The 70,993-nt window shown below is 43.8% G+C and overlaps 2 protein-coding genes across 6 annotated transcripts in view; both read left to right on the top strand.

Moving 5' to 3' along the window:
- Window positions 1-1,049: 1,049 nt before the first annotated feature.
- Window positions 1,050-42,545, top strand: SCUBE2 (signal peptide, CUB domain and EGF like domain containing 2). Of its 2 annotated transcripts, XM_026850617.1 has the most exons (22): window positions 1,050-1,247; window positions 1,717-1,839; window positions 2,284-2,409; window positions 6,662-6,796; window positions 12,452-12,577; window positions 12,960-13,076; window positions 13,938-14,027; window positions 15,641-15,757; window positions 16,749-16,871; window positions 18,761-18,877; window positions 21,425-21,547; window positions 22,045-22,161; window positions 22,785-22,871; window positions 23,582-23,686; window positions 24,950-25,105; window positions 25,474-25,677; window positions 34,488-34,655; window positions 37,158-37,319; window positions 38,514-38,711; window positions 39,288-39,440; window positions 40,543-40,622; window positions 41,331-42,545. In XM_026850617.1, exons 1-22 carry the CDS (start codon window positions 1,232-1,234, stop codon window positions 41,481-41,483), a joined length of 2,796 nt encoding a protein of 931 aa, XP_026706418.1. In that variant the 5' UTR covers window positions 1,050-1,231; the 3' UTR covers window positions 41,484-42,545. The 2 variants fall into 2 exon arrangements, with proteins under 2 accessions (XP_026706418.1, XP_026706419.1); XM_026850618.1 differs by lacking the exons at window positions 22,045-22,161; window positions 22,785-22,871; window positions 23,582-23,686; window positions 24,950-25,105.
- A 16,678-nt stretch (window positions 42,546-59,223) lies between these two features.
- The window catches only part of NRIP3 (nuclear receptor interacting protein 3), a 16,712-nt gene continuing 4,942 nt past the window's right edge, over window positions 59,224-70,993 (top strand). For 3 of the 4 annotated variants that reach the window (XM_026850330.1, XM_026850331.1, XM_026850328.1), the window contains exons 1-3: window positions 59,224-59,775; window positions 67,376-67,555; window positions 68,231-68,313. In XM_026850330.1, the coding sequence (XP_026706131.1) occupies window positions 59,602-59,775; window positions 67,376-67,555; window positions 68,231-68,313 (437 nt within the window). In that variant the 5' untranslated portion in view covers window positions 59,224-59,601. The remainder of the gene's footprint in view (window positions 59,776-67,375; window positions 67,556-68,230; window positions 68,314-70,993) is intronic. The other variant, XM_026850327.1, reaches the window with a different exon arrangement.

Below are 70,993 nucleotides of genomic sequence, written 5' to 3' on the forward strand. Positions count from 1 at the left end.
GCAGGCTGCGGGGTTGGCTCCCCGTCTCTCCTCCCGGGTCTCTCTCCAGCCCGGGCCGCTGGCACTGCACGAGGGGATCTCTCTCCCTCGGCCTGCTGGGTTTTTCCTTGCCCGCTTCTCCGTGCGCTAATGCTGGGCTTTCCAGCTGCCCTTCTTCCCTGCACGCTGCAGACCGCCGAGGTTTAGTGTCAAAATAAAACCGCAGAAGGGCCGTTTTGCCGCTGGCGTGAGATGTGTAGGACGTTCCGTGGGAAGCAGCCCCGCTCCCTGCTGTGCTCCTGGGGGCTCGCCTCGCCGGGGCAGCGCGGCCACCACATGCGGCTCATGCTCCCTTCTGCTCCTTCTGCCTTTCCCTGCCCACCCATCCTTCCCTGCTGCCCCGTCTACCCAGAGCCCCACTAGCTGGAGGCCCCTCAGCAGTTCCCTGCACCCCTCCTTGCATGACCCGCTCCCTCAATTCACTGCGTCCCCTATTTCTTAGCGGTTTGACTTCCCCGTTTGGAGGGAGCGGATCCCGCGGCGCTCCGGCTGTTTTCCACCTTCCCGTCTGGAGGCGATAGGCGAGGAGCCCAGCGCCGCGCACCTGAGAGCCACTGCTGCTCTAAGCACTGGCTCTTTGCCTTGTTTCCCACTGCCAGGCGCCACGAGGAATTAAAACTACACTAATACTTTCTGGAGTTGGCAACTGCTGCTGTACCTACAGGCGTATTTTGTGTTTGGGGGGGGGAAAAAAAAAAAAAAAAGATATGAATGCTATGATTGTAAATGGGAGAGGCGCTGGCTGAAATTCCCCGTCAGAAAGTGATCCCCACTGTAAAAAGTGGCTATTTAAGTATTCACCTTCCACTGATACTCCTGCAATTCACCCCGTTATTTTAGGAGTCACCTTTTGTACCTACGTGGGGTGCTGCCTCTGCAATTCTTCCTTTTAGCCAGTTGCTGGAAATCTTCCTGTTTCCGTGTTCGAATTCTCTTCTGCTGTATGGAAAGCCTCTCTGATGTCTTTTGCTGCCCGTAACTTTTCTTCCTCTTCTTCTGTCTACACTTCTTCATCTCCAGGACTTCCTCCTGTTGGTGTTTCCCTTTCTCTTCATTTCCTCTGCTCTGAAGTTTCCACCTGGATATTTTGCTTCAGTATGCCGTGCTTTGTGATGGCTGGCCAGGTGATTTGGCAGTGCTGCTCACCAGATACTGTTCTTGTATTTAAAAAAATTGGCATTACTTCTAAATTATGCATCTGTTTAATGGTAAGTCAGTCTTTTAACGTGTTGGTGGTGACTTCGAAAGTGCATTTCTGTAAACTGCCCTTGTTAGTTTAAAAATCATTGGGCTTCCTGAGGGTGATGTCACAGATGTAACCGGTTTTTATTAGCTAGAAAGATTAACGTGAATCTCTGATGGTTCTCTAATGAATTTCTGTAAGACTGGCAGCTAAATCTCATGGAGGATCTAGCCCCTAGGAGATAGATTTGGATGTGTTTATAAGTGGGTACAAAAGCTTATCTGAATTCCATAAAAATATATTTATATGCAGGTAGAGCATTATACAAATTTAAGCTCAGATGCATGTTTCTGTCCTGACTCACAAGTGTGTATAATACATGCACACAACCCCAACAGGCGCCCAGCCTCGCGTCATCTTGTCAGTGGTGTGTACCGGCCACCTGCCCCCTTCTCCACCTTCTGACATCCCTGATGAATCTCCTCTTTTCACAGATGTGGACGAATGTGCCCTGGGGCTTGATGACTGCCACCCAGATGCTATTTGTCAAAACACCCCGAAGCTGTACAAGTGCATGTGCAAAGTGGGTTACACTGGTGAAGGGAAGAAATGTGAAGGTAAAGTGATGGAAGTGTTATGCTCTGCCTGTGTCAGCATGAGGTATTTCTAAGAAGATGAGGTCATTAAAAGTAATTATTTAGAATATGGAGGATGATTTTAAATCAAAATAGTCATTGTTTCTTCACTTGATTTACTTAGTGTCTACAAAATCAGAGGCAAAGATATTGTATGGCTTTTCACCTAGTAATATCATTTGGCCTGATAATTACTTTGTTGTTTAACCAGCAATCTTAAAAACTGAAGTAAAGCTACGTGGAAATCTCAGGGCATTTTGTCACTCTTTAGAAACGTTCAGCAAGTAGTGCATTAAGTATAGTCTTTTTGTAAGACAGTGATGATTTTGGACAGCAGTTGCTGCTCACATTTTCACAGTACCATCTCTAACTGTCTATAACACTTAAGCAAGCATCCATCATGTTGACTTTTGCTTTATTCCTTAGACATTGACGAATGTGATAATGACTTCAACGGAGGCTGTGTCCATGAGTGTTTCAACATTCCAGGAAATTACCGCTGCACTTGCTACGATGGTTTTATGTTGGCTCATGATGGCCACAACTGCCTGGGTAAGAAGTGTGTTGGTGAGCGCTGGGAGTGGTGATGCTGACATAACCCTTTAGCTGCATCCATAGGAAATACACGGCCATCTGCTGGGCCCAATCAGCTCAGCTGGAGAAGAATGTTACATACGGAACTAAGGAATTCCCGGTATATCAGTACCCCATACCATCCCAGTGTGGTTCTTTCCTCCTCTGTAAATGAGGAGGATAATTGTGCTAGTTTCTTTTAAGTGCTTTGTATTAAAATGTGTGAAGTGCCATCTGTTATTATGCTAAATGATTTTATGTAAAAGAACACGTGCTATCATTGTCTTTTCTGTTCCAAAGTTAGTTTAGGATCAGTTCTCAGGTGTGTTTCCAGGCTTAGAAATCTTCTCTCATATATCTATGTATGTATGAGCTTTTCACTCTTGCTGGCTGAGTGCTTCCTGACATGCAAGCTGTAAGGAAAGGACAATTAGGAGTGTGCAGTAGCTGTGTATGATAGAGACCGCTGAAGTACAGGGGATTAAGCCAAATGCTTGGGAGTTTCCCTGGGTAGTTAGTGTGAAGCAAAGTACAAAGCTCTGGAAATGTGTTCCATCCTGTCAACGCTCCCTTGACCCCGCATGCACACACTCTCATCCTTTTCTTAATATTTAAGACTTGTATAGTTTCCTTCTTTTTGTGTACCAGCAGGTGAAAATCTTTAAAAATGGGTAACAAGACCTTCTGGTTTTATTGTGATGGTATTCTTCAGCACACAGTGCAGCGGTGTACAGAAATGCATGAGTTGCCAGCCTGTTGGCAGTGTGGTATGCTGCTAGAGTTATTTCCCTGGGACAGAGCCTCATGTCGATGAAGCTGTCCTGTTTCCAGGACCTGCACTGGGTACCCTGTGTGGCTCTGTCCTGTGCTGTGCTACCTGTCCTATTCACTTTTTAAGAGATGACTTAGTTTTTCTCTTGTGCTGCACTGAGTGTGGGTGTGCCCAGGCAGGCTTCCATGCCCATGTCAGTCAGAAGGAAACTTGTTCTCACAGGATAATTTTAAGATTGGAGTTAGCACTGCTGGGGTATTTCCCACTCGTGTATAGCATATCAGGTCAGGAACCAGACCATCCCTAGACTGTATCTTCTGCTGGAACAAATCAGAAAAGCTCTGGAGTCTGCAGTGGGATTGTGTTGGATTTTGCCTGCTGGGAACTTGGCGTGTGCTCACAAGTTAACTCTGTTGCACTGTAAGTGGAGGAGTCTCTAAATTCCAAGTATTTCACTAAAGAAAGGAGGGAAGCAAAATGTCTGCTGATACTTTAAATTAACAGGGAGACCTTCCTATTTTTCTCCAGTCCATTTGTGTAAACACACAGTGGAGTTCAGCTGAGGTTACCATGAAGGGCTGACTGCATGAACACACTGCCTCTTGCAGTGCCACCAAAGGGTGGATTCTCTTTGTATGCAGTAGCCCCTCTAGAACATGCTTCAGCTGACTGTTGATCAGTAAGACCTAGACATAACTTAGACCAAAGTCTACCACCTGTCATGTTACTGGGAAGCTGCTCGATACTGCATGGCAGACTTTTTAAAATAAAATAAAACATCACTGATGTACAATGAAGTTTTTACCACCGACCTGCCAATTCTGAGATGTGATGTAAATGTTAAAATAAATATTTTGGCATGCAGCAAATTGGATCACATCTTTTCTTAATCTGTTTATTTACTTTGTTCAGCCAGGGTTGCCCTTCTCTCACCCTTAGTTTTGAAGATCTCGGCTGTGTGCCTGGGTTTAAGCCAAATAGACAATTACTTGTTGGAAAGAGATGATTTTTTTGAAAGCTTTCCAAGCTCTGTAAGGCACAAACATCTGCTGGAGTTCAAATCTGTAGTACTGAAAAGTCATGGTGGCTGTTTATTCATGATTGTTTTCATGTTCACATCACTCTAGAACTCTGAAATACTTTGCTTCTCTGTGATGGAGATGTCAGCCTCTCTTTTTGCTACAGCAGGTCATTCTTTTGCATCCGATTGGCTTACTCATTGCCTTCAGTGGAAAGTAAATCTGTCGTAATACTATGTTATGCTTCCTACTAAAAGCCTTTCTCTTTCTCCTGTTTCAGAAGACAGCTGTTTTATGCCAGAAATGCTACAATGTTAAATGAAAAGCATTGTACTATTAGCACGGGGACAATGAACAGAACAGGGAGCACACATGATCTTCCATATGAATTTGCAAATGAGACCAGTGCTTTGCCTCAGCAACGTTTTGTTCTGTTTTTTAAAGGACTGAGCGTTTTCACTTAGTGTTCAAATTGGCATTTCTGAAAATTAGGGTAGGAAAAATCTTTGCTGGCGGTGGTTACAAAAATCTGCATTTATTAAGGGATAAAATTCCAAAGATTTGGAGGTTGGGATGAAAATCCTGTTGCTCAGAGGTTTATCTGAAGTTTTTCTGTTCTGTTTTTCTTGGTTTTCTTGTGAGCAGAGCCTTTCTATATTCTCTGGTATTGTTGAAGCTCTGAATATTGGAAAAATCAACATAAAAACTGTTTCCAGAACTTTTGCTCTTGTCCTTGACTGCAGTCAGGCAACAGAAGAGGCAGCCTTGATGGTAAGTGGTGATGACCTAGAGTTGAGGGAGGAGAACAATAAATCAAACTGAGCCACGGAACAGATGTGCTGTGTGAATTCTAGCTAGAGTAAAAGTAAGGAGCAGGGGATAGGCTTGAAGCTAAATTTATTTTGAGGTTTGTACTTTTCTTGTTCCACCTTTGCTTCAGAGTGGGGAGCTGTGCTGGGTTTGTGTGTGTAGCAGGTGAGAAGGTTACAGCAGTGGTTCCTGTGAGAAGTTTCTCGAAGCTCCCCCAGCTCCAAATCGGACCCATCTCTGCACCAAGGCCAAGCCAATTAGCGATGGTGGCTGTGCCTCTGTGATAACGTATTTAAGAGGGAGGAGGAGTGGGAGTTGTGAGGAGGAGTTGTGAGGACAACTGTGTGAACACCGAGGTCAGTGGAAGGAAGGAAGGAAGGGGGGGAGGTGTGCTGGAGCAGAGCTCCCCTGTAGCTCAGGGTGGGATGGCAGGGCCACCCCCTGCCACCTGTGGGGGTCACTGGAAGAGCAGAGCCCCACGTGCAGCCTGTGGAGGACCCTGTGCTGTGGAGCTGTGCCTGAAGAAGGCTGGGACTCTGAGGGAAGAAGCCCCCGCTGTTGTAGTTTGGTGCTGGGAGGATGTCAACACATGGGAGGGACCCACGCCGGAGCAGCATGGGAAGTGCTACGGCCAGTGGGAAGGGCTCATGTCAGAGAAAGTTCATGGAGGGCTGTGTCCTGTGAGAAGAACCCCATGCTGGAGTAAGGGAAGAGTGAGTGTGAGGAGTCCTCCCTCTGAGGAGGAAGGAGCAGCAGAGGCAATGGTTGATAAACTGACCACAAGCCCCATTCCTTTCCCCCTGCGCTGCTGGGGGGAAGTAGGTAGAGAAATCAGAAGCAAAACTGAGCCCTGAAACAAGGGAGGGATGGGGGGAAGGTGTTTTTAAGATGAGATAATGCTTCTCACTGTTCTACTCTGTTAAGTGGTGTTCTTAGTGTTTGAATTAAATTGATATTTTTTTTCTCCTAATGAGTCTGTCTTTTGCCTGTGACCTTAATAGGGGAGTCATCCCTTCCTGTCCTTACCTCGATTCCAAAGCCTTTTGCTTTATTTTCTTCTTCCCATTCCTGAGGGGGGAGGAGTAAGCAAGCAGCTGCGTGATGCTTAGTTGCTCTCCAAGCTCAAACCACGACAGAAGCTTTCTGGAAAACCACCTTTTATAGCTTGGATGGGTTTGGAGCCAAAGTTGCATCCCATTGAGCAAGACAGAACCATGTGTGGATGCTCAACCTAGATGTACATGGTCTAAGCTGCTGAGCTGTTTTGAGGCTGCACTGAGAGTACGATCATGTAGGTAGAATGTGGAGCCCTGCTTCTGGCTCCACCAAGGTTACTCTGCCTTAGTTGTAGCCAGTAACTGTGGTTAGTTGGCCAGCATTTCTTGGGAGCCCTGTGACTGATTGGGCAAACTGTGAACAGGGGAGGAGCAACAGCAAAAATACACTTTCCCAAGGGTGATAGCACAACACCACCAGCTGGCTAGCCTGGGGTGTCTAAGCTGCCTGCGTGGTTACATGCCGAGTAGATGTCTGTCCATACCGCTTACTGAGCGGCTGCTGCCAATTTGAGCGTGTTGGTGTTAGTACAAAGCTGATTCTCTCTCTCTCTCTCTCTCTCTCTCTCTCTCAGATACAGATGAATGCATGTTCAACAACGGCGGTTGCCAGCATGTTTGTGTCAACACTGTGGGGAGCTACGAATGTCGCTGTAAGGAGGGGTTCTTTCTAAGTGATAACCAGCATACGTGCATCCACCGCTCAGAAGGTACTGGCTGCTTCTCTCTAGGCACCTAGCAGGAATTTTTGACAGAAGCTAACTGCAAAATCTCTAAAGCAGCTTCAAAAGTATTTTGAGGCTGAGTTTTTCAAAGCTGTGAAGGGTCTTGAAGTCCTTGCTCCTTTTAAAAGGAACTGTGTCAGAATCTTCTAAGTGACTTTGATGACTCTTTACATCCCTTTTACACCTTTGATCCCACCTGTATGTCTGCAGCGTTGTGCTTGTTAAAAAGGCTGTACTTGCAGTGTACTTCATGCTCTCTGGTGCAACTAAGCTGTGCCTTCATCCAGGGAATGGCAACAAATTGAAGGACAGTGAGTTCTGACCATTTCCACTGGCTCTAGTTACAGGGCAATACCTGCATTACTTTCAGGTACCTTTTAGATTCCCTGTACGGTGTTTAGGTTTCAGCTAAGAGATTTATTGTTTGTCAGCCCCAAAGGTATTCAAATCATATTCTTTGTTTTGAGTGAAACCTTTATAAAGCGACCCTGGGAGATCAGAGAGCCTTGGATATCTAATTAGACATCGGATTCAACAAAATTATTTTTGATGCCCCTAGGGAATACTTTAAAGTGGTTGTTCAGATCAGGGAGTTGTCCATTGAACTGTACGGTGAGTATCTTACTAAGAAGTATTTCAAGCTGCAAAGTTTCTTTAATCTATGGTTTATCGTTGGCATGACTATAAGAGGAATCTGAGCATGAATAAACAAATCTCACTTAAAAAATCCCCATAGTGAAGAGATCAACATTTGTAGACATATATGGCCATCCACGGAGTGCACTGAGGTGCCTGTCAGCTGACGTAGCTGAATTGATCTTTTGTTTGAATTAAGAAACTACTCTTAGCTTCTCTGGTACTGGGCTTGGTCTCATGGGAGTCTGCTGTTGTGTGGTGATTTCTCAGGCTGTTGCTCAGCTTGCCACGGCAGGAGCTGAGCCAGGAGTGGGGACAAGCAGGAAATCTACAGTGGTGGGGCACGGGATTTCCCTTCATGTTGCCTTGCTAGCGGTGATGTGTGTGTTTGTGTGTGCATGTGGATGATGAATATAAGGATGAAAATCAGTTGCTTGAACTCCTTCTCTTGTCTGATGCCAAGGGAGGAAAAACTTCCAACTCTTCTTATTCTTACTTGCTGCTGCTTGAGTACCGCTACTCTCCTGAACTAACAGCAGCAGCATTTCCTGTCATAAATATTTGTTCCCTAAATTGTACCTTTGGAATTCTACCTCTGTTTTCTTATTTTTAAAGATGCAGATAGTTTCTTTTAATTTGGGGGGGAAAAAAAGCACGTTTTTTGCATAATACCAAATTTCCATTTAATTTTGCCTTTTATTTTTTGAGAAAGAAAAGCAACTGGAAAAAAAGATGCATTTTTCCCTAAAAACTACTAAATAAAATATATCTTTATGGAAACCAATCTTAAGAAAAAAAACCTTTCTAGCTTTTGCCTGAAATGTTTTTTTTCTTCATACTAAAATACACAGGTGTTTGTTTTGTTTTCTTTAAAAGACATTTTTTTAGGTTACCATGCTGTGACTGTTTCCCTCCCACCTCCCACCCATTACTGTGAAGAAGTGTTCCATGGGATTCCCCACTTTTTTTTACCTTGGGTGGGCAGGTCTGTTGTAAGCCAAATCTCACTGCTTTATCTTTCCGCTCACTTTGTTCTCTGCTTTTCTGCTCATTGCTAGGTCTTCTGTTCTCTGCCTTGTGTATGCATCTCTCAGTGTATATAGTTTATTAGTTCTCTTTTGGGACCCCCTGCTTAGATCATCTATTCAGTTTTGCTTCTTACCTGTAATACAAGGGGGTATTTCCTTCCCTGTCTCCCAGCCCAGTTAAGAGAGTGCATACATTAATGCTTGAGACCTTCCTAGTGATCTGCAGTACTGGCCTTTACATACACAAAAAAACAGTGAACTGGAGTTGAGATAGCCCCAAGCCTCTCTATTTCTCCTGTTGTATTCCTCCTGATGACCAGTGTAACAGGGGAACCTGAGAGTCACCTGCCCTTCCAAGTCTATCTGCAGTTATCCTCTGGTTTCCTACTGTGACATGGCACTCAAGGCCAGGTAGCTGTTAGAGGAGAGTTTTATAATTAAAGTTGATTTTTCATCTGATGTGAGTGTTGGTCTGAAGCACAGGGGTGCTCTGAGAGGCTTGCTGGTTCTGCCTAGCTGCTGCTTAAACCACAGGAACTCAGAGTGCCTTGGGAAGTTGTTCACAATCCTATTTTTCTTCTTGTTTGTCTGCTCTGAATGAGCTCTTCTTCATCTATATGTGGGAGAATGGATTTATTTGGGAGGCTGTTAGAGTGGCTGGCAATGCACTGTTTTTGTGTTTAACTTGCTCTATATTGGAATACAAAAAATTGAAGGAAAACAGTTTTTCATGAGTAAATATGCACATCCTGTGGTTGCTACTGATGGCAAATCCCTTGCAGTATTTCAGAGTCATAGCTATCTACTGGTTGGGCTGAATCAATGGGAACGAATTGGACCTGGAAAATGAAAGCCACATTTGAAATCACTGAAAACCTTGGACACAGGGGATCATTTCTGCTATTGCTATTAGAGCCCTTCTGACTGGAGTGGCTCCAGTCTGAGTGGAGAACAGTGATAACTAGAAAGCTTTTTGGAAAATGTTGCCTTAACACAAGGGTGTAGAAAGCATGAAAAAAGGCCAAAGCATTCCTGGGATGTCCAGTGCTGCTGCTCCTTGCCATTTGGCTGTTAGAGGGTGCTCCTGAGAATCTCTGGTAGTTGTTTGTACAAGTGCATCCTCTCCCTCTGCCCTGTTGAGTGCCTTTTTGAATGTACCCTAAATGGAGCCTTAATATTCTTAACAGATTGGTGGTGGTGTCCCTACATCTTCTGTGTAAAAAAGACAAAGACTTAAACACAGATCATACATATAAGAGATTAATTTAACACGATCTGATAGGGAAATACTTTGCTGGCTTTTTGCCTGTGTCTTGCCAGTGACAGGAGTGTTCAGATCTCACTGGAGTTCCCTGGGTAACTTTGCGAAGGTCCAGTCATCAGAAAGGAATCATACGGCGTGGGGTCCGCTAGGCCAGGTGGGCACTGGATTCAGCTCCCTGGGCTGTAAGTGTGGCCATCAAGAGAGTCATCCATCCCGAGGCATCCGGGTGTCAGTAGGGCAGGGTCTTCTGCGGGAGAAGTTGTATGTCTGGGAAGCATGTGGTGGGATTTGATCAAAACTTGTTTGAGGTTTGGTTCTGGACCACAGTCTGCCATTGCAGCAGCTCTGGAACAGCGTGACCTGGGAGACTTTGTATCCTGGAAGGAGTTTGCAGTCACACAGCGTTTGTGGTTTTACAGACATTTCTTTAATACAGCCTTAGAAAATGGAGCTGAGAAGAAATTTCCTACCACCTTTGGAAACAAGCAGCTTCATGGTAAATGCTTGAACTTGTGGATGTATATAACTTCTGAGAAATGCTGTATTTTGGGTCAGCTAGATTTTGGTGGGTTTGGTCATGTACCTTGTTACACAGTGGATACTGTGTTATTAAAATATGCACTGGTATGGAAGTGCAGTTTTAGCTTTCTGTGGACACCTGACTGAAATCTGCTCACTCAAGATGGAGCAATCCCAAATTGAGCATTTAAACCATTTGTCTGATGTCAATGAACTTTACCAAAGTACCTGCTTGAACAGTTTCCCCTTTGGCAGCTCAATAGAAACAAAATAACTTTGTTAACAGAAACTAAACTGCTAATTCTCTTAATGCTTTTTAACGCCTCTGGGCTAACAGACAGAATCATATTGCACGCTTAAGAACAGAAATGTCACGAAAACACAAGAGTTAATGAGGCTAATTTGTGGGCTCATAGGTTGTCTCCTTCCTTGACTGACAGCACAATAACGGCTGATAGCTTTCATGTGGGCTCCTTGGGCTGTGGCTGTGTACTGCAGGATTTGAAGTGTCATTGTCTTGTTAGACTTCTACTGAGTCCTCACTGTGGGAAAGGCATCAAAAAGCCAGTAGAGCAGAATAATCTAGGCTCTGCAATATCCATTCTTTTGTTGCTTAAAGCTGCCTTAATAGAGAAAGAGTACTGTAGCTTGTGCTTCAGATGGCAAGAATAGTTGTGTGCAGAGCAAGGACCTAATTGAAGTGTAGCGGAATAATTGTGACGAGCTGATCTCTGCTTGCCAATACAGGGGTTTTGTTTCATTTAGTAATAAGTCTGCAAAAAGGTCTGCGTAAGTTTAAAAAATATGTAGGGTGTGGAATTGTTCACACAATCCCTTTCTAGCAGCATGGCCACCTTTTTCATTCTCTCGCTGATTGTGCATCTGCTCAGCTCAGTAGAAGTTTACTGAGGTAATGTGGGATAAGCCCTTGCAGCCAAAGTATGCTCCACTGACTCTTCTGAAATGAAGCGTTCTCACCAAGCAAAAAAGAGAATTTTGGTGTAAAATGTCTTATACAAGCCAGATGCACCAAGGCAGAGAATTTGATGGCAAAGGTGTGTTCTCTATATACCTGAGAGCACTCAGTTGTCTTCTCTCCCAGTTTGGTAGCACTACAGAACCCTTCAGCAAAAAAAACTGTGGTGTACTGTTAGAAGAAAAACTATTCCTTTAATTTGGTCAAATGATACTGTGTGATAACTTAGCCAGCTGCTATGTAGTTTTAAGTTGTGCATGTATGGGGCAAAGTGAAAGAAGTTTTTACAATAATTCTAGGAAAAACTCATCCCTGTTTAATTGACTTAAACTTTTTTCAAAGGCCAGACAAGACACCCTGGCACTTATTGAGTGCTAGAGCATGAACAAGTTGTAACTGTCAGAGACAAAAATGACAGGATGTTTTTAGGAGGTGCACCAGAAGGAAGAAAGTCACTAGTGTCCCATTGCTTTTTCATTAGGTTAAAGCAGTCACTGGCACTACTTTCTGTCTAGTTGGCAAGGTGTGTAGATATACAGAACACTGTGATAATCCCCAGTGGGCTTATATTGGGAGGTATTTACTGAAATCAGAAAAAAAAAAACAAACAACCAAATCCCAACAAAATAGTTAACAAAAAAAGAGTTGACATACAGCGTATGTACAATCTGCATGTCTGCTTGGTCACTACCTGTCACTGCTGAGGTAGGTTATGTCTTTAGGAATCTGCTTTGGAGACCGGTAATTGAAATAGGGATGACTCGTCTGACAGCCTAGGCATTCTTGTGTCTGGTGGCTGCTCTTTTAAGCAGAGAAATAACCACTTTAGGCTTTGATTTTTGGCAGGTATCAGCCACCTTGCAATTTTTATAAAAGGAATGAAGGATTTTTATAAACACTGGTATAAAGTGAGAGCACTGGGTGAGAAGGCAGATGCTATACAAATCTAGGGATGTTGCTTGTTGACCTTGCAGTCAAAGAACATGGGCACAGAAAAGATCACAGATGGAGAAACTGTGGGGCCAGTGACTTTGCGGGATTGGAGTTTCTGCCTTTTCTGTCTGTAATCTTATCCTTTTTGTCCTAACTCTGTAGAGTCTTGCCAGAAGTAGCAGGCTGTTGTCTGTGTGTGTGTGTTGAACTGACATTATTTGACTGTTGCCTGCACGCAGCGATGCTGAGGATGCTGATGTTCTTGCACTTGCCCTGTTTTGCAGAAGGCATGAGCTGCATGAATAAAGATCATGGCTGTGCCCACATCTGCAGAGAAATGCCCAAAGGAGGAGTTGCCTGTGAATGCCGACCAGGATTTGAACTGTCCAAGAACCAGAGGAGCTGCATTTGTATGCAACATTCTGCGTATGCTTATGGTTTGGCAAAGTGAACAAATAGTGTTCTGTTTGCAGTGATATGGGCTTTGGTATGTTATAGCTAAACTGGGATGACACAGCTAAATTGTGAGCATTTGAATTAAACTAGAATCCATGGCTTTGCTGGACACTATCACACCACTCTATTGGTTGCTACAGCATCTGTAGTTTGGGAGTTGTGCCATCATTCGTAATGATGGTAAGTTCAGCTCTGCAGTGTTCCAGTCTCAAGAGCTCTTCAGGAAAGAGGCATGTTTGGAAAGTGTACTGGATGGTCAAATGGAAGCAGAATTGCACACTGTCTTTCAGAGAAGCTGGAAGTACCTGTGAGATGTAACATTTTTTTTCTTCCTAGTAACATGTAATCATGGAAATGGTGGCTGTCAACATATATGTGATGATGCTGATAACGGGCCTATTTGTGGATGTCACCCCAAGTACATCATGCACGTGGATGGGAAAACCTGCCTGGGTCAGTATACAGTGGAGGGAAGTAGTTTTCTGGTGATGACTAACTCAAAGTGGTGTGGCATTGCTGTGTGTGTGCATGATTAATGCTCCTCATGATAGTGTGGCTAGAAAGTGTCAAGGAATCCAAAACTAAGAAACCTGCTAGCCCATGAGTGAGTTGGTTGGGTCCAGGCAGCCTGTGCCTCTCTTTATAACTAGGTATCTTACACTATTGTAGCCTGTAATTATCACTGGTCCCTCTGAAGCACAAGGCCTGTCACTAACCAAAGAAGATTCCCTTCCCTCTAGGATATTTTAGGTTCAGTTTCTTGTATAGCATGAGCCAGAGAGTGTAACCAAGCAGTATGTCTGTTAAAAGAAACTGAATTGAACTCTGTATTCAATTAATGTACGGTTTTTGCAAGGCAGTTATTCACTAAAGAAAGCACTTAAGATTTATAAACTATTCCAGTCTCTGGAAGAGTTTGTTGTTTGTTGATTGAAATCAAATGCTCAGGCATAATGGCCAGTCCTTGTATTAGTCCATGATAGATGATGACAGTGTGCTCTTAACAAAACAGTTCAGTTAGTTCTTTCATCTGGTTGCTGTTCACTACATCTGTAGCACATCTTCTGTTTTGTTAAGCATACTGAAGCAAACATGAGTTGTAAGGAAGCAAAGTATTCTCATGGTTTTGACTGAAGGGTCTTCATGATTTTCATTATTACTTTTTTAAAAAAAAATACTTCTACCTAGTCAGTTCTGACTGTCTGGTAATTCAGCATGCGATGAAGCTGTTTGCATGTGTGTACGTATTTGATATCAAACGAGGCTTCTAGTCAGGGCGCGTTTACTCATTTTCTTTTTTCGTCTTCCTTACAGAGAGGGAAGAGGCTGCTGTTGAAATTTCAGAGGGAAATACTACAGCAGGAGCTGATGTGGACAAGAGGGTGAAGCGACGGTTGCTTATGGGTAAAAGTGCTTATCCAGAATAATTATGCTGTTTGCGGAAACCTTTTAGATTAAGGAATTGTTTGGGGTTTTTATTTATTGTAACCATCATAGCTCTGGACTGAATTCTGCTTGAGATGCTCTGCTTCCTTATAAGGACATAATATTATTCCATAATGTATAAAAAACTGTGTACATTGTTTGTGGCAGTAGGAGGTGTCAGGAACTTGCCCCTGAAGTAGTGTATGTTTCCATGGTTCTAATTCATCATGGGAATGCAGTAGAATCCCTTCTGTGCTACAGTTTTAACCAAAGTGATCGTAGAGGAAGCAGTGTTTTACCTGCTGCTTTTCAACTGAAAGTATACTTCTGTGTGGAAGAGAATTGGGCCCAGTGGTGGATTGCATTGAGAAGGATATGTTAGGGTACAAGGCCATCTTATTCTTCCTGGAGGTGTTCACATCTGGCCCAAAGTGCCAGCTGCTGAGGCTGTCACTACTGGGAAGGCACTGTCAAGAGAAACAGTCACTGTGGTCTCAGGGCAGCTGGGTCAGTGGATGTCCACCTCTCAAGAGCCCTTAGTCCAGGCAGTCAGGGTGATTTACTGTGCTTATTGGCATTTGCCACAGAAGTGGCATGAAGCGTGAAGGCTGCAGAATAAACCGCCAAAACCTAGCTCTGAGCTCCTGAATCCATATTTAGACATCTAAATAAATAGCCTCATTTACAAAAAAAATGGCACTTATGAGGAAGGAAGAGGCACTCTCTCTTCACATGGAGATTGGACACAGCCTCCAAATATTGAATGTGCGATGAGAGCCTGGGAGGTGATAAACCAGTCAAGGTCTCAAAGCTTGGGAGTAAGTAGCATATGCTTGATGCTGCAGAAAGCTAAGAGACAGAGGCAGAAAGAGAGGATTTCAAAAAGCAGACATAGAAAATGATCTTTGCTGCTCTCTGAATCAATATGTGCTGCATAAAATCGCATTTTCCCAGTCAGTGAAAAGGTTGTTTGACAGGTGGTTACACTGACTACAAGGGGATGATGTCAAATAGTAAATTATTTCCATTTAGTTGGATGTGAAGAACCGTGTTTTAGGGGTGTTTGCTATAAAGGTTTGTTGAGATTTAGACATAGTTTTCATAGGGAGAAGTTAGAGGAACATTAGGTCGAGATGGCATCTGGGCTACAGGCCTGAAGGGCAGTTCAGTGTGAGTGTAATCCACCATGACTGGGAGCACAGGCAGCATGTGAAGGCGTGTAGGGAGGGGTTTAAGAAAACTGGTTTAGTAGTGCTGAGTGTAACCGGGTGTCTGAGCATTGATGGGAAGTGTCAGAGGATCAGCCAGGATTGAGTGTGGGCATAAGGAGACAGACTGACAGGAACAGATTCATCATCAAGGAGGAGGGATTTGTGTATCCAGAGCCAACATCTTTGTAGAGTCTCTGCAGAAAAACTGGACATAGCTGAGGCAGGGATTTTGCCAACACATGTATTTGCTAGTTGCTCATGTATACTAGACTAAATGTGGTTGAAGAGCAGTGTGCTTGGAACCGTGCCTTGTATCACATGATGTTTCTTGTTATCATTATAATATCCCTGAGCAAACTTCAGCTGTATCTTTTTGGCTAGAAACATGTGCAGTAAATAATGGTGGCTGTGATCGTACCTGTAAAGATACATCGACTGGAGTTCACTGCAGCTGTCCTGTTGGATTTACGCTCCAGTTTGATGGGAAGACATGTAAAGGTGAGTTTATACTAGTGGACACGTGCGTACCAACACCTTGCTGTAAGGTATTCCTCTGCGGATGAAGGTAATCCAGTGTCCAGAGGAAAGCCAGTAATATGATCTAAGAAAGGACTTCAGCCAGGGGTAGATGCACATTTTCTATTGCATCAGGTGCATCATGTGCAGAGAATCTCTGCTGCTCTGCCCTCCCCCTCACACTCCTGCCAGGATGGCCTCATTTTTCAGAGGTGAGGTTTGGTAGGAGGTGATACAGGTCTGTGGTAAAGTAGAGGTCAGTACTGGCAGGGGTAGGCATGTAGGCTCTTACAGGCATACGGTCCAGTAGTCTGCCCTTTTACTCACAGTCAGCTGGGCATTAAAGCAGTTTGTAAGTAAGTATCAGTGTGTAAACAGGATTATGTGAAGACAATTACTTATACTGGTCCAAGCAGCTCTAATGAGAGTACTGGAAAGGAGCAAAGGGACATTTGTGTTGTATATTAGAATGCATTTTCCAGTAATAGATGTTAAAGCTGTTCTGCTAGGCAAAAATGATGGAATCCTCATGCCTGAGTCAATTAATATTAGATAAAGAACTTGTTCTAATATTGGCATGAAAAAGACAGGGTAGCTCAGGAAGTCTCCTCTGTCTGAGATTTCTGCAGGACTTAGGAAGAGGAAATGGAGAGAATGTTTAAAAAGCTGTTAGAGAGCATTTAAGTCAAAGTGTTTCCAAACAGAACTCAGGGAAATGGTCTTTTGTGAATACATGTAACCAAATGTAACCGTTCGATACATTAAATGAAAGCAAATAACACTGTCACGGGACTGAATGGGACAGATCATTTTTAAGAGCTGGAACTGATCTTCCTTAAAATTTGTGATAGTCTTCACTAGATTTTGTTTCTGGGCTTCTCTAACCAATTGGACGTGACTGTTTTCTGGATCCGGCAGTGGAAGTATGTCAAACGTACTGTGTTCATTTGCTGAAGCACTTCTTTCGTTACAGATATCGATGAATGCCAGTCCAATAACGGAGGCTGTGATCATTTCTGTAAAAACACTGTTGGCAGTTTTGATTGCAGCTGCAGAAAAGGGTTTAAATTATTAACAGATGAGAAGTCTTGTCAAGGTATGTGCACTAGAGAGGCAATAGAAGTAGAACAAATCAGCGTGGCTTGGACATCTACTACAATGATGAAGTGATAATGGACTCCAGAATAATTTCCATGCCTCAGTTTTGTGTTTGGTTTTTTGTTTTTTGTTTTTTTTTTTTTTTTTTCTTTCTTTCTGTAACAGCTGTTGAGTTAACATGGTCAGCTTGATACTATTGTAGAAAGTATGTTTAACAGCACAGGGAACTGTTACTGGAAGTGACAGAGATAGCATCATATTAAAAAGCTCCTTATGAGGATAATGCCTCCCCCTGCCTTCTATTAATGATCTTAAAAATTATTTACAGGGAAAAATACACAATATCTCTCTGTCTGTCTTACTGACTACTTCACCATCGCAGTGAAATTATTTTTTCTTGATGGGATATTTAGATGCTATGAGTTCATTATTTAAAGGAAAAAAGATATAACGTGATTTATGAAATTACTGGCCTGTAGACAGGCTGAAATCACTGTTCCCTAAAACATCATAAAGCATTTGATTTTTAGGATGACATGGATTTCTGCTGTGAGACTTACAAAACATATTTGTTTTTCTGTATAATGATTTGTACGTACAGAGTTAGCAGTCCTGATTAAGCTGCTTAAATCCATTAAAATGTAAATAGCAAAATGGTCTGTGGTTTTTGAAAAGCTACAATTTGAAACAATATAAAGCCGATCAACCAATTGGGAAGGTGAATAATTCAATTTCTTAGACAACCATCTGACAGTAATCATGAATTAAAGCTGAAATGACCAAGAGAAAATAGTTTTCACCTGGGTTTTTGGTGTATTCTTATCCTTTTTAAACCAAAGAACAACAACTGTTTATATGGAACAAACTTACTGTAAAAACACAAGATTTCCAAGATAATACATGGTTTTTCTTAGTGGAATCTGTTTATGAATGTGTTTTTCTTAATGGAATCTGTTTATGAATGTGTTTTAAAAACTTGTATCTCCCCTTTGTTTCTGTCACTTCTGTTACTTTCCTTAGATTGTTTCAAAAGTGATATCTTGAAGCATGCCCAAGCCCAAGAAAAAAGAATGATGTAATGTGTCCGTGATGTTCATGTGAATTTCTTTGTATCTTGTAACATTCTTACATGGCATGCATAATGTACTAGCACAGAAGTTTTAGGTGCTTTTTGTGGTATAATAAATATTCAGGCCTCAGAAAGTGATGGGAATCTTACCATGTTACCATTCAGTTCACTGAGATCATGATTAGGCTGTTATGCTAACTGTGCTTTTACAAAGAAGATGTGTGCAAAGTGATTGTAATGCCAAGGAAAAGTTTCACTGGAGAAAATGAGGATCTCAGAAGCTTTCAGAGATAGACATTGAAGGCCAAATGTACGGTATAATAGATAAGTGGAAAAATTCAGCGAATTATTCCAGTCATCTGTCTTCAGGCATATCTCATAGAACATGGTGATTTTCAGCACATTTAAGTCAGGCACTGCATATTCATATAGAGTTAAAAATGTGGCCTTTGCTTTCATTTATGGGGAAAAATCAAAGGCAATCCTTTCTTTTATAAATCTATTTCTGCAGACCTTATGTGGACTTTTAACTAAAAGAGTTCTGACAGCATTTTTTTTCTTGTATAGAAGAGAAATAATTTATTTTCAACACAGTTGTTCTAAGTGTAGCATCAGTTTTTATGTTTGCCAAGAAAGAGCTTGCTTGGCAAACTGATTGTTCTTTTTAAAAGTTGTCATTTCATTATGTTATGTTATTTTCTTTAAAAGAATTTGCTTAGTTTACATAAATCTGCACATCTCTGCGTCCAACTTTGTTAGCTCATCCGTGCTCCCTTGTCAGGCTGAAAGATATTGATGTATCCCTTTAAAACTTGCAGACATTGATGAATGCTCATTTGAACGGACATGCGACCACACGTGCATCAATCATCCAGGCACCTTTGAGTGTACTTGTAACAAAGGATACGCTCTCTATGGCTTCACACATTGTGGAGGTGAGTTATAAAAAGATACTACAGGCCATGCTGGTAGTGTTGCCACAGGTCTGATTAGTGTCTGTGCAAGACACAAGCCTATGTATATGCAGTAGGCTTACAGAGTAAATGTTACTCTTTGCCATGGACAGGAGACATAGCAAATGTAGAAGTTAATCCTGCTTTTTTCTTTCTGTCTTTGTTCAAATGATTTTTCCCTTCCCACCCTGCATCCAGAAAGCACTTGTGACTGTTAGAACAAACCAATGCATTTTGCACGGGGATATGAAAGCCATAATATGATACAATTTTCATATGTAGAAGTCTGATTGACTTCAATGAAAAGTCAGTGGAATGGGACTTAAAGAACAGGAAGCTCTGCGTGACTTAGAAAACTACGGTTTTGCAGATTGCCCTTGTGCATATGTCAGATCCTCATGTGATGTAGATTGGAACTGATCTACACTGTAGATTGTACTGATTTACTGATTTTTGGCCAAGATTAATACTCTTAAATCTTTTATGTCTTTCCTACAAGAAAAGTTCAAGGAAAGAGAAAGATAGAAAGATGTTCACAGAACCATAATGTGTGTCGAATGTGAATATTTCTGTGACAAATTCCCAGAATTAACATGAGAAGATGTGAATAGCTGGATGCTAAATGGAATTAAATGTGTTTTACATAAGCTCTAGGCAAGAGCTTACTGACTCCATTTGCTTGCTTAATTCTGAATAAGACCTATTTATTTCTGAGGCAGAATGAGTACACCTGAACTTGAAGATAACAGTACTGAGATCTCGGCATGCCTGATCTCTTCTAACCTCTCCCTCTAGAAAGTCTGCAAAGAAGATTATAGGGCTACAACATCGCTGTGTTTTATCCTGATGAACAGGGTCTGGATGAGGAGTAATACTACTCATGTGTTCTATTTGCTAAAAGAAGTCTGTTCTCATGAATTCCCTTGCATTAATCCCATTTCTTTTGGCCACCAATGAGGGAAAGGAACTGTAATTTTTCTGTTGGGTGCTAACTGGCCTCTTCATATCATACTGCTGTGCAGATGATGTTAATCCTTGTACCATAGTAAGTCCTTCATTTACTGGCAATCACAGGCTGTGTCAAAGCTGGTAGAGTTACTGAGTATACACCTTCTGACCTATATGGAAGAAGTTAGTAAGTGCTGGAGATAATAGGTTGTCATTGCATGCAGTATCCTAAAGAAAGGTCAATGCAAATCAAAGTTTTGGGCCGATTTTATGGTATCTTGGGTAGTAGTACCAATTTAAGGTGTTCTGTTTTTTTCTCCGTTATCCCTCTGCTGCTCACTCCTACCCCTGCTTCTCAATTCTTTTAGTAGCATATTTTTCCCCCCGAATCAGCTCAGTTTTGTAATCTGTTCCACGGTGTTTTCTACCAAATTTTTACCTATCTAGAGGGGAGAATAAATCTGGGGAGAACAGTGACGAGAACTTATTATTTCCGTTGGGAAAAGTGTATGTAGAAGTGGATACCCTCAGTTTCACAAACTTTCTGGGACTTACAAGAGATTTCTTGATGGCAGCTTTCTAGAGTTATGTAATTGCCATAAAGTTACTGGAGACAAGTGAAGCAGTCGTCAGGGTGCATCTGAGAAGCTGAGATGTAGAACTTTGCATTTCCCTTTGTTGAAATTCATGAGATTCCTGTCGGCTGATTTCTCCAGCCAGTAAAGGTCCCTCTGAATAGTGGCACAACCATCTGGTGTATCAGCCACTCCTCCCAGTTTTGTATCCCCTGCGAACTTCCTGAGGGTGAACTCTTGTCCCATCATCCAGGCTCAATGAAGAGGATAAATAGTATTGGCCCCAGTCTTGACCCCTGGGATACACCACTGGTGAATGGTATATTCTGCATCAGCATGCAAGTTTGCACCAAAGGCGGTGTGTTGTGTTGTCAGTAGTTTCTCCTCCTATTGGCATTGAGGCATCGGCCTCAAAATTGGGTAACTGGCCAAAAGGAGCGATGGTGATACAGTAGTGTTACATGCCCAAAAGTGGTATCTTGAAGCATGCCCAAGAAAAAAAGAATGATGTAATGTGTCAGTGATGTTCATTTAAACTTCTTTGTACCTTGCAACATTTGACATGGAGTCAAATAGTGTTCCGCAGTAGTTGTATTTATCTGAGCACTTTGGAGGATTGATGAGTATGAATTATGTCCATGTTGCCTGTCTGTATTCCAAATTAGAAATATTAATTAACCAAACACGGTGCAATGCAGACTTGATTTGGTCTCCTTTTCTGTGAGTTAATTTGTTATCATGTTGTTGAAACTCAGTATTTTTTTAATTATGTGGTTTAAGGACATACTTAACATCTCTCCTCTGAAAACATTTGATCCATTTTGATGTTTAGCAATGAATTTCCATGAAAACAAAACTATTTCAAGGTGTGTGTCCAGATAGCATTCCTAAAATATTTTCTAAACCCTACTAAGCAGTATTTGTGTACATGTTTACCTAGTGGAGTTAGAGTACAGGCCTTTGGCAAGAGTAACTTTTAAAAAGTGTTTTTACCTTTCCTCTGTAGATATTAACGAATGTAGCGTCAACAATGGCGGTTGCCAACAGCTGTGTATGAACACGCTGGGAGACTATGAATGCCTGTGTCACTCTAACTACAAATTACACTGGAATAAAAAGGATTGTGTTGGTAAGGTACCTGGTAAATACATTTCTACTCCTGATGTGTCTGATGGCCATGTGGTTATAGTCAAATCTGAAAATCTTGATCTGTCCAGTTAAGTGGTATGAGTCATTATTCCTGGTATTCCACTTTACTTTTTAGTGAGGCATGATGGTACTGATGTTGAAATGGATAAAAACAAGCAAAACCCTCCCCAAAAAAACAGGAGATACTTTGAGGGATTTTGATGCTTTCTTTCCTGTGCTTTTATCTAGCTCATTTTTCTATTTCCTTTTGTTTCTCTGCATGAGAAAGTTTGCTGCTGATAGCTTTACCTAGAAGTAAGTTATGTATGTGGTACGATCTTCTAGTGGTTTTATTTTATTTTGATTTTCTGACTAAATAGCATATTAGTTTGCATGGGTGCTCTCAGGTACCAGCTACAAAAGCAGCCGCATGCTGATTTATTAGTAGAGTGTATGCAGATGTTTTACTTCTGTGAGTATTTGTTTTATCCTATTTAGAGACAAAGGGTCCCTTGCCTGGTAGTATGTCACCCAAGGTATTACTGCACTGCATTAAGAGTGGTGGGAGCGATAGATGCTTCTTAAGCTGCTCTTCAGATGTCCAAGTATTTTCTGGTAAGTCACAAACAACAAAAACAGCCGTATGATTCTGTAGACAATGTAAGAGTAGCAAACCTCTTAACTCTGATGGAAGCCCCAAGAAGTAGACGATCAACAGGGACCTTTCCTCTTTCACTGTAGATAATAAAGGGCTATACCCCTGCCAGTGTCCCAGGAAAGCCCCCCTTTCCTTGTCTTTTATAACCACTCTACCCTCAGATTCCCTTCTCGTGACAACTGTCTTTTTGAAGCTGGGGAGGACAGGGCAGAATTCTCCGTGCTCCCTGGGCCATTCCTTAATTGGCCCTGAGAGCCGCTGCTGAATGGGGCGAAGGCATTCCAGCCCTGCGTGGGGTCTGAGATTTTGCCCGCAGAGCCCCTCCACCCCACAGGACCCAGCATGCGGGCTCGGCCAGTGCTTACGGGACAGATGCTGCTTTTCTTCCTGAAACCTTTAAATTGCTTAGGAAGAGACAAGCTCTTATGTGGAGTATTTTATGAACAACATTGTTGAAAAAGGTGAAGATGATGATGCTCATCAATGAATTAAAAAATGTCTTTTATACTACAGGAGTCTTCAGTCTGTGCACAGTGCCTGTGTCTTTACTGTCTGTCTGTCTGTATGGTCTGTCTGTTAGGAACACAAGATGCCTACACCCTCACCTGTGGCAGGTCATCTCAGCTTAAGAAAAAGCAGCAAAATACAAATGCTTCCAGCTGGCTGGGTAATCACTAGACTTACTGTTGCATGATTTGACTGATTTCTTTTAATGGATAACTCTGAAATAAGGGCATTCCTGTTGACTTTCTATTTTCCCTCTCCATTATATTCCCTCTGGTTTTTCTTCCTCTTCCTTATGATTACAGCAGGAAATTCCCCTTGTACTGCTTCATCAGCATCACTCAAATGAAGACTATTTGAAAATGAATAAGGAAAGAGAAAAAGATCAGTAGTGAAATAAACAGCTAGGCCAGGAGGCTTATGCCTCTTTTTCGGCTTCCAAACTGGATAGTATTGGCAACATAGAATATGTTTAGGTTCAGCTGTTGGACAATAAACTTCAGAAAGCATTTAAAGATAAACAGATAAGAGGCACTATTTTATATAGAAATAAACTACTTTCTGAACTGGTTTGGAGTATCTCCTTTATTTCAGCTAACCTTTATTTGATTTATCCAATAGCAGATCTGGTCTTGATCTCATTTTTCCTCTTTCTTTTTTTTTAATTTAAAATCTGTCACACTTTTTTCCAATTCCAGTTGTGAACCAGCTTCACAGCAAGAGGAAACTGTCATCTCTTTAGGTTTTCTGTGATGACCAATTTTTCACTTTATATCAGCATATTTTTTGATGTCATCAGTATGATGTGACATTAGGGTTATCTAAATTTTCTATTCCTTCTATAAAATAACATGTCATTGTTTCTTCCCGAAGATACTTCAGCCATCAAGATAAGCGTAACCTTTAAATTAAATGAAGGAAAATGTAGTTTGAAAAAGACTGAGATGTTTCAAGAAGGTCTGGAACAGATAATACCAGGTATGAGTATAAAAATGCAGGTAAGCAGGTTAGAGCCATAGCTCAGGGGTTAAGTGCTTTCCAGATATGAAGCATACCACAAGCAAAGCATAGAAGACTGCAAACTTTCTGCTCCTCACTGACCTCATGAATCTCACTCCTTCCCAGCCATGGGTCTTGCAATAGTTATTTCAGATCACAGGACTTTCCTGTGACAACCTTACATTCTTGCTAGGAAGGCCCTTCTCCGTTTTTGTTTGTACCACTGCCAATAAATTCTCAGTAAAATCAACCATTCTTTTCATCCTTTTGATTTCTTCCTTTCCTTTCTCTCTCCCTATCCCTTCTTTCTGTTCTTTCCTTTCTCACCTGCTCCTTACTGTCTGATGCTGTACTGATGAATCTCCTGGCCTTTTATGCTGACTCTATTGCCAAATGGTTATTCCTCTTTTCTCTTGTCTTCCTTTTATACTTCAGCAGCCCCAGATGGATATAGTGAAATCAGCTTTTACATCTGTTCCACAGCAGAAAGTGTAGCCTGGGAATTCACAAGGTCAGCAGAAAATTAGGAGGAATGCATTTCAAAAAAGACCAAAAAAAAAAAAAAAAAAAAAAAGGGAGAGAGAAAGGAAAGGAAGAAATCACTAAACAATATGGTGAATCAGCATGTCAGTTTGTTTGTCGAGTAACAGTGAGAAGCTACGCTAGATGTTCACTGAAGAGTTATATACTCCAGAACCAAAGCTTATTCCAGGTGTTTTCTTATACTAAACCTTATTTCCTTATTCAAACCCTGAAAATGGTCTCCAAATGTCCTGTGTATGCAACCACTAGTTTATTTAAACACCACTATAAGCTAACATGTTTTTCACATGCTTCATATGAGTGCAAAATTTTTTCCCTCAAGTAGCCTGCCTAATGTAGGCAGTGTCCTGGTTTTAAGATGCTTTACGTAGTGCAAAGGCAATTCATTAGAACCTGCTAGCAAAACCCAGGGGAAGCAAGCTGAGCACTGCAGCCAAGCTCTCATCTGAGCGGTGAATCATGTCTCAGACCTGCTGCTGTGCCAGAGTGTCAGCCCAACAGTACATCTGTAGGTACACTGGAGTCATGATTCTATGTGGAGGTGTACCAGCTGAGAAACTGGCCAAACTGTTCACTGCCATGTGGAGTTGATCATTTGCTCCCCTTTAACTTGTCATGACAGCATATGTGCTGAGCACTAGTGAATGTTCAAGAACACATCTGGCCAAGCTTTTGTTTCCTTTAATTTTGTTCATACAGAGAGACATAATTCAGTAATGGAGAGCTTCCACTATGTAAACCTAACATGCAGCTCTGGCAAGAAAGTTCATGGAGCCCTCAGTAGGCTGACAGCAACTAGAGAAATTTTTATCACTGCGGACTTTGAGCTTGAAACAAGCCGAAAGGAGGTGACAGGTTGGTTGGAAAATAATCCAAGGTGCGGTTTGAAGTTTCTTGCTGTTTGCTCCTTGATTTCTGTATTTTTCACTTCTATCTGTATACAAAATGACAAAAAAAAAAAAGTATCTCCTGTTTTGAAAATGAATTTTACTGCTTTAAAAATAGTGAGGGATGGGGATAGTTTCAAAGATCAAAGAGCTGCCCATAGATTAAAGTCTTGTGGCCTGACCAGTTTTCTTCTAGCCTGGTGGTGTTGTCCTTAAGGATTTCTGAATTATTCACAGAAGTTGCTTTCGCAATGATTTACATTAGTTGCCCTTTTGAATTGGGTGGATTTTTGTGCGTGGACATTTCTAACATCTTTCATCCTTGATACTTTTCAGACACATGTGATGTGCGCTGTGCTCGGAAAAAGACCGAAAAGAGGTTCCGTAAAACCATTCGAACCTTACGGAAGACAATCAGCAGAGACCAGTTCCGCATTCGTGTCTCTGGCACGGACCACGAAGTGGCCAGAAAGTCTCTCAAGCTGTCAGAACCGCAGCAGTCTTGTGGCGTAGGACAGATGCATGTTGGTAACAGATGTGGTAAGTAAATGTAAATTAGGAACAAACCATTATGTGTGGTTTACTGTTTTTCTCAGGTCTGGTGAGCCTGAGGGGATTGTGGGATGCTTGTCTCCTGGACAAGAAGTAGGGGATTACTGTTTGTGCTACTGAGATCTGCCCCTCTATGTATTCATTGTTGCCATTTGCTGTGTTATAGCTTGGAATAAGGGCTCAGTGCACTGCACTTTGTTATAGTTGATGAACCGCCTACAGTAAGCTCAAGGTTAGAAAATGTGGGAGTAACATTGGGCACTAATGGCCTTGACATCATCAGTTATTTTTAACTCTGTATTTAATATCCAGTGTAACACTGTATTTCTGAACTCGTAAATGTTTCATCTCTCCTTCATTGCAAAGAAAAGGCTGAGCAGAGTTTGATAGCCACATTCTCTTTGCCGATTAAGCTCTGAGTCCCAGAGAATCTTCATGACAGTTACAAATTCATGGAGAATAGGGGTTTTATAGGCCAGTACCGAAAAAAATCTTAATTATAATGGCACTGGAGGGCACCACCATAGTGCAGCCCATAATAAATGCTTCCAAAGCACAAAAGTTAAGGAGAGGGGTCAGATGTTATCTTAATAGGGGCCTAACAACCGTGACAGCTAATTCAGGCTGCATAGGGTAGGCAGCATGTAGGTGGTTTTGTGAATCAGCAAGCCTTTAAAATGCTTGTCGGATTGAATTAGTACATCTTCCAGCAGCAACCCATTCAGCCTCAGAATAGGTTTTCCAGTCTAGTGTTGCTAACTCTAGAAAAACTTGGATCCATAGAATAGAAAAATGAATTGGTGGTGTTTAAAACATCTGTGCAAGCAAGCACAGATTAGGGAATTACTCAGGAATTCTGTTGGAAAAAAGCTATAAGTTTTTTCTTTTTTTGTTTTTTTTTTTGGTAACGTGGAAAGCTCACCAAGATGAGTTTACATGGATGTTTTCAAGCTGTTCTGTTGGATGCTGGAGGAAGGCTTTGAAAAATTGTCTCAATCCATTGTACAGAGCACAATATGGCTTTCAAGCAATTTGTGATTTCATCTGGAAAAAATAGCAATGTGTAAGCTAAATATACTGCAGGTAGAGAAGGCAACATGAGTTACAGTTAGGAACTGGAATAACAAAAAACCAAGATTTTTTTTTTAGGTAGCTGCAAAACCAGTTTACTTTCTCAAATGAGAAGCTTACATGATATTTCTGTGCAGCTCAGAGAGAAAAGGGGCTTTTTGGAGAATGACTGGAAAACTCTTTGGTATGGTGAGCACAAATAGCCTGTCCATGGTTAAAACAGAGACACTGAGCATAGGAACACAAATGTTTTGAAGAACAACTTGTAAAAGTCTAGCCTCTTCTGCTGCTGAATTGGTGCCACAGTTTGCTCTGGACATCTTAACAGGTGCTGCTGTGAGCAGTGGAACTAGTAAAATAGGATTCTCTGTGGGTCTCGTGCCTTAAGGTTCCATTTGCTCATTCCTGAAGAGGTGTAATTAGTAAATGAATCTTCCTTTCTTCAGCTGAAGTATTCAGACCATATCCTTGTGTAGATTTGCTGTGATCAAACAGGAGATGGAACTTGCACCACAGCCTTTTACTTGCATGGATGCTAAGGAGGTCCCTCATCTATTTGCATGTCCCCCACTTATTTACATTAAACATACAGAAACTTAGTATCTTTGAAACCTCTCTGCATCCTTTGTCAGATTGCTGGAAGTTGGGCAGAAAGTTCACTAGTTGCCGAGGGGACATAAAAGTCCAGGCAGAGGCAGTGTTGTTACATACGCCTCATTTCCTTAGAAAAAGCTGATTGTCCCAGCGTGTACTGGGGCGGCTGCTACTTTGACTGCCAGTCAGAAGGAGCTAAGAAAGAGACTGGGGAGAAGAGAATGGAGTGGGAACAGTGTGGAAGAAGAGGAAGAAGCTAGCTCAAGGGGGTGTGTGGGAGAGTTGGGTTTTTTTGTTTTGTTTTGATCTGATTGTTTTGTGGAGCTGCTGAGAACTTCTGGACAGGATCAGGGCCCTGCTAGTGATTCTGGGGAGAAAGCAACTCCATAGCAAAAGATACCAGGTCAGCAGATGGATTCAGTGAAGGTGGTGGATGTGGTCTCTGGACAGGCAGAGAACTTTGGCAAAGGGATTTTGCTTGGTCTGACCAGAGGAGCAGGAAGCAGTGAGGGGAAAAAAATGACTTAAAAGTCTTCTGTGATGCAGAGCGTGAATGAAGTGGAGGTTTCAGTTCGTTGTTTTCAAATACATTTTTTTAGAACAAAATAGTTGGAGTATGGCTGTTAGATGTAGTTTTATTGATTCAGATAGTCATGTACTAGTCGTTTTGTGGTAGACTTCTCCTGACACAGCACTGTCTGAAACAGTTGTATCTGATTAGCATAAGAGGGAAAGTCCAGCTCCTGCTCTGTCAGCTTTTGTCTTGGTTGCACACTTTTGGTGAGGTAGTACTTTTCCTGATTTTCCTGTCTTAACTCCTACTGTCTGCAGTGGGGTAAAGCACAGAATAACAACTCCAGAAAGGCACCAGGAACAGGCTAGATGTGATTTCCAAGCTATTTCATAGTTTTTAATATGCTGAATGGTTGCATGTGTGTGTCTGTTGTTCTTTAAGCACCTGTTGACGGTAAAAGGGGGTTCACTGCTGATTCCAAGGGATAGTGTATTTTATTTCAAGTTTGCTGTTTAACATACACTTCTGTTTGGGATTTCCTGATGCTTTAGAGGTTCAAGTGTTGCGTTTGTCTACCTTGTTATGTGTGAGCTCTGTATCAATCAGTAAGCATATTTAGCATTGGCTCACGTTGATTAATTCCATGAAATCCTGTGAACAGCTTCCAGGGAACAACCTGCAGTAGGTCTCTACCAATGTATATCGTAGAAAATGCATATGGCAAAATGGAACCTTCATTAGCCTTCCCAGGAAACTGGATTCTTATAGCAGGAGTGTGATCTTTTCATGCTGGAGTAAGGTAAAAACCATGTTTTTGAATGACAGTGCTTCAAGACTGGACGAACCATCGAAGGATGCTGGAAATGCTACATGCTTCTGTGAGAGGAGATTTGTCTTGGGCAGAATGCAGTTTCATTCACTAACCTGGCTACAAGTATTCTTTCTCCCATATGAGCTAGACTTTAGACCGATGTAACCACCAAAGACCCAACTGTTTAAATACTAGCAATTCCTTATCAGAAACTGGTTTACCAGGAACCTCCATATTGACAGAGAAGTTGTACGTATTTATTGGGACCCTTTTGCCCTCAGGCACTTTCCACTGAGGGAGAAACAACAAGCATTTTAGCTGCTTTTCCACTGCTTAACTGTCATACCGTGATCACTTCACATGGAGTTGAAAGTACACCTTGCCTGTTCCATTTGGTATTTTTTTGTGTTGGATATATGAATAAGAGATGGAAGGAGGCAATGAAAAGTACCATTCCCTGAAATTGCTCCGTAAAAGGACACGTGAGCATGCCCTTGCTGCATAGTAGTCGCAAGCGGATTCATCCGAAAAGCTGTCACTTCAGGGAACAGCAAACATAAGCAGCGCTGGTATAGTCACTGCTCTGATGTAAATGCTGAGCAGCTTTGTTTTATGTGGGAGGTGTTGATGCATTTCGTTGCTCAGCATTCAGCAGTTTTGTCCCTTTAGTTTAAAGGATGCAAATAAAATATTAACATTTCATCTCAAAGTTTAGATGTGGTATGATACTGGCATTATAAAAGTATGAGATTTAAAGAGAAAAGCAAAGTGCTGCCTGTCTTTGCAGTTGTTACAATTTGTAGTTGTGTTACACAACAGAGGACTGTATGTTGCGGGTTTTTTTATAATTTTATAAAAATCTGACAAGAAATTAGTTATTAAATGGGAGAAAGGGTGCTATTTTTCTGCTAATCTGCTTGCTCTGACAATCAGATTTAAGACACAAATCCTTAGGATGCATAACCATCTCATGTGACCTAAACGTGTGAACTGCTAAAACACAATAACTTAAAGGATGCCGCTTCAGAATCAATTTGCATCAGTTGTTTGTGATTTTTCCCTATAAAGTCAAGGCATCATTCTTAAGAAAATGGTGAATTGGTAGATCATGACCTCCTGTATGAGGTTCACCTTCTCAGCCACTGAGATACTACAGCATTTGTCTATAGGAGCAAATGCTCAAAGGCTGAAGTGTTGAAAAGAGGGGAAGAGCCTTTAAATGTCTTTGTAACTGTTAATCCCAGTTCCCTGTGGGCCCCTCTCTTCCCCCCTCCCCCCTTTTCTTCTTGTTTTTGCATCAGAAAAGCTTTCACATATTTTTTTTTCCTTTAAAACAGCTGCATGAGACTCAAGACCAGGTTTTTAATGGGTATTGAAGACAAACAAAGACAGTGGCTGCAGAAATGAAGTCTACTAGAGGCAATTGGTTCTTTTGTTCATTTGGAGAAAAACAGGCTTCTGAAAAAAGGGCAAAGTCAGCCAGTGGAATTCTGATTTAATGTCATTATTTGCAAATCTTCAGATCTTGTTTCAACTGGGTATTTCCCATGTGTCAGGTGGGATCATGCAGTTTTTGAAGCTCATATGCTTTTTTGATTTCATTTAAACAACTGACAGGAAAAGTTTGAACTCTTAGGGATGTTTCTTCAGTTTTGTTAATGGGTTTTTGGGTTTTGTTGGTTTTGTTGTTTTGTTGTTTTTTTTTTTTTTTTTAGAGGGTTCATTCATGTCATCCTAATTTGATGAACAGCCCTGTGGATTTCTGTGGGATTATTTATATGTTGACATAATGTCCTTATAATTAATGTTACTGTAATTGAACCTAACACCAAGTCTGTTTGTTATGTTAAATTGGGCCCTGGTGAGTGCTGTGAGCTTTTAAACAAGCTTTCCTCATTACCCCTGCTCTGTGCTCCAGGCGGGTTAGATGAATGGCCTCTGCTTGGACCATTTCTAAGTGGTAGATGGGGAGGAATGGGAACGATTTACAGGGAATATGTTTGTGGATCAAATTATCTGGACACTGGTATGAATGACTTTGAAGATCTTGTTTTGATGTAGTCATGTGAAAAAACTGGATGTATTTAAGAGCTTGAGGCATTAAAACTAGAGCATCACTTGGAGTAATTTTAATATTTGCATTGAATAATGATATTCATTAGGCTGTAAATAGATAAATCTGTATCTGGATGTATTAACCTCTTACATGCACATAGGATCTGTTAAGGCTTGACGTGTTTGGTGTGTCTCAGACGTCATAGTGGGGGAAAGAGAGGGTTATGCATATTTAAAACTTAATTTTCCCAGTCTCTGTATTTTACATGCTTTATAAACTTAATCCAGAGTTGTTTGCTTTTTTCAAGTCTCACTGATTTCAGACTGTTTAACACCATTGAGAATAAGGCTCATTATTGCATGTAGTAGCATCAGCTATGAGTATATGTGGAGTACCCTCATAGGCCTATCCATCTCAGCCTAGTCTCTCCAGTTCCAAGAGGCATACCACATGCTGCTTCATAAACCAGTGACTTCTGCTGTAAAAGCAACTACTGCTCCCCTTGCCCACTCTGTCTTGCAAGGCCACTCCATGTGCTGGGATTCTGATAACAATGTGCAGGTGACTTCTGAGCAGAAAGTGGCCAACTTAGGGTGGTGGTGTCCTGTGAACCCAAACCCCATGAGCACACGGGACAAGCACCACTGCTCATCCAGCTGGACTCCTCTGTCAGGCTGGTTTGTCTCCAGCAAGATGTTGTGGCCCAAACAGATGTTCTTAATTTTAAGCAGTAGTTTAAACTGAAAGAGCTGGGTAGTCATTACATGGCTTTCTCTTCACGTTGGGTCAGCCTGTCCTTTGTCCTCCCACTCGATCCTTTTCTCTCTCCAAGCTAGTTCACAACTGTAACTGCTACACTGTACACAGCTTTTATTCAGCTGGTTTTGCACACCCTATTACAGTGGTGGTAGCTAGTTGGACTTTATTTTAGTTTTCTTTCTGTTGTTGCTACCGTTCAGGAAAATAAAAACTAAATAATTGAATTGATTGGTTCAATTAATTGATTGGCTAGCTTTGATTGGCCAAAGTTTTGGGTTGGCCCAGGTTGATTTTACACAGTTCCTGCCTTTTGCTCTTAGCTCTGTGTTCCTCTGCAGGCACTGTCACAGTCATAGTCTACCATCCTGCTGACCTGCCACAGTGCATCACTGGGGCAGCCAGTGTGAGCAGAAGACAGCAGAGAAATGAGGCCTGAAGCAGTTGGAGTGTAGCTCCAGTGCAGTTTAATGGACTTTAGATTAACTCTGAGCAAAGTTGAATTAAAATGTCAGCCTTCTTTCATTACACAGAACCTGCTAAATTGCAAAAGTCCTGACAGTTGATCAGCTCTAATACTTGTGTAAATGTAGTCTTTGTATCACCTGGCACTTTAGTAGTCTAGCTGCTGACCACCTAATTTGGCTTTGAATTCACAGACACAAGATGTTAGTGACCTGGTATTTTTTTTCTTGTTGCTAGTTAGCTGAAGTTTCAGAACGTACTATAATGGGAAATGAGAATTGTGTTTTATGCCCTAATAAAACTTAACAGGATGGGGAAGGACAAATAACTTGTGACTCTTGCCCCAGTCCACAGAATCCTGGAAATCAAAAAGTAGCTGGAGCTCACAGTGTGTCTCAGTGTGGAGGTAGGGCACAGAAACAGACCATCCAATGCTTCTGCTCCATCTTTCTCTTGCACTGAATAACGGAATTCTAAAAGCATCCAAGAATGTCCCATGTTGAGGATCTCAGTGATGTCTGAGGAGATCTTTTGAAGTTTAATTCCTCAATGTAAATTTTCAAAAATTAGGCACTTTGCTAAATAATCCTGGCAGATTTAGATCAACTCCGTTTTATTCCACAGGGAGCTCTACTGTATTACAACACATGGTTCTAAGGCAAGTAAGGTGCAGATGATAAAGTTGTCAAGAGAGATCTGATGGGATAAGTTCTCAAAGTAACATTTCAGCAGAAGTGTTCGGTTTGGTTCCTGCCTGGGACAGGTTTCCTTTGAGCTCCGTCAGCTGTCCTACTGTTACGCTGGACGCTGAGCAAGTTCAGGAAACCTGAAATACAGTTTAAAGGTTGAATTTGTATGGTTTTACATGTGTCAATGTAAAGTACATTCCGTTCGAAACAAAACCAAAACAAGACACACCCCCTGCCCCCAGTGCAAAAAAAAACCCAAACCACCCCAAGTTTGACATGTGATTAAAATGAAGGGAAAAAGACAAGTTAAGGGCAGAGAAAAGATAGTCTCTAGTGAGGCCACTCCGAGCACTGATTTCTTACAGAGTCACAGCGTTTTTTGAAGGAAGGATATTCGCACTGATCTTTCTGTTGCTTCTGGGTTACCCATAACCACTTCTCAAAATCACCTTTACTAATCTGGATTGTCTTTCCTTGTCACAGAATTGTAAATAGTGCTCTTTCCTTACCTTATTAGGAGTGCTGCAATGAAAGCCTTAATTCATTCATGTTTGTTGAGTTGCACAAAGAGCACAGAGATGAGTGTTCTGTAGGAATGTTTATAAAATGAAGAAAGGCTTCAAAAGTGTGGAAGCAAATGAATGTGTGTCCTTATGAGAGCAGAAGTGGTGTGTGGTGGAAAAAGTTAGAACCAAGAGCTAAGACTTCTTCACTAGCTTTCATTGATAAGCTACAGAGCATTACTTAAGCTGCTGTATTTTATTTTTAAGCTAAGGAGGAACACTCACTATTCCACTCAGTGTATCAGCCATAAACAAAACTCTTCATCATTGATCATGACCGGTAGTTAATGCCCTGCTTGTTGTTAGTCATATATCCTGAAATGAAGCCAAGGCCAATTTAACTCCCTAACAAAAACGGCTATTCACAGAGTGATTTATTGGAGCTATAAACTAAAACTAACAGTTTATTATCGTAACAGATCTTTAAAAGGACAGAATTTTTCAGCACAGCTGAACAACTGCAACAGTGTTTTGTGCTTTTCCAGAGCAGGGTAATTATTAAATACTGGCACTGAAGCCAGTTCTTTTGTGAAAAGCTTGAAAACCAGAATTTCTCAAAGATACCCATAAATATTGCTGGGCTTGTTAGATGATATCGAGATTGTGTGTTTAGGTAAAATCAGTCGGACTGAGTTAGTGCTATCTACGCACCACACAGAACACAGGAATGCAGTGCACGGCTGGTCATTATCCAGGATCCAGTATCAGAGGAATGGCAAGAATATTTCTGCTTTAAAAGACTTTGGGGCACATGTGATGTTTAGTTTAGTGATTTTGCATGATTACTTGTTGTGCTTGAGGTTTTCGCACAATTCAGTAACACCAATGGTTATGAAGTATGAATATTCAATAATATTAAGATACTTATAGAAATCTGGAAGTACCTTTTTGCCATCTTAGGTTCAGTACTAAATTATTTCATTTGGAAGAACTCCAAGGGTTCTTTAGCTAGAAAGAAGAGATAATTGAATATAATTGCACTGTACAGATCAACAGAGAATACTGGACAGGCCTAGTGTCCAGTGTAGCCTTTCAACAAAGTGTGAAATCCATTCCAGCTCACAGAAGAGCAGCAAAGGTTATTGGTGTCTGTATCAGTTTTACAGGGTCCATTTGATGTTCTATCTGTTGCTAGCATACAGTTCTGACACCCTAGCTCCCACTGCCCAAGTAAGGAGGAGAGCAGTTTCATCGTGGGGTTTCAGGTCCTGTGCAGGCTCACTAACATACCTTCACCTATAATGTACAGGTTGAAGCAAGTGTGGTCTTCCTCTTCCAGATCAGTGCTCACCAGGTGAATATTCTCCTGATGGCTTCAAACCCTGTCTGCCATGTCCCCTGGGAACATACCAGCCTGAAGCTGGGAGAGTATCCTGCTTTCCCTGCGGAGGAGGTCTAACAACGAGACATAGCAGCGCATCCTTGTTTCAAGACTGTGAGACCAAAGGTAAGGTGGAGATTTTGAACAACTGCATTGCTCCAAGGCAAAAGTAAGTGCTGATGCTACAAATGGGGCATTCAAAGAAGAGTCATTCTCCTTTCAAGGATCCCTCCTTCCAGGGGTCTTGTAGTTGTTTGGCCTGCCTTGGTTGCAAGGAAACTCAATAAAGCCTCAATTCTTTTTATAACTGATTTTTTTTTTTCAAGACTTGAAGGGGTTGGGAGATGTATCGAAGTTAGTCAGTGAAGTCGTTGATATGTGAAGTCATATAAAGGAACAGCAGGGAGGAAAAAAAAGTCTCAAGAGAAAAATCAGTATGCCTTATTGACATTTTGGGTTTGAGCACAGCAGCCACATGAAAATGTGAAGGAGGGGATTGCAGTCCTGGAGGATAAGTAAGAAAATAGTTTCTTCATGTTTATAATGAGAAACTGGCTTGGATGCCTTGGGATATACATAAAAAACTAGCATTCAGCTTAACCCTGCAGTACCTCAGACAGCCCTCTAAATTTGATCACAGTGGAGCTGACATGCTGTTAGCTCCCAAGGTTTTCCTCACAGGAGTGAAAATCAGCTGAGGATCATATCTTTAAAAATGAAGGAATTTTGTTAGCATCTTAGTTATCTAGCTCTTAAAGCATGGGTAAAAGAACATCACTTTTATCAAAATCACCTGAAGAAAAAGTGTTAAGAGAAGATCTACTGCCATCGAGTAGAAATAAGAGATAGAAATAAGGTCCTGTTGCAAACATTTGGTAGTGGTTTGGATTAAGAGATCTCTCTACTGTAATTAAAGATATGTTTACTATTGAGAATTGCAACATAACAGAAGAATTTTGCAGTATGGTTGAAGAATTAATGTTACCGGTAATAATGTGATAGCTAATAAACTTCAGTGAAGAATCACTGAATCCACAAATGCTGTTGTTTTGTAATTGATTTTGCAAAGTTAAATCACAGAAAAACCACATTAGAAACTTTGGATCAAGATAAGAGGAACTGATTTCAGTTTTATTCAACATAAACAAAACCGGGTCTATAAATGAGGTTTAGTTTTCAAATTAGAGTGGAGATTAAAGGAAATTTTTGTGTTAACTGGAATGAAGAGCTTGGGGATTTGCATGTGGAAGAGGCCACATGAGACATGGAATCACAGATGCAAGAACTATTTGGAACTTGTATCTGAAGCATTTGGATTGAGGGGTGGAGCGTGTAAGGAAGGATTCCAGGCTGAGCTAGTTTACAAAACTCAACAAGACTAGAGTTATTTGGGAGTAAGCAGAGCTTAAAAAGAATAGAAAAAATGGACTGTGCAGCACAGAAGACTACATTTGAAAAGCAAGGTAGTAAACTATTTTGACGTTGAGCTGAGAGAGGTGAACTTGCCAAATGAGGTAAAAGGAGTAGGAAAAGATTTTATTTTAATTTTTTTTTAGTCCCACAAAGAAAAATGGCAAGGATAAAGAAGCAGGGTGATGATGGAGTTAAGAGCAAAGATAGCATATGACTGATGCTCTTGACTGCTTTCTGCCAGTACAGATGATGATGGACACAGATGCAGAATAGCTAAGCAAAACCAAATGAAAAGAAGCATAACAGAGATGTAAGAAAAGGTGCTTGGGGTCCTGTATTCTCACATTGCAGTGAGAGAAGGGTATCTTCCTGTCTGCATGCAGGGAGCTAGGAAAAAAGTTAAAGTCTGCCAGAAAGGATTTTTTTCCCCTGTCTGTCTATCTCATGTCTAAAACTTCCATAAAATCTGCTATGTTTATGAAAGAGCTTGTATGTCAGAATGAAGACTTGCTTTGGAGATGCAGGAGGTGCTCTCAGCAAGCCTGTGAGGGCTATAGTTTATGTGTCTAGCTTATGTGATGATTTGCGTGCCACAATGAAATCAAGTAGCAGCAGATCTGTTGGAGGTGGCTGCACCCTGAGTCATGGCCTGTGGTTGCAAGACAGTGTGTGGTTGTGAGAGAAGGGTGTCGATAGACCAGCTTAGTCACTAATACTGGTACAATGTGCCACTTGTAGAGGGCCAAAGTCTTTCACCTCTGCTTGTGGTGAGCTGATTGCAGGGGTATATTAAGATGCAGCAGCAGCGCACATGCTGCTTGGCATTAGCTGGCAAGAAAGAAAGGTTGAGTTAGTATTTCCACATACAGTTCATCTTTCAAGTCAAATGTCAGTGGCTAGACCATTTGGTAACACACTGTTCTACTTGGCATCCTGCTTACAAAATCATGGTGGTTATACTCATACCCCTGTATCTTTTATTACTGTTTCCACACGGAACTGCTCTATACGGTTGTGTTTGGGACTTCTGAACATGCACAAGTGACTAATAAACTAAAATCTGTTCAATTACCTCTGCTTTATTATCCTTATAGTTTAGGAATATGGCACTGCAGTTACTGAAATTATACCAGGTCCCATAAAAATGCATTAAATCACATTCTAATATGCTACTGCCACCTTTTTAGTCATGCTGCATATGTAATTGCTCTCCAGTTCAGTGCTCACCTGGCCATTTTTATAATACCACAACTCATCGGTGTATTCGCTGCGCAGTTGGGACATACCAGCCTGAGTTTGGACAGAATTACTGCATTTCATGCCCTGGAAACACCACTACTGATTTTGATGGATCAACAAATATAACACAGTGCAAAAGTAAGTATAGAAAGTGGTTCTGATGATCTCTTGCAAATAAAAAGACTGGTCCATTAATATTCAGGGTGGCTCTAAGGGCAAAATTTAGCTTTGCTCCAAGGAGCTTGGAGAGAAGACAGTGGTGGTGTTCCTCTTTTGTTGTCTGCCTGCTTCTCATTCCACATGGCTTACTGAGGTCCATGAGAGACCATTTCTGCAGACTGGTTTCATCACTCTTGTTAAGGTGACTGTGTCTTGCCAGTTGGTGCTGGGTCACTCTGGGTCTTGCTGTTAAATCTTTCTCCCATGATACGGCAGACAGAGTTTGTGTTCTCGGTGCACTGATTTCTTTCCCTTCTATCAAAAGGAATGGAATTTGGCTCACAAAACTTAATATCCCTAGCAACCAGCTCTTCTTAATAACAACCTTTGAAAGAGGCAATTACTGTTCTGGAGTATGGTAGCTGTAGTGTGGGAAGTTGAGGATGAGTTAAAGAGGGAAAATAGAGGGCAGAGAGGCAACTCCTTGGAACTACCTCTGGAGACACCTGTATACACATACATACATGGAAATATGTTTCTGAGAACTGCATGTCTCTCACTTAAAGAATCCATTCCCTGAGCATGTCACACCTGGCCATCGCTATTATGGTGCTGTAGTGCCCAGACCCTTGTGGCCACAGAGTTGGAGAGCACAGGCAGAGTATCCTGCACTGGGATACCAGAGTATCCCCCATTCTGCACTGGGGTTCATCACCTCTTACTGCCAGCAGTGCTATCTGTGCAGAGAAAGAGCCTTCTATACTCCCTATTTTGTGCTGCTGCAGGCATGGTGCCTGAGCAGAAGCACCTCAGACACCAGTTAGACTTCTGCTGATGCTTCTATACAAACATTCTGTCTGGTACAAGCAAGTGGAACATCCTTGCTTTACCATTTCTCTGTCCTCTTACAGCTGCCTTGCTGCTTGGCTGTGGCTTGGTCAATAGCACCTGCTGTGTTAACAGGGACTGGTCTATTTGCATGCCTCAACATTGATTATAACACAAAGGCGGAAGCAGGCAGCAGTGTGAAGTGAAGCTGGCAAAGAGAACAGTACCTGCATCAGATGCAGAAGAGAAGTTTGTGATGGTTGTCCGTGTCCTGTTTCTGACTGTAGAGCAAGCTGTAGGATGACCTGACTTTGCCTAGTCTTGCATACTCCATTGCTTTTTCAGATAGGCAGTGTGGAGGTGAACTGGGAGATTACACTGGATATATTGAATCACCAAACTATCCTGGGGACTATCCTGCAAACACTGAGTGCACTTGGAATATTAACCCACCGCCAAAGCGCCGTATTCTGATTGTGGTTCCAGAAATATTTCTACCAATAGAAGATGAGTGTGGAGACTACCTGGTGATGCGAAAAAGCTGTAAGTCTGAAATATCTACTGAGGCATATGCTGTCTATCTCGGTGTGTGACACAGGTTTCTGTCATGCATTGCTGTTTACATAAACTAAATGTAGTCTGGCTGGCCTCTACTTAAGAGTAGAAATTTCTTTGAATGACAAATTGAGAAATCCTATTTGGTAATGCTGTTCCATAGGTTCAGGTGAAACAAGGGTGCAAGGCTGTGATGTGTCAGTGAACTCAGAGAAATATTGTTAAGAAGGAGTAGGTGGTTCAAGCTAACTAGTCATGAATTATGCCAAGCAAGTCTAGCCTGGGTTAGGAAGGAGGAGATGCTTGCTATTCCCTACAGGTACCTGGTGGGTGAATAAACAGCTTCAGTTTCTAGTATAGGTACATCCTTCAAACAGTAGACTGTTTGAAAGTGAAAATATTCCTTGACCAAGAAGTCATTCATTGATGGCCTGCCATCAGCCGATGGCCTGCCACACTTTGATTTCTCTTAACATCTTTCCATGGTAGTTGAACCTATTTTCTAATTGTTTATTAGTATGAAGGATTGTCAGATAACTGCCTATTGTCTGTTTTCTTTGAAAGCTTCTTCCAACTCAGTGACCACGTATGAAACCTGTCAAACCTACGAACGCCCTATAGCTTTCACTTCTAGGTCTAAGAAGCTGTGGATCCAGTTCAAGTCGAATGAAGGGAACAGTGCCAAAGGATTCCAAGTTCCTTATGTAACATATGACGGTAAGCGGATGTGAGCAGCTGAGCTGGTGTGGACTAGTGCAGCTGCAGCAGTGCAGAACTCCTTGTGGGCTGCTTGACCCTGCTAAGCAGCAGAGTAACCCAGCGCTCTCAGCAGTGTCACTATGAGACTACTCCCAGTAGCTCTTTCCATTTAAAGGTAGTTTAAGGAATTCTGCGTTGCACTGCAGTCTTAAGTGCCACTGTATTTCCAGTCTTCTACTAACCTAAACAAAGACCTGGGATTCTGGGTTCTGACCTGCCAAATGCAGAGCTCAGAGACAGATGTAGGTTTTATGCATTTTTGTGCCTTCCTAGTTCTGGGTTGCTTCAGGTGGCAACAGAGGCCCCCAGTTAGGAATTGGGCAGAGCCCAAGTGCCTCTGATTTATTGTGTTGACACTGTGATCTGTAATCTAGTATCAGGTAACAAAACATCTATATTGAAAAGAAGCTTGAAGGGCAAGAGTTTCATCCTATCCTTGTCAGAGTCACCAGGAGTGAGGCTTTGCACTTCAGCATAAATGATGTGGAAATAAAATGGCATGTTTCTGTTCACACTGGATTAATTATGAAGGAGTCATCCTTGCTGTGGTCTGCAGAGTTTCATCAACAGTGGATAATTAATTTTTCAGAGGACACCTCTCCTTTTGAAGCACTTCAAGTTTTTATTAACCCATGGGGTTTGCCTTTTAAGAAAACTTCCTCTTACCTTTTTTTTTTTTTTTTTTTTCCTTCTTGTAGAAAGAAGTCAGTAACAGGTTGTGTGTATTTATAGATAAGTTTCTGCAGTGAAGTTGGTTTGAAGAAGGCTACTTGATTACAGGTCTACACTACACTGCTGTGCACTACAGTCTTAGGTGCATTATGATTTCTTTCACTTTTGACAGATTGATGCTGAGCAGCTCAGCAGAGTACACTGTTTTCATAGTAAACTGTGTTTGTAGTTTCTTTACAGAAGAGAATTTGGAATATTTTCTGACTGATAATATGAGGGACAAGTACCCTGGTTCTTTTGGGTTAGGGCTTACATGTGTAACCAAGGAGGTAATGAGTATGTAAGTGAAGTGAACCTGCAAAATTACTCTCTTGTGCATTCTCCATAGAGGACTACCAAGAACTAATAGAAGACATTGTTCGGGATGGTAGACTTTATGCATCTGAAAATCATCAGGAAATACTTAAGGTATATTCGTTCCAATAAACATGTTGGTTTTGATTGAAAATGACACTATTTCGTACCAGTGAGGTTGCCTCCTGCTGTGCATCAGATCTGCTCTTTGGTGTACTAGGCACGTGCTCCTTCGGGAAGTGGGGTGAATCAGCACGTCCTGATTGTGTAGAGCAATGGATATGAGACCCTTTGCCCAGAGAGGTTCAAAGTGGATCAGACCTACTATGGTGAAGATAGCCCCTCGAGCCTGATGTAGGCTGTGCTGGAAGGAATCAGTAAAGCAAACTGAGGGACATGGGATTTAATTTGGAGAAGCACTCGGTGCTGCTACTTGTAGCCTGTAGATTAGCAAGGGCTTTTCCTGGGTGAAGAATATCTCTTTTGTGCATTTCACTTCTCTGACCTTGGCTAGGGGGCAGTTGCATGGGCAAGTTGAGTGGATGTCATCCCAAGTAAATATTTCTTTTTCTGGATACCGATCCAGTGTGTTTGGTTTGTGTTTTGTTTTGTTTTTCCTTTTGCTGTCTTGGAAGTATGAGGAGGGTGCTGCTAATCATAAAGAATGTCAGCCTTGCTCCACTAGTTTCTGAGCCCCTGAAACATTATTACTTGAAAAGTAAAATGCCCATAATCTTTTAGGAGTTAATCAGTCATTAAGATTTGATAATACTGACCCTCTCTTCTATGGAATTACTATAAAATCTGCTTTCTGTTTTCTAGGACAAGAAACTGATAAAAGCATTGTTTGACGTGTTGGCACATCCACAGAACTACTTCAAGTACACAGCCCAAGAGTCGAGAGAGATGTTCCCAAGATCCTTCATTCGGCTGCTGCGCTCTAAAGTTTCCAGATTTTTGAGGCCTTACAAATAGTTGGCACTGTACTTAAAAAAACTAACCAGCCCTGGGCATGCACAGAGGGGCTGTGGTAGGTGGGGCTGCTTTCTGTGTTTTACACACTGGCAGAGAAACTCCAGGGAAGATTGCCAGCTCCATTCTTGGCAGAGTTTGGCTTTCTCAGCTAATACAAATATTTTGATGAACAGAATTTTGACTCCTTTCCAGATAATACCATTTGGGTACCCATACTTCATGAGTCTTTGAATTGGAGACTGCCCATAATTTCTGTAACTGAATGGTGCCAAGCAGAAGTTTGTAGACATCTGCCCTGCTGCTTCATCAGTAACTCTAAAAACTAATGAAGACAGACAGACTAAGTAGTGTGGTTTGGGATGGACTCTGGTCTGCCATTAATGCATCTTACCTCAACAAAGCTGCGTTCATGTCTGATCTCACTGAAAGTGAGAATAAGATTGGTGTCTCTCTTAACTTTTGCTATGCAGGAAATTCAGAGCCGAGATTGTAATAGTTTTAGTGAAGCCAGCAGGTCTAAGAATCGCACAAGGTGTAAGATTTTTTTCTGAACTATACATTGTATGAAGCACATGGAGGAATAAGCAAAAGGTTGACTATTAGCTTGAATGCTCTGGGTCTGAATCACACTGTGTTCATGCTAATGACGTATTGGTTTAAATGGAGTGATACCAGAATAAAACCAGGGCACCACAGTAATGGAAAACAGACCCTGATCCTCTGGACACTTCCACTTTGAGCTGGCTGCACATGTTACAACAGAACAGATCCTTTGCTAAATCCTGGTGCTTTCCCTGTGCATAGGCCTGGGACAGCATGAGACATTGGCTCTTCCAAGTAGTATAAAATTCTGTCCTCTGAGCACCTGCAGTTGAACACACAAGCCCCATTTTAAATGCAGGCTTTGTATAGATTATGCTCTTGTACATCACCATCTAAACCTCTATAAGGTTCTTATACGAGCCTCAATCCGTATATTCCTCACCTTATCTGAGCACCTTGCAGTGACTTTGTTGAGCAGAGAAAGGGTGCTTCTCCTCTCTTGCTGGAGAGAAGTAGATGCACAAAGGTATTCCTTAACCAGACTGTGGCAGCAAGAGCTGTCTGCGTCAAATGCTGTTCCAGATGCCCATCTCTGTCCTTTTCCTCAGGTTGTGTTTCTGATGTGAGAGGAGGCTAGTCTGAAAGGGCCTGTAGGGAGAATTATGTTGATCAGAATGTTGTCTCAGTGCTTTTCTGTCCACGCTTACATTACATCACTGTCCTCTGGCTGTGCAAACCATTATGTCAGTGTAATGTACATTCTGGGCCTTCTGCCTTGTAGGGAGGCGGCTGCAGTCCCGCTCATGTGGAGGGGCTTTACAGGCTCTCGCTTTTGGTCACTGGCGGTGCCGAGTGGTGCAGTGGGTGCCAAGCTTTTTCTGCGTGCCCCTGAGGAAAGGTACTGAAATTTTGCAGTATAGCCAGGACAGATGCTCCCTTTCCTAGGGTGTGGAGTCAGATCTCCCTGGGTTTCATTGCATTGCTATGTGGTATGTAACTGTTGTCTGTGAATAATACTACACATCCACAGTGTGATAGATGGAGCCCTCATCCAGAGCCAGGGTCTGAATCTCTTCCCTACACGGCTAGGAGCAAATGAATACTACCGAACGCGGCCTCGCTGAGGTGCCGTGCGGTGGCGGCCCTGTTCTGTGCCCTGTGAGGCAGTGCAGCCTGTCATGTGGTAAGGACGTGGCTTGGTCACGGTGTGATGGGAGGGGGCAGTGGCCCTAGGCCACAGCTGGGGAGCAGAGCCTCTCAGGGTGGGGTGACGTGATGCTGTGTTCCTCTTGCTGCTGCCCTAAAAGAATCACCATGGTCTGGGCGGAGGAGGGAAATGGCTTGTCTTGCAGCCAAGGGGCAGAACTGTGTCCTGTGTCCTGGCTGGCTGCACTGGGGCTCCTGCTCCGGGTTTCTGCGGCAGGGTGGTGAGTGCCCGTGCCAGGAGCGGGGCTGCCGGGCCTGCAGCAAGGGGAGCAAACAGGCCTGGGGGGGAGGAGGGAGGCGGCGGGGGAATTAGCAGAACAGAGAGGAGGCAGCCCAAGCCCTTGTGTGCTCCTGGCTGGTGTGCTTCATCCTGAACGGGGTCCCTGCTGCCTTCGTGGGGAGGGAGGACAGGGGTTATCTGGACGAAGGTATGAGGCAGTGTGATCAGTGAGAGAAATGGCTGAGGGATGCCAGAACAAGAGGAAGGGTGTTGAGAAAGGCTTACTGCATCTGTGATGTACTGCTGGGTGAGATCCCGGGAAGGTGTTTCAAGATGGCTTCCCTCTGGCGGCACAGCCCCCACCTCTCTACTGTTCATGGCTTCCCATGGCAGATGCAGCGTGTCCGTGAGTCACAATGACCCACCAACTATCTCTATGTGGCAGCGGAGCATTTTGAAATGGGTGAGATGCTGCGGTTCTGCTCTGAGCACGCGGGTGAGTTACAGGCCTGCTGGTGGGGCCCTGGGCGGAGGGGACCGTGGTGTGGCAGCTTCTGGGCCAAGCCCAGCAGAGTGCCTTTGCTGTGGTCTCTGTGCTCTCTGCCAAGGGAGGCAAGCCAGTTCTTGCTCTGTTCCCTCCCAAGAAGGCGACAGATCTGAACGTTTCTGTTTGGTATTGCTAAGTGCCACACAAATCAGAGCGATTGGTTTCAACGAGGGTTCAGGAAAACAAAAGTTGTGAAACATCCAAATATTCTAATTGGTGAAATTGGCTTTTTATGCTTTGTCTTTTTTACTGACTTGAGCTCTGGGTTCATTGCACTGCACCTTCTCTTGTCAGCACACTGTCGTAGCTCTGCGCAGCGGCTCTGGGACCAGCATCTTGCCTTTGGGCTGTACAGTGGCTCTCAACTACACTTCCCTGTTGCCCCTGTGTGCACAGGCCATCTTCACTGTTGTCTGCGGAAGGAGTGTATCAGTGTGGTGTACAGTCCAAGGCTGAGGGGAAAAACCTGCCTTTTCTTGAAGAAGAATCCTTTTTGCTCCACAGCCCTGTTCATTTTCTGCATAAAAACTAAATGACTCGGAAGCACTTCTTTTACCCTTGATCTAACATTATGAATCAAAATTTCCCCTTTTACTGTAGATCCTGTGTGTGCAGTAAAAAATGAAGAGGGAAGTTTTGCCATCTTAAATATTGGAAGAATTGATAATTGTTGCAGAATGTTGTAACACTTGGCATTATATCTTCATAGTGATGGTAGTGGCTCTGTAGAAATTTTAATTTCTACTTTCTGTGCGGTTGTAGACTGATGTTATTTTTTGGCAACAAATGATTCAAAAATGTTTAACCTTATAAAACAGGATTTAACTTTTGAAATAATAACTAGTGTTAACTGGGTGACTTAATGTCACCTATGTGAGATAAGCATAAGGATCTTTTTCATGACTGTAAATTAATGTAAAATGTTTCAGACTGTTACTCTTAATAAGAGAAATAAATTGGTGAACTTTTAGTTGCATGAAAACCTTGGGTAATATTTTTAGTTGTCTTTGCTGTGCTAAATAATAGTTCTGTGACAAAATTAATGGTTGTATAGCAAGTTACTGCACATCAGATGGACTTTACCCTGTGCTTACCATAGCATTCTGTTTCATGTAATATATTATTTGCCTGCATCTATACCCATAAAGATACAATTCCTCATATATTTAGTCATTCACATATTTCTGGCTACTATAATACCAGAATTATCCTGATATTAATTTTAATATTATGCTAAAAATGTCTCCTGTATGACAAGCTGGAGTCAGTTGGCCTGTTCTAACCAGCTGTATGAAGACAGAATAAACTACTTAAAGTAACTCCAAAGTATTTTATTACCTTGTAGATTAATCTGATCTTTTTCTAAAAAAATAAACCTTAAACCCCCTTGTTTGAACTTAAAAATAACGGAAAAAAACCCAACAAAACAAGATGAAAACCTCTGTTAAGACACAAGTTCCTGGAATATTTTTAAGATTACACCACAGATTCATCAGAGCTTTTCATTAAATCCACTGACTTAATTTCTTAGAATTAAAAGATAGAATTAAGTCATAGGAAATTATAAATTAGTTGATTACAATAATTTTTAATACTGTTTTTCTGTATTTGTTTCTGTGATATTATTAGTTGTGGTCAATCTATCAAACTTTTATAAATATAGTTCCAATATCTTCTCCTTAATAAGTTGTTTGACCCTTAGCTTCCTTTGTGACAAGGACTGATTTGTATGAAACTGAATGTAGCCATCCAGGTTCATTTGGTGCAGTGTTGGAAGGTACGACTGTATAGTTCAGCTGTTAGCTGTAGAACGCTGACATTGGTTTACATGTAGAAGACAGTAAAGTAAATGACATACAGGAATATGGAGGTCATGGAAAAGTATGATGACTACACATTGGTCACAGCAGAAATATCTGTTATTCAAATACTCTTCCTGACGTTGTGAATACTGCCACCTGCTACATTGCAGTGATGGACACATGATACCCTCCAGGACAGGGAATGTCAGTATGTGTTATCTTGTGAACTGCTAGAAGAGCAGGAGCTGAAATTCTGACTGGGACCTTTGGGTGTTTATGTAACAGAAATAAGTAATAGAAGAAAATAGAGAGCAAGACTGGAAGCTTATTTAAATGCAAGGAATCAGAAGAGGTCTGATGTGGGTAAGCAGGAAGGAATGGTATTACAATAATCCTTGGGAACAGAATTCAAGGATAGTGGCCCACAAATATTTCTGAATTAAACTTAAATGCAAATGCGTTTTCTATCATGCATATAGATGACATCCTGTAAATGTAGTAGATGCTGAATGTAAAATCTGTCACAACTAAAATGTACTTATACTTCTTATCTTCCTTTTTGCTCCATTCATACTGTGTTTGTGCAAGGCTGCTGCTGGAGGAGACAAATGAGTACTACTTAAAGAACTTGAGCCGAATTCAGGGCTGGTACAAGTAGGTTTGTTTCTAGGCACTCCTGGAACCAACCTGTCCTACAACACATCTTGCTGCTACACATTTATTTTTGCTCATAGGCAGATTTTCACTCTCTGTTGTGGAGCTCTGCTTTCTGCAATGTATATTCTGTTGTCACTGTAGAACAATGAGCAGTGATGCAAATATAGCACCTGTGGGGAAAACAGGAGGAGTTAGAGTGTTCAAGGGACAGTTTCTACTCTCAGAAGGTAAGTTTGTCTAGTTTATCTCCAAGTCAGTGCAAATTATGTGTGACTTTCTGCATATTGCTCTCTTAAGCTACCTTATTAAGCCACTTTAAGTGTTAAAAAAAGAAAAAAAAATCTTTCTCTGTTTAAATATATCATGCAGCTGTTGCTCTGATTTAAAGTATTTTGTAGAATAATAGATTTTTTTTAAGTCCATGAAGTAAAGCCTGTTTAGTACACAATGAAGAAAATAGGTCAGAAAAGATGACCTTGAAATCTTTTGCCTTATTAAACGTGTCTATAAACTCCTTCACACTTGCTAGCTGCTAAAGTTGATCTAATGCAACTGAAGCCTGCTTTTTTCACTGGGAAGTTTATTCAGTAGGCAATGTAGGCTTACAAGCCTGGGTATTAATCATGTGCCATGAAACTTCCCACCTGTGATGATTCTGGAGATCAGGAAATAAGGGGTTCATAGTTTTAAGGAAAGAAAAAGTTGTGCTGGGAGCTGAAACATTCTGAAGTGGTCACTTGAGATGCAATTTGTTGTTTAGTAGTTCTTAGTTCAAGAGTTTCATGTTATACCAAGAACACTACAAACATCCATGTACGTACAGCACAAGTTTAGTTGACTTGGTTTAGAGAGAGCTTCATCTTCTGTGCCTGGATCTAATATAGCAGAGGTAGCCTGAATGGTTTTGTGCCTTCTTTTCTGCTTTCTGTGCTAGAAGAAATAGAATGAAATACTAAACATGGACAGGAGCCTTGATGCAAGTTGGATAGAGAATCTCTATCTGGAAATAAGTTCAGCAGATGGAGAAGTATAGAGGTATGTTAAATACACATATGTATGTGTGTGTGTCTGTATATATATTATATATGTATTTGACAATAAGATAACTATGTGTGCAATGACTGTCATGAAAGGAGAATGCCAAAAATATAGTTCTTGAGCAGAAAAAAAAAAAAAAAAAAAAAAAGTGAAAGTTTAAAAAAAGCAGCAAGCTGGCCCAGTATGTAAAACTGGGAGGAGTGGGATGCCAGGCAGGGTGGGCGCAGCGGGCACTGTGTGGGGGTGCCTGGTGGGGTGCAGCACTTGCTGGAGGCACTGCCTCTGGTTCCTTCTGTGCTTGCCCAGGCCTCCCGTCGCCTTTTTTGGGGACAGCCACCCGCAGTGCAACAATGAGGGGCTTTGCTTCCCGCAGCCCTCCGGGCCGCCAATGCCCTGTCCTCACAGCGGGCTGTTGTCTTGGTGTGACCCAGGGTGCCCTGCGTGAGCATGGCAGGACTGGCTAGCCTGGAAGGGCTCCCTCAGGGGTTGCTGTAGGACCTGCAAGGCTGGATATGTCTTACTTGCAGTTTTCTGTGTTCATCTACATGCCTCAAACATCAGGAAAGAGTTGGGGTTAAGCAAAAGAGCAAATGAGGCTTCAGACACACCTCACATTTGCATTTGGAGCTACCAAAATTCCTTTGGTTGTGCACTATTTGCTGTCAATACGGTGCAGCAGGGAGCTACAGAGTTTACCCTGGATTTAGAGCCAGAGGTGTTAGGAGTTGCTTGTCACTCCATTAGCACTAGCATCTGCCTCACATACTCTTTGTGACCAGGCTCTGTAGCTACACATCCTGTCACTAGTTGGAAGACCTGTTGCAAAATGCCAGCTCAACTCACTTTTGGAGGTGCTGCTTGGAGTAAAACCCAGCCATGGATAGCAGTTTAGAGTAAAAGAGGGAATCATGATTTTTCAGGGGTTTAATGTGGAAATTGAGAAAGCACTTCAGAAAACTGGGAATTCAGCATCTCTGTGTCCAGCAAACAAGCCTGTCTGTGACACAACCCTGTTCATGAACTTGGGTGGCCCCCAGTTTGCTGTTACTGATGTAGTGCTGGTGTGAGGGGCTGTGTGGAAAAGCTGAGAGGTACCAGTTATTAAAAACAGGGCTGTCAGAAAAGTGCTCAGGGGGCCTGTCTGGCTTACATAGCACAACTATTGCGCCCCAGCTCCCGTAGGTGCTAATTCTCTCAGCAAACTTACAAAAATAAAACCCTGAAAAGGCTCATCCATGCTGAGAACAGCAACTTCATTCAGTGGAAGAAGGAAGCTTAGCTTAAGGAACTGAATGCTTAACACTGCAAGCATTGCTGTCTTCCTCGGCTAGTCCAGAAAGCCCCTCAGCCAGTGCCTGTGGTGTGAGGTGAACGCAGCAGTGCTGAAATAAGTACGTTACAAATACTCGTCCCAGCTCTGTACAGGACACGTGTCCAACTTGACCATTTGCTCTTGGAGTGGATAACAAAGGCCCATAGCTCTCTGTCCCAGCAGGATGTGTCTTCACATGCAGTAATGGAGGAGTAAAATCTGATGCAGAAGATGGTCTGGTTTACAGATGCTGTGGGCACATGCTCTGGCACACCTTCATGTAAGGTGCTAGAGCCTCATCCCTCCTTCAGACACCTCTCAGGGTCCATTCTTGCCTGGTATTTTGGGGAAGGGCTCAAGTAAAGACATTTTTGAGGATTTGGGGAGCTGTGACAACGAGGTGTAGGTCATGAAGCTGCTGTTCCTGGGGGAACCTGGCAGATGGCAACTCCCTGTTACCTGCTTTGGTTGTGCTGCCTGTGCCACAGGGCTCAGGGCTGTGCCAAGGCACCATCCGCAGGGCTCCCCACGAGAGGGCAGCATGTGGCCCTAAGAGAGGAGAGAAAAGCTGTTAAAACCCCTGCTGACAAACAGCAGTAGATTTTGAGTTAGGTCTTCTGTAGCAGGAGGCCTGAAACAGTCTGCTGAAACTTGGGGGCTTCGTTAACACCATGGCTCATGGTGTGCTTCTGTCTCCCTGCGAAGCTCTGTGAATGTACTGAGGAAAAGCATCTTGCTGTCTTGGGTTGACTTCAGCAGCTTTAGTGAAATCTGAAGGAGTATTTCCCAGTCCACTGGCAATTCTCTACAGGACATGTGTGCCAAGGAGTGAAATGTTCCTCTGGGTAGCTGTAGCAGGTGCTCCAGGCAGTTTTTCTGAGGGCATTGGCACTGTGGGCCAAAATACACAATCCAGATTTTCTTTCTTAAGCAGCTCTTGGTCCCAACCACTGCCTCTGATCAATCTTTTTAGAGAAGAGCGAGTGATTTTGTAAACGACCTTATTTTGTAAATGACCATTATTCTATTTTTTTACAAAATGGAAATACGAAAGACACATGATGTTGGGCCAGATATTGCTACCTCTTCAGATTGCAGTGGGAGGACACCCTCTTCTGAACTGAATTCTGACCATCGGTCAATGCCATTCCCCCCGGCTTTTCCAAATTACTAGTGAGGAAATGTGCAGGTTGGTGATTTCCAGGCAGAATAAACCTCAAAGGAAGCTGGAGGAAACAGGCTGTGAACGGGCAACTTCAGTTGCTGTTATTTAGTTCTGAGAACAGTGACTGATTCTGGCACTCTGCCTGACCCCATCCCTCTCGTGTCTCAGTTCTTACAGATGTCAATAATGGACTCTGAACATTTGTCTTTAGAAATAAAATTACGTGTATAATCAGCTACTGATTTCCTCCATTGTTTCAGGAGAGCTTACTCAGCTTGATCACAGCTTGACTCCTACTAGTGACTGGACAGATGATCTTGCAGTAGATTATACCCAAGGCAGGGCAGAAACACCTCAAGGCACAGGTAATCAATAGCACCGAGTGTTTCATCGTTCCTACCAGCAGTGCACATGCTCCCAACTCTCCTGGGACAGCTGGCTTCCTTTTTAGACATAGTGTGAGCTAAAGTATCTTTCAGTTGACTGGACTTGAAGGTGGAGATATTTAACCAAACCACAACATGGCAAACACAACCTCTGTGTTAAGAGAGTTACATTGAAGTACTGTTGACGATTCTGTGCACTGGCAAATATTAGCACTGAGTATCCAGTAACATGTCTCACTAAATCTTACCCGTTATGAGTTGCTGCAGTTTTGCATGTGCCATGTGGAGGGGGATACAATGGTAGCTCACTTACATTTGCACCACTTGAGAGTGTTGGAGTCTTGGCTTCATAAAATAAACATAGGAGCTCCACAGAGGTGAGAGATCCTGTGTTTGACTATGGTGACCTCCTCTCTAATGTTGATGTAAATCATATTTTTATCTTAAATGGATACTGTGAAATATCTTAGGCTCAGATTTTGATTTATCTTAAAGGTCCTAAATAAAGATATTTAGATAGATTCAACAAACTCGGGATTTGAATGCTTTAAGTTCCAATTTTTTTTTTTTTTTTTTAAACTTAATCCTGAGTTCATTGAATATTGGTCTGTTGAGAAACCAGAGCAATTCCAAACTTGATAAAGAACCTGTACAAAATAACCAATGACCTCTTCCTCTCCTCTGAAAGAGGGGTGCAGAGCTCTCTTAGCCCTGAGCTCCATAAGAAGGTGGAAATAGTTGTCAAATGAAAACCCTCTATGAATACTCCTTTAACTGGTAGAAGCAGAAGAAGTTCACAGTGAGTCTTTTAAGAAGTATAGTAAGAATGTTGTTCCGTGGTGAATCCCACATTGGCATGAGTTGAAGTAAGCACCTGTTCTTAGGGCTTTTGCAAAAGAGCTGGGAAATTCCAATTCTGTTCAACTTGCTTACTTCATCACTAGAGATACTCTGTTATATTTGTCACCATCGCCTGGTAAACTGGGTATGCTATACAGGAACCTTTCAAAAGGCAATACTGTTTCAGAGCTGACCTGTACTACTCCTGTTCCAGAAACAAAGTGATCTTTTTTTTGCTTGGTTTTAAATTATGTTCTGAGATTTGCGTTCTCCAGGAGGTAAATGTCAGAGTTTGCCTGAGGAATTCCCACTCCCTCTCCACGAGTACTGCTATTCAGGAATCATACCACTCCAAAGTGTCTGGAATGAGAAATGCCTTTGCAGTGGATTTATACTTGGACAGAGGAAAGTTCTCTAGCTAGAAAGCGAGCTTTTAATTGGTTTGCATAACTCCTTTCAGGACTAAGAGTTCCCCCCTGTGGCAAGGAGCTTTCAAACACCTGTGCTTCACTGTGCCTGGACACTTCAGTGCCAGCTCTAAACTTGTCACCCAGAGCTAAGAGATTTAAAAGATCCTTTCTACTGTATAAGCTGCCATATTTTTCTTACTTTGTTCCTGATTGGGCTTTCTTTGTTTACTGTCATCCCCAGTTCAAGTTTCAGCAATGACTTCAGTCATTGTCATTGCGTGGTGACGGCAGAGTGCTGAGCCTGTGGCTTCACACACTCCCATAGTGCAACATCTTTTACCCTGGAGCCAGGGTGCATTTCACGCTGATGAAGACACAGGGTTATGGGGAAGATAACCTTGGACATAACAATCTTGGCTAACAGGCACCTTTTTAGATCCCAGTGGAAAATGATGTGATATGGTCTTCTCCTGGCCCACTGTGGGCACCTGCCCATGGTGCCAGTTGTTTCTGAGAATAATTTATTAGTCTGAAAAGAAAGTACAAGGGAGAAAATGACAGCCTGTTGTTCCATGTTTGCAGCAAGCAATAGGGTAAATACTTAAAACTTCTTGCTGTCAAATTAGGATCAGGTTAGAACTACTTCCATGACTGTAGCTAGGTGTGGATGTCATCCTGGGCATCACGTACCCCCACTAACGTTCAGGGTGTTGACTCAAGGAAGAATTTGGCCAGCTGCCTTATGATTAATTAGCCACACAGATCTAAAAGCAAACACAGATCTCCTAAATTTCCCAGGGTAATGTATGCATTGAGCACTGAAAAGTTTTCACTTCACTACCGTTGTTCTTACAAATATCCTATGTGATTTTTGTGTCCATACTGATATTTTGTTTACTAAGGACTGACTTTTCACTGTGCTAGGAAGGAGTTATGCCCAGAGAGCCATCTGCTTATAATCCCCGTTCAGCAAAGCATTTAAGCAGGTAATTAAGTGCGTTGGTGGATAGAAATGAATTGTTGTATTAGAGTATTTATACCAAGAATGGACTCCTTCATGTCCACAAAACACTGAAAGATTGCTGGCTGCTAGCATAACTTGGGCTTTGTAATGGGTGCTGTGCAGAGTCTTTGTCCCTTAGGCTGAAGAAAGTGAGAAAATTGCTGAGGAGGCAAGGAAAATATGTGGGGGGTGAAAAAAATGGCATAGCTCTGTTGGAGCAAATTCGGTGCAAGAGTGTCTTAAGATACTTTGGTTTTTAAGTTTCATTAGTCCAATGGCTAATGACAGTGAAAGCATCTCGCAGTTTCCTTGGTGTGGGGAGTCCAGAACCCCTTTGTCAGGGACTATTTCAAGAAGTCAACAGGAGTAGACTCAGCAAAATGATGCAGCAGCCTTGTGGCGAGGTTGCTGTTCAGCCCAGCACGCCCCTTAGGTGCCGTCTAAACTCTGGTTTTTACAGTTTGTTGTCAAGCTCTACTGTGTCCAGGTGCCCTGAGCTGGGTCTGTGAAGCGACTCTGAACTGAGGGTCTCTATTACACGTCTTCTACTGACTCTAGGATGGACCAGGGCATCCCAACCATGTCGCTTGATTGTAAATGTGATCTTTTTCATTGCAGAACCCAGCTGCAAGACTTTGTTTCCTGGGTCTCCCTGCCCTCTCCTACCCCTCAGAGCCAGCCCTGTGCCTTTCGGGGAGTAACAACAGGCTCCCTGTTATTTCTTAGCAGTTCCTGCTGGACTGATAAAGGACCCGATGTGAGGAAGAGCAGCGCCCTCTTCCTCCTGCCTCTCTGAGCTCAGAAACGTCGAGCAGCAGCAGCATTCCTGCATGCCCGGTTCTGCTGCCCCTTGGTCTCTGGGTGTCAGGCTTCTGGGAAGTTAAAAAAGGAGTGAGAAAATTATGTTTGTGTAGTGTGAAATGACTCGCGCTGGTTTAGCCTTAACAAGATCCCTCCTATATCTTTAATGACCTGAATGTAAAATTTACGGTGTGGAATGCCCCAGCAGCAGAGGAAGCCTTCAGCACACAAGCTGCCTTTTGCAGGACAGGAGGAGAAGTGAAATCCCCTGAGGTCTGGGAACTCTGAATGATGTAGTTATGGTTGGCACTTTGGATATATGTGTAGCTTGCTTCAAAACAAATATTTGCAGTTCAACTCTAGCATACATGTGAGAGGATGAGAACTAGTATGTATTAATGTTTCTTACAATTAATCATTTTGAAAATCTTATACTGGAATAATCTTATTATTGCACAAAATAAGCAGAGGTTACTGTGGATACATACCCAGGAGAAACATCACCTGCACTCTACATACAGCATTTCCTGCCCACCTGCCCAGGTGGAGTTCCTGAAAAAAGCCATGCAAGGGACGTTTTGGGAGAGAAAGAGGTACAAGTTTGTTGTTTTGCTTAAGAGGAAAGTTCCCTGGTGTCTTCAGCTCCATGGAAGGCTCTGAAAGGCCCAGGGCCCCTGTCTGTGCTTGTGTGTGCAGCTGGTTTCATAGCAGCAATGCCTTCTGAGCTGCACTTGGATTTTGTCTTGGAGGAAAACAGCTAGTGAGTGATGCTGGGGGCATGATCGGCCCCATTTCCCCCTACCTGTGAGCAGGAGTGGTGCGACTCGGTGCACAGCAGCCACTGTTATCTCTGCTAAGAGCTGTGGTCATTCCTGCTGGTTCTATGATGTGGAGGTCAGGGAAGGCCATGCTTTCTGTCCCTGACACCAGCCCCTATATGTATTGTCCTCTTATCCTTTCCCCAGTGCTTGCCAGCTTCTCCCTTTCCCCTTGGCACCCTGTCCCAAATCCCCCACCTGCCCCTTTGCCGGTACATGGAACCCACAGCTGCCTCCCTGGCTCACATGGGACCTGGAAGGGGCCCAGCCTGGTTTCCCAGTGCAGCACAGTTACCAGCACAGCTTTGCAAGCTCCAGAGGCAGAACCTGTTCTTATGCTCCATCAGCCACAAATAGCTCCTAGCCAGTAGTTGGCTGAGGTATGCACTGGAAGATGCTAGGAAGTGTACCATTTGTTTCCCTGACCAACTCTTCCTGTGCTTTTAATTTTTTTAGAAAGATGTTTCAGCCTATTTAAAACAGGAAAAATAGAGGTAAGGGAGCAAGCAAGACTTGCCATTTTAGTCGCTTGGTTTGACACATGCATTTTTTGTCTTCCTGAAACCTGTCCACCTGTTGTTTCCATATATGAAGAAAACTTAGCAGATAAATTCTGTTTGGTCTCCTCTGACAAGCTGCACAATGTCTGATTCCTCTCCTGGCATCATCAGTGCCCTGCTCCACACCTGATGTCACCAGCTCATGCATTGCACAGGGGGACAGGAGGATGGAGCTGCACCCAGGTTAAATAGAGAGCGCTGCCCTGGGAACAGGCACCTCCGTGAAGTGCTCGTGCTTGTGATGGGGCCTGGATCCCAGCCCAGGGGGCCCTTTCTCTTGGTCAGCACCAGAAACGCAGATGGTGGGTGTGGAGTTACTGTACAAAACGGGTCACATCCCGGGAATCTAAAACTGATTCTGCCTTTATATGTTGTAGGATTTCTCCAGCTCTATCGGTAGTCTTTCTCTTGCTAAAAATTACTAGGAAGCTCACTGAATCCTTCAGGATTTCTGTATCCAACCTTTTTAGAAAAACAGTTTTCTAGTCTCTGAATTATTCCAATTATTTGCCTGATTATGTTAGAGCTGACCCTTACATATCCTGCACTGATGGACAGAATAACTTTTTTCCACGTCAGTTACTGTGGTTTCTTTTTCTTGAGCTCTTCAGTCTTCCCTCTGGAAACTCTTTCTCTAAAGTATTCACTTTGTCCTCAGGTAAATTATTCTTTCTGGGACTCTTGTCTGCTGCTGCTTCTGTTTCTGTTAAATTATACCACTATGTCCTTTCTTCTGAATTTTCTGGGGCATCTCTGCATCTCTTCAGGATATAGCAACCACTAACAAATCATTTCTTTTTAAGGAAAGCTGAGAAATCAAAGAAAAGAAAAAAATAAAAAGGACTGACCCACTTCCTGCTTTGCCTGCTGCTTGCTTCTCTTTTCATCAAGAGAAGAGATGAAATGGGGGTGTGAACAAAACTCCACTGCTCTTCATTCCTTACACTGATTAAGTTGCAACTGTGGCTGGGTACTAGGCCAGGATAAATCAGCTGCAAATCAGGGTATGAAATTGCTGGGGTTTAGCTCAGTCAGTTTACTCACGTGTAAAACAAATTGTGTTAGCAAGCAGGACCTGTGATGCTTTGTCTCTTGTGCAGGGTGGCTAAAAAGCTCCTGAATGTGGCATGTCCTCTCCCCTCCCTCCAAGGGCCCTTGTGCTGCTCTTAGGCGCTACCTTCCCCTGTCCCCAGCTGTGATGGCAAAGGGCATGTTGGAAAGGCCAGGGAGAGCAGCGTTTCCCTTTGTTTTCTGTTTGTAGAGAGTGTGGAAACTCTGGTCAAAAGTACCCCTGTCCTTGGCTTTGCTGGGCCAACAGATGCCCTGGGCATGCCCATGTGGCAGCTTTGCTGGTGGCTGCTGGGGCTATCTCCCTCGGGTCTCCATCATGTGCCACCCATCCGTGCTGGCAGCGATGGGCATCCCGGCCTCGTGGCAGAGCCAGCCTGTGCTGGAGGGCAGGGCCAGTGCCCCCGGGCTGCAGGGGTTCTCTTGATCACAGCCTTGTGAAGCCACTTTTTGACACCGGCCTTGATGTTACACTGTGCAGGGAACCGAGTGTGCTGCTCTGGAGTCAGGAAGGAGAAAGAAAGGTGGTTTTGTCCCTTGGGGCTGTTCTTCAGTGGGGGGCAATGGTCATACACAGACCTGTCTCCAGTGAATGGATGGGAATTCTTCTGAAATGTGCCCCTGTTTAGACACATCATACAGGGAGGGGAGCAATGCCCCTGGTTAACCTGTCACAAACAAATGACCAACTCAGGAGTTAACCACTGGGTTCAAAGTATCCAAACCGAGCCCCTGTTTCAGTGTGGATCCTGAGTAATTTGAGCAGATGATTTGCTGCTCCTCCCACTTTCCTCTTTCCCAGGATTGAAAATCAAGAGGGGAATTAGGGTCTTTATCTCATTTATTATTCTTGAGTACTGGGCAGTTTTTCTTCTGATCTGTTGGCAGAGAGTGCATTTGTAACATACAGCAGAAGTGAAATTGTAGGGCTCGGGCAAAATGCTTGTTTGATGAATTAAAACACAGGCTGCAGCCTTGGAGCTGTAGTGTGAGGGGGCTTTTCATGATCTACCTCCTCTTGCAGCTTTACTCCTCTTGCTGTAAGCCAGAGCTGACTGGACATTTGCTAGTATGCCAGGCAGGGTGCTACTCCCCCAAAGAGCTTTTATATTAAAAATTGTCTCCTGGTTTCAGTGGCAGTCCTTCTGCTTTCTTCTGTGCCTCCTTGCCTTTGGGAGAGTGTGGATGTAGTCATATGTCTTTATTTAAAGAGTTGGATAAGTGCCAAATAGCTCCCAAGGTGAAAAATAAGGTGCTTTTATCCTCTTGGGCATGTTTGCCTGTACTGGAACAATGGACCTGTCGTATAATGAGTCGAGTCAGCACAGGGAGAAAAAATTATATCCCCCTTCAGTCTGTCAGCCCTGTTATCCTTCTGCACACTGACACATTCACTGAGCTCAGGCTGGCTCACACGTAATGGCCTTTATGTGAGCAATGGGTATGGGTTTTATTGTATTCTGCACTCTTATCTGATTTTTTTTTTTTCTCCCCTTCTCTACCAGATCATATGAGGAGGGACTGAACATATTCAGGTCTGGCCATGGCTGCAGATGTCAGAGGTATAAGTCTGCCTGCACAGCATTGCCACTTTGGCATCGTGGCAGCAGCTGGCATCAGCCCTGCTCGGTGTTAGCACTGCTCCTCATGTGAGGAGTTGGGGCCACATGGTGCTGGTGTGGGCACGGCTGTCAGCGACCCTCCCGCAAAGGGGCTTCTGTCATCCTTCAGCGCCCTCATGTTAACTAAGCTTTATGTTTAGAATGTGCCAAGATAAAGAAATAGATGGCTCTGTGCCAAGGTGAGAGGACAGGGCTGGCTGCAGCTCTCAGCTGCTGGGGGCCAGATCCTGCCTGGCCCCTGTCCCACTCAGGGCTTCACAGCAGTCGGGGGGGGGGCGGGGAGGAAGGAAAAACTGTGGTGCTGTGGTTTAAAGCAACTCTGCCTGCTCGGTATTTTCATTGCTTTCATTTATTTTTTTTTTTTTTTTTGTCAATACATCTCAGTTGCTGCAAGGGGAATGTCTTTCCCTGGCTGCATTCAGGGGAACCCCTCTTTTTCCTCTCCTCCACATTACTTTGGGTCTCTTTCTGCAGTATTTTTCCCTGGCTTCCCCTATTCCTTTCCTGTCAGAGACAGGAGTGTTTCCCTGAAGTGGGACAAAAGCTGATGATGTCTTTGTGAGTGGAAGGTGTGATTCCAGGCTGCATTAGTGGGGGAGAGCAAAGTGGGGTCAGCACCCCATGTCCTACTGAGGGTTAGGAGTGCCCTGGAAGTCAGGCTTGATGTAAATCTTGGGCTAAGCTCTGCTTTTCTCATGCTTTATCTAGCACATCTAAGGTCCCTGTTAGTTTAACAAGAATCAAACCCATGTGGAGTGTTTCTGGATCTGTACTGTCTCTCTGAGGCAGAGCTGCATCATCTCCTGCACCTATTCCTTGCAACAAATTACTTGGAAAGGAGATTCAGGTGGGTACCTGCTGCTTCAGCTGTACTGCTGAAAGTGTGTGGGTCCTTCTGGGGGGAAAAAAAAAGGAATAAAAAAATGTTTCTTTCTGGTGAGAGATGATACATCACTTAAAAACTCTGTTATAGTGAGAGAAACCCACAAGGTCTGTAAGTCCTGTTAAGAAAATTCCCTTCCCTAATTATTAATCAGTCTTTATAGTATTAAAGTTCATTAAGTTTATTAATGTGTATTAGTTCATGTTATACACTGTAGTGTAATGAGGTAGTGGAATTTTACTGGAGACTTTGGTATTGTTCATATTTAAGTAAAACAAGTTAAAGGACAGCCCTGCCCCAGAAATAAGGACTTTGTTTCTTGGAAGCCTAGAGCTGCCCATGAAGGAGAAAGGATACCCCTGGACAACCAAGATAACACCAGCATCCTCACCCTCCAACATGTCTTTGAAACACTTCCAGCATCGTTTGGCATCAGAGATAAGGAGCTATAGCAAGACAAATTGTGCTGCACCTGAACACTGGTGGGTACAGGAACCCTGTATAAAAGCACATTTGGCGTGTCCCAGTTCGACTGAGAAGATTATGACAGTCTTTACCCTTTCTTGGGACTTGAGTAGATGCGGATGGGTGCTGCCTGCAATGCTTCAGTGATCCAGAGTGGCGTCCAGAGCCTGCCCTAACCCCCTGGCCCCAGGCAGAAGGTAGCAAACCTCAACATGGCCAGTTGCATGGTCCCAGCCCCGTGGGGCAGCGGCATCCAGGACCGCCTGGGTGCTGGGCAGCCGTCACCTGCCGTGACACTCCAGACTTCTCATCCAGGCCAGAAAAAGCCGTGCCTGCAGAGCTTGGCTGGGGGGCGCGCTGGCTCCCGGGGCTGTTTCCAGCTCTCGAAGTCTCCCAGCAGCCTCACGGGCAGAAAAGGGAGAGCCGGGGCACTGTGCTGATGCTCTGGCGCTCCCCTTTCTGCCCTTGCGGCTGCTGGGGGGCTTTGAGAGCCGTCGGATGCCTGCAGCTAATCTCGCTTTCAGGAGAGGCAGTGAGGAGGAACAGTGCTGATTTATTCCCTTAGACGGAGCCTGAGCTCACCCGCCGTTGTTTGTGCAACGTATTACGATGTGCCCAACCCCTCCGTTACTCGGCGGTGCTGGCTGGAGTACCTGCCGGTCTCCAGACGTCACCGGGCTCCGGTTATAAAGCGCAGGCGATAGAGCGTCTCCCCGGCTCCATCCCTCCGAGAGGCGCATCTTTGAGAAGCGAGCTGTACGCAGGTGGAAAGATGTTTTACTCAGGTATCCTGACAGAACCGAGTAGAAAAGAAGTGGAGATAAGGGAAGCAGCATCTCTCCGCCAGCAGAGGAGGATGAAGCAGGCGGTTCAGTTTATTCACAAGGATTCTGCAGATCTCCTCCCTCTGGATGGGCTGAAGAAGCTGGGGACTTCAAAAGATACTGTAAGGCTTTATTGTGTTTATTTGAAGGAGACTTAAGTAGGGCAGTGTCTAATTTTTTGTTTGTGCCAGAAGTTGATTGTTTGTGGAAATTAATTTTAAAATTAAGGCTTTTGTATGTAAAAGAAAAGGAGTAGAAATACAACGCTAGTTATCACTAGGGTTGCTTTTTGCTAGTAGGTGCTGTCAGATGCCTGGCACTCAGTTCTAAAAGCTTTTGATTTTTTTTTTTTATATTTACATAAAAAAGGGATATTGTTTTCAGTAAAAAAAATCCCCTGAATCAGAACAAATCAAAATGGCTTCATATAATACATACATATATACACATATGTTTGTGCATGTATACACACAACATATAATCCTGAAAGATTCAGTAAAGTGCAGTCACTAGTACTTCAAAATATCAAACTGCCAAGATTACACTTTGATAAAGGCATATGCATATGGGGTTTTTAAAATGAAGATATATAATTCTAGGTTTCAAATATTTACATATGCAATGATCCCTGTGATCCTGTAGCTGACATACAATATTCTTCATCATGTCCAGGGGCTGGAGAGCATTTCTAAATACTAATGTGCACAAACGTTTGAGCTTTCTCTAATGGGAAACTACATTTAAATGTAACATCAAAAGTTTTAATATAAGGAGCAAAACCTGGAGAATATATACTACTGAGGAATGCTCCTTTACTTTTTTTTGCCCAATTGTTGCAAAATTCTTGCACCCTGTAACACACAGTATTTGCTTTTTTTTCAATGCTTGGTACAGGTTCATTGAAAAAGGTGAATCTTTTTCTTTTTAGTGGGGTAGTTTTGTTCTGTCAGAGCTTTCCTGCTCAGCTGGGTTAGGCTTGGCTCTGCTTGGCTCAGGTAAGTGGAATGAGTTGGCGGTTCTCTGCAATGCGCATGGAGGTGATTTTTTTTTTGACATCCCAAATGTTTTGCAGTTGTAGGGAGTGAAGCTCCTGCCCAGGGAAAGGCTCGGAAGGAGCTGTTCTGGTCAGCATTGAATGGCAGCTCTCCATCATGGAGCTACAAAGTGCCTTTCAGAGCATGTTGGTGGTGTTATTACTATTATCTGCAGAGTCTAAATAGCGTGTTGTGGCTCAGTGACCCACAGTGTGCAGGGCTGAGACCCTGATGACAGGGATTTCTGCTCTGCCCAGGCAAGAGGCAACAGGTAGCAGGAGCCAGGGGCACTGAGAACTGAAGTCCTTGTCCCTGCAGCAGCAAGGACCAGATTTGGCCCTGGTGCCAGGGCAGAGCATGGGGCCCCTTGCCATGGCTCTGGTCACAGAAACACCAGAGGTTTACTCCCTGATCCTGTGCCGGCTGAGCCACACATCACTCCTGCTATGCACCACAGCCCCTGCGAGGAGGGTCTGCATGGGGGGGGGGGCGCTCTCCAGGGATGTGCTGAAGCTCTGGGACAGTCCACAGCTTCTGATCCCCTCCAAGGACAAAAAGGAGGTTTGACATGGCAGATGTGTGCTGCCTGACCTGGCTACCCTGGCTGTGGTAGGTCTCCGGCTGGGCTGAGAACCTGGTATGGACCACCCCACTGCAAAACCATCTTGTCCCCACGCCACAGCCAGGGCTGATGGGACAGTGGGCACATGTGGCCAGGGCTCACCTTGGCCACAGCCTCCTGCCCCATAGGATGTATGGGGAGTCCCCAAAGCAACAGCACTGGCATGTGCTTAGGCCCATTCTCACAGCCACAGGGAAGATACCACGAATTTCAGAGCTGTTGCAGTGGGTCATGTTGCAGAGAAGCAACACTGCCAGCACCACCATGCTCACACAGCACGTGGCTGCGACAGCAGTGAGCATCACTTCAAGAGAACCCACCCTGTCTCCTTGGTGCTGTGGCTGCGTGGATGTCACAAAATTTGTCTCCAGAAAGAGCATGACATCGTGTGTCTCTGAGACTGGAGAAGCACCAAGAGCCTCTGAAATGTGGGACCCCACCTTGACATGGCCCCAGACCAAGAGGCCCGGGTCCAGAGGGGTTGAGCCACACAGTCAAGAGGCCCAGGGCATCAGGAGTCTTTGCCCAGGGTGTTTGCACGCCTTTCTTGTGAATAACTGTGCACCTCCTAACAAAGCAGCACATTTTCCTGTCTAGAGCTGCATGAAAGCTGTGGTGACGTGGGTGGAAGAGCTTTTGACGTGACTGGTGTTATTAATGCAGGGTTTCCCACGGGGGTTTTCCAATGGCCTCAGCAGAAGAGAGAAGGTAACAGCTCCCCAGAGATGGGGACAGGTTGTGAGGACAGACCCTGTCTGGCAGGTTGACAGCTGCCAGTGACCACTCCCATTCTGGGGAGAAATGCCCTTCCTTCGGCTGCAGTGGAGGGGGTGCTGTGCACTGTGAGGTGGCAGCAGATCATCAGGGCAGGTGTGCTGGCATCCCCCAGCTTGTGTCTTGTTACTTGGCTCCTGAGGCATCTCTCATGGTGATGCCCCATATGGGCAGGTTTGATAAATACTTGTAATTATCTATATTAAGCCTCCAATATATTTCAGTGTTGTTATTCCGGGTTGTGCCAAAACTTCTAGCTTCTCGCTCCCTTTATGTATTACACTGTGGTTATCTAGTTGTTATGACCTGGGCTGGGAGCCCAGAGAGTTGTTAAGATTCTGTGATCCCCTCAGGTTAAATTAAGATGAAGTGACACCAGACAACCAGTTAAAATGTTTTACTTGCAGTAGAAATAGCTTAAACTTGGAAAAGGGTAGTAAACACTTCAGTCTTATAAATCTAGAAGAAAGAAAAGAAAGGAAAGAGAAGAAAAAGGAGAGAAGGAGAGTCAAAGAAATCCAGATCACCACCCCTAGGTTCCAGCGTTGTCTCAGGTCTGGTAATTTTGGGTGGTGGGTGCACACACAGCAGTTTTCTCTTGCCTTTTAAGTTCACCTTATCAGCTGATTAGCGTACTAGTCCAAGAGAGGCAGGTATTCCACAAACTCATTTCTGTGAGTACACGTTGAGTCCGTGGTCATGATGTCCCCTTGCCACCTTTACTTCTCTCCTGGTTCCCACAGATTTTTGCTGACTTCGTGCTTCCTGAGCAATCATCCAGCTTCTGCTGCTGGATCCTCACCTCTTATCAGTCCTTATCAACTCTTCAGGCTTATGCAGTGGAGCCAGTGATTAGCAGACCTTGTGCTTGCTGAGAAACATTTGGTTTCACTCAGTCTGCATTTCCCCCCTTTGAGGCTTATGTAAGGAGTTTGTCAATACAACTGTAAGGGAACAGGGACGTGCATCCTTCAGTACACTCTGCGCTTCCTTGGGTGGCATTCCTTAGGGTAATCACAAAGGTCACAGCTTGTCCTTGAGGTTTTCTCAGTCGATGAGTGTTTGAGGCATTAATTCCTTCAGTTCCTTACACTAGTGCATAGCATACATTGGATGCAGCAAACGTAGGGCTGGGTATAGAGAGCAGAAATGGTTTTGATGTCTCACTATTAGCCTTATCCCCGAAGCCTAGAAAATTGGCACAAGATGGTTGTTAGCTGGGTTTTGGGCTTCCTGACACCGTCACCCCCTGCCTAATTTGGGCAGGGCGAGCTGGCTGTTGGCAGCTCCTCCTCAGGCTCTCATGCTTCGCCCTCACCCTGGAACAGTCCTGCATCACTTTACAACCTGGGAAACAAAGTTACAAATAGTGACAAACAAACAAAAAAACAAAAAAAGCCTTTCCTTCTCCCAAAATACCCTCAGAGCTTTCCCTGGGTGCCTGGGTCCTCAGCACAGCTCTGGGTGCCCCAGTGGCCCCGTCCCCTGCTCCTGTAGCTGGTGCAACATTGCAGTTAATTGCAGCGCATTTGGGTTTTTGTGTTTTCCCACTGTGAGCTCCCCAGAGTTTGTTGTGTCTTGGTTAAGATACAAACAACTTTGATGTTACATGCACTGTCAGAGACCTAGGCACTGCCTGGGCATCCAGGGGCCGCAGGAGAGCAGCGGGCATCTCTTGTCCCACCTCATCCCCCTGCGAGAGGGGCTGACAGCACATGAGCACAGGCTGCTGGTAGAAGAGGTGAATTTGGATGAAGAAGAGGATTAAGAGAGAAATTGGTTATTTCTTGGGATGAGCTCTATTGGAGTGTTAAAACTCCTTTTTTCTACTGGCTAGGTACAGAAGAGAGGGAAATTGTCCTGAGATAGGTTTGAGGAGGAGAGCTGGCATCCTCACCAACTTGCATCTCCACCTGAGTGAAACTGTTGTTGACAGGTCTTGTTATCCCCAGATCTAGAAGCCAAAATAATGGGAAACCTGCCAGAGAGATGGATACTGCAAACTGTGGCAATGCACTTGCTAATAAATTAGAGAGGAACAAAACTGGACAGAATTATTTGTGATTTTGACAGAAAGCAGTAAATATGTTCAGCAATAGCTGTTGTCTCCACTCCTTTTAGGTTTGTACTGTGACTTTTTTAGGGGATTATGTGTTTTTGCAAAGTCTCAGGGATGGAAAGGGAGATATCTTATGAAAAAAAATCCTGGTTTGTATTTATATTGTGCTGAAAGATACTAGGAAATAATATTTTTTTTGCACTTACACAATGGTTGGTATGTAACATTTTGTCTTTTACAAAACTTTTAACAGTTTCGTGCAATGCACAGGAAGACAGTACCCCACAATCTAGGTTACTTCAAACACCGATCCTGGCTGTGTGTTTGGCCCGTGCTGGAGGGAAAACATGGCTGCCTTCCCCATCACTGTCACGGGGAGATTTTCCCTCCCTCTGTCCCTCCCTGACATGGTCTGCTTACAGTTTTCCAGCAAAATGTGCATTTGCAAATGTCCCCTGGTACATTATCTGTTTACCAAGTACGCATCCATCACTTGAGTCATTGCCATGACCAACATCTCTCACTCTGTTGCACACAAGAGTCAAGGGAAATACAAGTTAAAGCAAACTAATTAACAGCCTGAGACAGGATGGTGCTGCAGGGAACCTTTTCAGCCCCCTCTTGATAGATTATTTCTGTACTGGAGCACAACGTAAGCAGCATTTGTCCCCCCAAGGGCATGATGCGCTGCAGCTTTCAGAACAGCAAGGGTCAACAAAAGACAGTCCCATCTGTGGTGGTAACTTGTGTTTGCTGTGCGATGGATTTTTTTCCTTTCAGTGATGGATCCCATATAGGATTCATAAAATCAGGGCCTGAGAAAACCCATATACATAATTGGTTAATGATCCATAGGAGAACTTGCAGTAAAAAACCCCTTAGGTTTAGATCAGGGATAGATGACAGTTAAAATAGCACTGATGAGTGTGCTGGTGACTTGTTCTTCTACAGCCTGTTCTTTCAAAGGTATTTGGCAATATGATTGAGACCAGGCAGATCAGAAGAGCACCCAGACTGTCCTGGGTGATGCCATTCCAAAATTTCTCAGTCCTAGCTGAGCAGGGCTGAGCGTGTTGATGTGACCACTGTGTGACAGACTTCTTCTGGCCAGCTGGGAACTCCACCCATCTACTTCTCCAGTCCCCTATCCCCTCATTCGGGGTTTTTTTGATGATGTGAGGAATTAATTTTCCAGATGTGTCCCTGAGTTCCAGGCAAACATAAAGGCTAAGAAGGATGTGCCATCCACTGTCAGCAAACCCTGGCTTACATTTTTGCTCAGATGAGGAGCCTTGGAGGTGATCACAGTGCTGCCTCTGCACCTACAGCTTCTGCCTCATGTAAGGCAGCCCTTGCTTCCAAAGTGATTTGCTTGTCCCTCAGTACAGGGTGCATTGCTAATGGAGCCAGTCTGCCTGCATTTAGTTAAGTAATACTGGTTTATGCTGTTCAGTCTCACTGGGAAGGTGGTGCTCACCAGAGCAGCTCTGGAGCTTTGTTCCTTTTTGTGGATGAAGGGACAGCACAGTGTCAGATCTGATTTTTCACCATCGCGGGGAGTGTGGCTGTGTTGCTGCCTTTACACAGGACGTGCTCTCTAGTGAGCTGGTCAGACACAGCTGCTGCAACTGAAAACGGTCATGAAATTTTACTTCTTTTCAAGTTGCAGGCTGTATGCAGAAGTAAGAACAGCGCAAAGTGGGGAAAAAAAAAGAGATTACGTGTCCCAGTGACCACTGGTGTTGGCTGCATCCACCTGATCTCATCAGTCAGGTCCAGTTAAACCGTCTGTGTTACGCCTCCAGCAGGATCTGAAGCACTAACATGGTTGTAGTTATTTTAGGATGGTGCCAAGTTGCATTAGCCTTTTGTAAGTGCTGTTATTTAACATGCTGCAGAGTATTTTAAAGATGAGACACTGCACACGAGGGTGAACGCTGGCCAACTTGGAGAACCACAGCCCAAGGTTTTCAATGTTATCCTGAGCCCATTGAAATTCCCTTGGGATGAGGAGATTTTCTCATTTAGATGACTCTGCAGACACACAGGCATACTTAATATGAATGCAAAATTTCAGGAATTAAGCCAGTAAGAAGGTCTCACTGTGGACAAATTGAAATCAGGAGAAAAGGGCAGTAAAGGGGGCTGGGGGGAGGGAGATTATCCAGGCAGAGAAATGAACAGATAATCAAGCAGAGTAATTTCACCTCCAGCAGAGTATGTGCAGCCATCCATGATGAACATTAAACATAAAAAGGCTTTTGGGAAAGCAGTTGGAGGAGATTTTGAGAGGCAACATGCTTCTCACAGAGCAAATAAAAATGAAAGAGAAAGTGAGAAGCTGCTGTATGAAGTGTTGGGTGTTCCCAGGAGAATACCTACCTATCTACCTCGCACTGTCTTCCGCTCCTTCCCTTTCCCTCCTGTGGCATGGCACCCAGTATTGGTCCCATTTTCTTACCCTTAGCTGCTAAATACAAATGTGGAGGGAAGAGAGATGCAGGGCCATTTCAGACCAAATTCTGATCTAAAGGCCAGACCAGGTCTGACAACAGACACCATCTGTAGCTCTCTTCTTGCAGTTGTGCCTTTTTCACTCACACCTGTAAGAACCAATGCACAGGCACCCAAATCAGCTTCTTAAATTGTGGGTCGACTCACGCAAAGAGCATCGCCACAAGTGGAGGAAAGACACCCATATTTCCTATGCCGGCAGTGCCAGTGCTCAGTGAAAGCATCTGTGTTCATTCAGTAAGTCCATACCTTTTTCATACTTAGGAGGTGCATGTATTTGGAAAGATAATTTGTTACCTCTTCTCACATCACTGCAGAATTATTGATATCCTTATCAACAAATTAAGGCAATTATGACTGAAACACCAGCTTGGAAAAGCCTGACTTGATATGATTCCCATGTGAAATCAAATCTTAAAGTTGGAAAAAGAAAGGCATTGCTCTAAATTCCAGCTAATATTTTGAAAGGATTATTCCCTTACCAATGCAAAGTATTTATTTTTAGTCAAAGCCAGGTAAGCTAGAGCTGGCAGGAGCAAACAGGTATAGGCCAGGAAGAGCACATGTAGTCTGGGAATCGGAGAGAGCAAGACTTTAGGGCATCCCTCCTGTGAGGGCAGCGCTGGCCCGCAGGCATCACAAGCAGGCTGGTAATGCAGGTCACTTCATGGCTTTCCTCTGATTTCACCCTGATCTTCTGTGTGTGTTTTTTCTTAAAGCAACCGCATAATATTCTGCAGAAGCGCCTGATGGAAACAAATTTATCAAAATTACGAAGCAGCCGAGGCAGCTGGACCCCGAAGAGTGATATCTCGGTGCAGACCAACAAGCTGAATCAAACCAAACTGGGCAGCTCAAGCAAAACAGAGGATGAGGAGCTCATTGTGGTGAGCTGCCAGGTAACAGTCCTTCCCTAGCCTTCTGAGTTTTTCTCCCCCAGATTTTATTTCTGACAGCATCAAGCTGTGCTCTTGTTCTCCATGTTTCCCGATTAGGGTTGCACTCCACCAGGGCTGCTCTCCCTCTGCAGCTCAGAGTGTCGCAGACAACACTGCTCTGGTGGATGTCTTCCCTTGGACATCAGGGTGGAGGGGGCAGCCAGGCTGGGGCAGCATGCTGAAATGCAGAGGAGTAATTATGCATGGTGAAACCCTGTGCTCACATTCTATATGTTTTCCTCAAGTGTTATTTCTTTTATTTCCCCAAGAGTGATTTCACGTTTCTCCTCCTTGCCCCCACACCCTTTTGTATTTCCCGCTCTCCACGATATCCCCTCCTGCCTGGGGCTGCCCCTTCTGCTCTCTGCAGGGGCAAATGCTGCCAGAAAGGGCTCAGGACCCAACACTGTGTCATTTAGTAGCACCATCTTATTCAAAAAGCAGCTCAAGAGCCAACTCTTGGGTGCCTGGTGTGGACGAGGTGATCCCCTGCGGGCACTGAGTGTGCGGTGGAGCGGGGATGGGCTGGTGTGAGGAGATGTTGGCATTTCGTTGGGAAGCAGCGGGTGCGGAGGGGACACCCTGCACTCAGCCTGCACCCCACATGTTGTCTCCCGTCTCTGCTTGCTCTTGCAGTGTGCAGGGAAGGAGCTGAAGGCTGTGGTGGACACCGGCTCACAGCACAACCTCATGTCATCTGCTTGCCTGGACAGGCTAGGGTAAATATCCAGCTGGATTTCTGTTCTGTGGGAACTCGGGGCACCTGCCAGCACAGGCAGTGCTCCCGGGGCTGGGGCTTCGCTCACGCCAGCAATGGCCATTCTGGAAGGGAGTGCTTTGTGCTGTGCCTGGGCAAGCCCCCGAGCCTCCTGCTACAACCAAATCCTGCCTTATTCTTCAATGTCCTTGCAGGCTGCTGAAATAGAAAGCCACTTGTACCAACATACTCACCTCTGAATAAATCCCTTCAGAGGGTTGGATGCATTTGGATTTTTTCAGTGCCTTCTTGTGTCCCCAGTGCAGGCGTGGGGCTGGGTCATCCCAGCTCAGCCCTGCAGGTCCCTGCGGCGAAGCAGGGATCCGGTGGCTGCAGCACTGCTGGCCCTGGCCCCGGGTGTAAAGCAGCTGTGCAGCTATGTACATGCATGTGCTCGAAATTTGGTGTCTGCTGCTACTCCCAGTAACAAATTTCTCCCAGTTGAATGGAAAGGAAATGCATTTACATAGTGTTAGAATGCTGACTGCCAGCTGTTTGCAGCAAAACTCCTGCTGATCTCCAAGGAGTGGGATCAGGCATCAGCTCACAGGGTATCAAGGAGATTTTGGCACTTTATTCCCATGGAGTCATTGCTTTTTATCACCGCCTTGCAGTGATTATGCAAAAACCAATTGCAGTTGCTCCCTGAGCACTACTGCACAGCCCTGAATGAATGGTGCCTGTTTTCCATCCAGACAGTAATTACTTCTTTGCACAACAGTGTTTAGTGGCTGGAAGGTGTCTGTGCTTACTACAGTCTTGTCACAGGCTGTGGAGCTGCTCAACCTAATTTATGGATGATAACAATGCATTTGGGGGGCTCTCATCTGGCAAGATGCTGTATTGGCTGCTCAACATGTCTGAGTTGCACAATGATGCTCTGTGACAGTTCGTCTGCTCTCTGTGTAACTCATGGTAGTGGAGTCACCGTCCCTGGATGTGTTTAAGGGTCGTTTGGAGTAGATGTGGAGGATATGGTGTAGGGGAGAGCTTTGTAGAGTAGGGCTGATGGTTGGACTCTGTGATCCCAAGGGTCCTTTCCGACCTGGATGATTCTGTGATTCCTGCGTGCCCTGTGTAGTTTTTGCAGCACTGGCCAGCTTTTGCAGTCCCCGCCCTTCAAAGAGAGCTTAAGAAATAGGTTACATCCAGTTTCTGCTCTCAGGTTATGGGGATTCCCTCCTGATTTGAGCGAGACCCTCCCCAGTGTTACTCATCAGCCACCTGGTTCCTGGTTCCTGCCAGGTGGGACCCCACAGACACCGGTGGGTGTGCGAGACCCACACTGCGTGTGCAGGCAGACAGCGTGGCCGGAGCGATGCCCCATCCCGCCTGCGCTGCTGGCCAGGCAGGTAGCAGGCAGGGCTGCCTTGCAGGCAGCTTCCTAAAGCTCCTTTGCTGTTTGTATTTGCAGGGACAGAAGCTAAAACCAGATTAACAAAACGGGTTAAAACCAGAGCTTTGACGCCTGGCTCGCTCTGCCGTCGCTGTGGTAGGTCCCGTGCGACAACAGGCACGGCTCCAGGACATTTTACTTCAAAGCTGTCCAGCACATGTGGCAACGATAAAACACGAGTTTTGTTTAAATCCAGCCCTAGAACACAGCAGGGAAGAGGTGTGCGAGGCGATTTTGCCCTTGTTCCGACCAGAGCAGGAGGGGCCCTGCAGTGAGCTGTGCTGGGTGCTGCTGCCCGCAGTGGAGGCTCGGCAGCTCTGGGGATGGGCCCTGCTGCTGAGTCTCTGGGGACTCAGTATCTAAAAGCAATGTGTGTGTGCCTGAGGCACAGGCCCAATTCCTCCCTTTTTTTTAAAAAATCTTTTTTGCATCTTGTCATGGAGCCATTCAAGCTCTTTCCTTCGCCTCTGAGGAGAGCAGTGGGGTTTGCTTGCAGGTTGCTGCAGCATAAGAAATCCTCTGCGGAGGTGTAGGTGCAGCTTTACCTGAGTAGCTCTGGTCACTGCACCTTAGACTTGCAAACCCAGCTCCAAGATGTGTCACTGCATCATGGTCAGTGGTTCTCCTCACCTCGCTGCAGTTTCCTGGCTGGCTTTCAGCCATGTGTTGCCCACACGCTATCCATCCATCCTTGGGTCAGTCTCAGCTGTGATGAAGCATTTCCCTGAAGGTGGCTTTACCTTGTCACTGCCCCTGCAGCCTCTGCAGCCCTGCTCAGGCCTGGGAAAACCATCTGGGTCAGTGAGTGCCAGACCAAGGAGCCCCCTCTAGCTGTATCTTGGCTCTGTTCAGTCCTGGCTCCAGCACTGTGGCTTGTGCCCTGTGGTGGGGATAAATGGGGGGAAACAAAGGCCACATGTCTTCCCTTGAGTTGATAGAGAAGCTGTTGGAATTTTCTGCACCCAAAAAAGCTACTCCAACCTGTCTCAGGTTGGTAAAGCCAGCTCAGGGCCAAGGAGCTCATAAACTTTTCTTGATATGTTTCCCCTGCTTTTTAAGGCCAGTCCCTAAGGGAAGTGGCAGAAGGGATCCAACTCCTCTGCTACCTCTCCTGGTCCTTGTACCTGCACTAATGGCATGGGCAATCCCCACCTCAGTCCTGGGGCCTCTGTCTCTCTGGGGGGCTGGTTGGCCACCAGGATGGATGGACAGACATACACTGCTGCAGTGCAGAGGTACCTCAAAT

The sequence above is a fragment of the Athene cunicularia genome (genome assembly GCF_003259725.1).
Source record: "Athene cunicularia isolate RWA chromosome 5 unlocalized genomic scaffold, athCun1 chr5_part2, whole genome shotgun sequence".
Taxonomy (NCBI): Eukaryota; Metazoa; Chordata; class Aves; order Strigiformes; family Strigidae; genus Athene; species Athene cunicularia.

Bases quoted from the DNA above. Each gene is read 5' to 3' on its own strand.
- SCUBE2 (XM_026850617.1), top strand. The intron at 21,548-22,044 runs GTAAGGTACCTG...TATCCTATTTAG, and splicing joins GAATAAAAAGGATTGTGTTG to AGACAAAGGGTCCCTTGCCT. The intron at 23,687-24,949 runs GTATGAGTATAA...TTGTTCATACAG, and splicing joins TCTGGAACAGATAATACCAG to AGAGACATAATTCAGTAATG.